We start from the raw sequence: 72,089 nt of genomic DNA on the forward strand, positions 1-72,089 counted from the left end.
GGAGTACATGTATACTAGCAGTACAGGTGTCGGAGAAAGTAGCAGACATAATCTGGCCTACTCATCACTAATAACTTACATATACTAAGAGTCATAGAATGATGGCAGACATAATCTGACCCATCTAATGTTGATATGAAGACGGTCTATGGGAGGATGGCAGACATAATCTGACCCATCTAATGTTGAAATAAAGACGGTCTATGGGAGGATGGCAAACATAATCTGACCCATCTAATGTTGATATGAAGACGGTTTCTGTATGGGAGGATGGCAGACATAATCTGACCCATCTAATGTTGAGTGATCTAGTGACACCTACAAGGGAATATGACAGACATAATCTGACTCATTAGATTAAAAGAGTAAAAGAACCCGTCCTTATATATCTCTTAACAGCATCGGACTTCCATCGACCCATTCGCTGTATCGCGTTTTCAGAAAAACCTAACCTAGCTGCATGTGTTGCTGCTCCGATTCGAAAAGTGTGACCTTTGTACAATTTTGGATTGAAACCCATGAATGAAATAGCTGCCTCTAATTGTTTTGAAACAAATGAATGTAAAACTGGGGCCCCGTTAATAAACTGAAAAAGGGGACCACTTGAATGTTTGAATTTACGCAAATAGTGAAAGAGAGCAAAAACTGGACAGAATTCCTTGTCAGGTTGGACCTCTAAGCATATAGTAATTGATTGGTCAGCTTGCATAGTTTTAGCATGACGTAAAATTAAGCTTACACTGGTTAACTTCTCTTCTTTTGCTTCGAAATGGACGTCTGACCTTTGTATTACTTGAACTATAGCCTGTTTTGACTTCGTAACTAATTCCCCTAGTATGAAAAATCCGAAAAAGGCAGTGAGAAACAATGCTTTCAATAAAACACGGTGAAGAAAATTGGAGCATGTATGATGTATGGCATTGATGAGTTTCATGAGAATTTCCTGTTATTGGGAATCGCGAGTCTGCCCCATGACATGATTTTTGACAGCCTTTTAACAATTTTTGTACTAGAAAATGGGTTTGGCAAGTTTAAAATTTTATGAAGAAATGAAATAGCGGAAACCTGTGATGCTAACGTGCTTGCCGAATAATTGTTTTCATATAGGTGAGCCAAAAAGTTACAAATTGTAGAGATTTGTAATGGGAGAGTAAGCTTTGATGCTGACCATTGACACAGCTTATCCCATGTATGTAGATATGCCTTTTTGTAGCAGGGTTGAGAGAGGCTTGTATTAAGTCGCATGCTATCGGTGTCAAATGTGCAAAAGCTGGCATGGAACGTGTGTTGGTTGTTTGGCCAAGTATGGAGCTTCCCTGAAAGCTCTCTGTATTAAATATTTGGTTAATTAAAGTAGAGATGTTATTGCTAGTGTCAGGACTATTCGGCTGATCCACAGTGCCAGATGACTGAGCTACAGTTGACTCTGCTGATTCCTCCGTTTCTACATGGTTTTGATTCTTGCTGTCATTTTGCCGTTTCAAAATATCTGCAGCTAATTTCTCGTAATCGATGTTTAGTGGCTGATTGACTGCTTTCGCGGACTGGTTATCAATTTTCGTTCTTTTTGATTTTGTTTGGCAGACTCGTGTGCGGCTGGCCGCTTCCTCGGCATGGTTACAACTGAGGAAAATGCAACTATTATTATAGTTAAAATGTATGTATGAATTCAAAATTATAAGGAAAATAGCCCCTGCTACAATTACATGATATTTCCCAACCTAAAGCTTTTGCCAAATTTAGTTGCTCTTAAAATTAATAGCGTAAACTATATCTGTAACAGTAACATGAATTACTTATAGATCATGTACTGGTACATAATGAACTAACATTTTAGAATCGATGCCTGTAATTACTTAAACAGCTCGTATTGGCAGTCCACAAAATAACCAATTACTTAGAAACAGTAACCCCGATTACTAAAAGAACATATCATATGCTGGTACCTAGTAAACCATTTTTTATTAAACAGTAACAGGAATAACTTGAGATATAGTACTGAGACATAGTGAACTAATCTTAGAAACAGTAGTATGAATTACTTATAGATCATGTACCGAGACATAGTGAACTAACATATTGGAAACAGTACTTACTTATATCATGAATTGTCAGATCACATAGCAAACCACTTTCTTAGAAACAGTTATAAGAAATACTTAGAGATCATGTACTGGCAGTTCAAATAGTAAACCAATTTCTTAGAAACAGTACCATGAATTACTTAGCGATTATGTACTGAGATATAGTGAACTAACATCTTAGAAACAGTAATATGAATTACTTAGAGATCATGTACTGAGGCATAGTGAACTAACAACTTAGAAACAGTCCCATGAATTACTTAGAGATCATGTACTGAGGCAATAGTGAACTAACATCTTAGAAACAGTAACATGAATTACTTAGAGATCATGTACTGAGGCATAGTGAACTAACAACTTAGAAACAGTAACACGAATTACTTAGATATCATGTACTGAGACATAGTGAACTAACAACTTAGAAACAGTAACATGAATTACTTAGAGATCATGTACTGGCAGTTCACATAGCAAACCAATTTCTTAGAAACAGTCACATGGATTACATAGAGATTATGTACTGAAGCATAATGAACTAACAACTTAGAAACAGTAACATGAATTACTTAGAGATCATGTACTGAGACATAGTGAACTAACAACTTAGAAACAGTAACATGAATTACTTAGAGTTCATGTACTGGCAGTTCACATAACAAACCAATTTCTTAGAAACAGTCACATGAATTACATAAGAGATTATGTACTGAAGCATAATGAACTAACAACTTAGAAACAGTAACATGAATTACTTAGAGATCATGTACTAAGGCATAGTGAACTAACAACTTAGAAACAGTAACATGAATTACTTAGAAATCATGTACTGGCAGTTCATATAGGAAACCAATTTCTTAGAAACAGTAACATGAATTACTTAGAAATCATGTACTGAGGCATAGTGAACTAACATCTTAGAAACAGTAACTTGAATTGCTTAGAGATCATGTACTGAGGCATAGTGAACTAACATCTTAGAAACAGTAACACGAATTACTTAGAGATCATGTACTGGCAGTTCACATAGCAAACCAATTTCTTAGAAACAGTCCCATGAATTACTTAGAGATCATGTACTGAGGCATAGTGAACTAACAACTTAGAAACAGTCACATGAATTACTTAGAGATCATGTACTGAGGTATAGTGAACTTACAACTTAGAAACAGTAACATGAATTACTTAGAGATCATGTACTGAGGCATAGTGAACTAACAACTTAGAAACAGTAACATGAATTACTTAGAGATCATGTACTGGCAGTTCACATAGCAAACCATTTTCTTAGAAACAGTCACATGAATTACTTAGAGATCATGTACTGAGGCATAGTGAACTTACAACTTAGAAACAGTAACACGAATTACTTAGAGATCATGTACCGGCAGTTCACATAGCAAATCAATTTCTTAGAAACAGTAACATGAATTACTTAGAGATCATGTACTGAGGCATAGTGAACTAACATCTTAGAAATAGTAACATGAATTACTTAGAGATCATGTACTGAGGCATAGTAAACTAACAACTTAGAAACAGTAACATAAATTACTTAGAGATCATGTACTGGCAGTTCACATAGCAAACTATTTTCTTAGAAACAGTCACATGAATTACTTAGAGATCATGTACTGAGATATAGTGAACTAACAACTTAGAAACAGTAGCACGAATTACTTAAAGATCATGTACCGGCAGTTCACATAGCAAATCAATTTCTTAGAAACAGTAACATGAATTACTTAGAGATCATGTACTGAGGCATAGTGAACTAACAACTTAGAAACAGTAACATGAATTACTTAGAGATCATGTACTGAGGCATAGTGAACTAACAACTTAGAACAGTAACACGAATTACTTAGAGATCATGCACTGGCAGCTCACATAGCAAACCAATTTCTTAGAAACAGTAACACGAATTACTTAGAGATCATGTACTGACAGTTCGCATAGCAAACCAATTTCTTTAAAAAAGCAAGATGAATTACTTAGAGATCGTACACCTGTATATTATGAACTACATATGTAACATCTTGGACAAATGATATCGATTACTTAGAAATCCTTATTCTCAATGCATTTCGAGAGCCAACTTCATATATATTTTAAATGTTTGTATTGTCATTGACCCATGACATTAATATTATTTATATCACAACCTAAATGTTCTTAAAATCTATAAACTTGTCTTGCAATTTGTAAACTTAAGAGCTACATGCGATGCAAGAAGATGTCATACTTCAACATAATCTAATTAATTTATATACTGGCCTTAGTCGCCTGCAAGTGTTGATCACCGCATATTTAATGCTGCTCAGGTATTTGACCATAGGTACTGGCTCATTGTTAACAGATTTTGTAGACAGATGTACTCCTTCGGGCCCAAGGTACTGGAGGTTATCCCAAAATCCCTTGTGTTTCCAAAATGTCACATTTAGTAAGGATGCACACGCAGAGTTCAGGATCTGGTTTATTTCAACGACCGCGTCGTTATATACTAGCGGTGATTTCTTGGGGTCACGACGAATAAGTTGACATACAATCATGTGTTTGACTCTCGTACCATGGATCAGAAAGTCCGTAAGAGAAATGATGTCTCTTACAATCCTTGCAGGTGAATGTAGTAACACATCATTGCCCCCGATTTGGAAAAAACAAATGTCTGGGGCTCGGGAAATTTGCACAGATTAGATGTCGTTAAGCCTCTCACTGCTAATTCTCCTTGACCACGAATTGTTACAGAGAATCGACTTTGGTCTAAACAAAGATTTACATAACCCGAATTAACTTTTAAAAACGTGTCTGAAAGTCTTCTGATGTATGAATGTCCAATCGCCGCTACCACAGTTAGATCTGCCATAATTAATGTAAAAACGCCGGATTTCACCCTTCGCAGTATCCAAGTTCCGATGAAGGAAAAACGAATCAAAACAGAAAGATATCAGCACTTACATGTTGAAGTGTTATCTGAATCTTCTCTTATCTTTTCTTATGATTCGTTTAATACAAGTGAAACGTCTAACAATAATAACAATATACTGATAACGTCATACAGTAATTTATTACGTCAAGAGATAATCTAACGTCACACATGTACTAGTGCATTGTTACGTCACAAAGCCAGCAAAATAATGTACCGGTGTATTGTTACATATAAATGCATAAAACATATTATTTACAATAATATCACTTTCTGCATTTTTAAAAACATCTTTGCTTCTCAATTTGACAAAAATCTATCATCAATATTGTGGCATCCCTCCTCTTTTTCAGGTATATGGGAACTGGATAATTTTCCATGCCTTTCACTTGAGGTCTTCAGTTTCATCATTAATCATGTGAATGTCTGTATGCCAAACTCTCATGATGTCATGCCATTACTGGACATTCCTGAACACTGGTTTATTTCAGCCACACTATAACATTGCCAAAATATTAGACTGAAAATTTTCACATTCACAAGATTTGAAGCAGCAAAAGAAAAGAATTAGATATGTATAACACATAAAAAAGAAGAAATTTAATTCTCACCTGGCTGAAATTAACTTTTTACTCCTTTTTAGCTCCCTTTCACTGCATACCAGCCAATAACTAGCAGTCATTATATGCAGATCAGCCATTGCTATTAACCTGTGTATATATATGTTGAATAAAATATGAATGAAAATTGTTGTTCTTTGTTATTTCCTGTTTTAAATATATACTCAATAGCATATTTCCGTACACAGTACTGAATCAAAGGGGTAGGAGAGCAAATACATAATATATAACCTGGCTCGTGTTCAGCTGGTTCCATTCTTGTATACAAGTGGTTTGAGTGGAAATGTACATTTCTGATGCACATGCAAAGTACCTTGATTGCACAGGCAATAAGCATCACTTGTGTTCGAATTTACTATTAAAGAGTAATCTTTAATAGTAAATTCGACCCCAAGCGATGCAATTGCCTGTGCTTGATTGGTATTAAAAGTTGGAGCAAAGTTCTTTGATATAATTCAAAATTTTGCAGTGAATGAACCATCAGTATGGAGCTTGGATAAATGATTATGCAAATTCTAGTATAGATCCGTACTAAGGGATATATTATCTGGTGTTCTCGTATTTTATTTAATTGGCAGATATTATATATGCCACCCCCACCCCCCTTCTCACTCCCTTGTGAAATTGATTCATAATTTTTATGAGCCTGAACCATGAGTTCATAATTGAAATTCTCTAATATATGATGCTTTATCATCTATTTAATGTTGCATGAACACCGTTGTAAAATACATACACTGCTCAGATGTGGATTAGGGTACAGGTATACCTATTCTTAAGATTGACAAGATGTTGCACAGTCTATATTTATATTCTTAAGAGTCAGTACAAACCTCTTGGTTTTCCTAAAAGTTGATATATAAACAAACTGGCTAAAACAATGTTGTTTCTTTGTTGGTTCAGCTTTCACGGAATGTAATAATCGCACTGAATTTCGGCTGCTCGTGGTTTTCTACACAAATGACGCCATCGTTTCCTCTGCGTGAACGCTTTTCCCGGGTTTGGGAAAAGGTAAACTTTGACATCTTCCCAAGTAGATATATATCCCTTGCTTTCCTTTATCTGATTTGCGACAATTTGTGCCGCAAAATCTATATTTTGTCAAAGACAAATTTTGTCACCAGTGTAAACAAAATTAACCGGAAGTACCCCTGTGGAACATTTTGTTCAAATCACGAAAATTCCCGGGTGTTCCGGAGGAACTCGAAACACGGCTATTGTTAATTGTCCAGATACTGGTATATGCATAATATTCTAAAATGCCTTAATTTTCAGCGCTTCATGTCATATTGTTTCACTTGAGAAGACAGTTGTCTGGTTTGTGGACTTGTTTATTTATGTTGGACTGTAATATGTAAATATTTTTCATTGCATAGGAAACTTCTGACCCAAATGTATGTCAAACAATTTGAAATTACTATGTTACCAATTTTGTTACAATGTTAACAATTTACATGTTCTTGTTTACAATTTTAGTAGTTTAGAAAATTTCCTTTACTGAAGAAAGAATTGGAGTGTTTATATATCCACTTAATTGTAACCTTTCATGTGTTATTGACTGGTTGTATTGTGCAATTCCAGAGTATTCCATTATCAATTTTATCTTTAACATTTGATTTCATCATGTTGGTCCATAAAAAATAAGCTATTAAACATATACTGTCATAGGTCAACCTATCATATGTTATCTTTCTGTTCTGTTGACATATTAAAGTTTGTTCCATACCTTTATCTATATTTCTTTTCATTTACTTTATTATAGCATTCATGATTTTTCACAAGCGTTCAGCACCTGATTTAGCTATGAATAGCTGAAGAGCTATGTGCACAATTTAAAATGGTGACCCTCACTATAAGATACAAACCAAGAATGTTGAGAATAAATAAGGAAAGAACTATCTCGGCGAAATGATAACCAAGAATATTGAGTTCTGGATCATATTGATTAAACAAAACTGGACACAAGACCAGGAGGTCACAATACAAGCATTCCTTTAGATATTCGTCTGGGCCTCAAAACCATAAAAAAGGGAACAGATTTCAAGAAAATTTCGATTTTGAACACTTCTTTTCTTGTATCAAAAACACGAATAGGAAGTTGTACGTAAATCTGTAATTCAAGACCTACATGTATGTCTGATTAAAGTATTTGTCTGGAGAGTTTTCATATGAATTGTCATATTAGCATAACTGCACCATTTCTGAAAGTTATGCATTGGATAATTTGACCCCGTCTTTCAGTACTTTCAGGACTTTGATTCATATTTAACCCATCGTCTGGCATAATCCTTGACAGAATTCATAATAGAGATGAAGTTCTGTCGCCAATTTAAAGACCGAGGTTCTCTGTATTATCTGGACCTTTTAGATATGAGTGAAAAATTCTCGAAAGAGACGTTAAACAAGACACATTCATCAATCAATCGTAAGATGCGACTAAATGGGGCGGTCCTTCGGATGAGATCGCAAAAACCGAGGACACGTGTCACAGCAGACGTGGCACGATGAAGATGTCTCCCTGCTCATAGGCCGTAAGCGGCAAGCATAGGCTTAAATGCAGTCTTTCACCGGCAATGGTGACATCACCATACGAATTAAAGGTCCCGTTAAACAATATTTAACCAACCAACCTCACTTTCATCATTATCTATAATAAACATTCATTTAAATTCTTCAACATTCTTCATTATCCTTTTGTTATACATTGGATATCTTAATATCATAACAGTATATTTAATATACATTTGATATCAACGTTTTACAGATTAAATTTGTGGTGTAAACATTTATCTTGTACATATGATAAGTCAACGTATTTCCATTCTTTTCTAACCCTCTTCTATCTTTGAATGAGTGGCTTTTGGAGTGGATGTGTGAGCAAATGGTAGATAAAATTCCCTGTACCTGCTAGTCAGGTGGGTTTGTAAGGGCATGTTAAAATCATGACTGTTAATATTTTTCACTTTCGTTAATTTCCTTTTACAGGATCCTAAATTTTTATTCTATTCCACCCATCTAGTACATAATTTGATTACATGACCCTGTATTTTGTCTTTTCTAAAATTTACAACTGTTAGATTTCTTTAAAACAAATATCTGTATTAATATTACTACTGATTTTTTACTACAATCTTTCTTTTTCTTCTATTAGTAATATTTCAAGTTACTCACACTTTTTTCTTATATGGGGAATATGAAATGGTTATTCCCTATATGTATATACGCATGGATAACTCCAGGAAGTATATCGTCATCAAAACAAACATACATTTGTAATTATGGTCAGCTTCAGCACATGAAATGCTTTAGAGATATTGATATTTTACACTCTGAATTATATGCTTAACATTTTCAACATATTTCATTTCATGCAGTAAACGTATTGAAATCTCTAAGGTCAAAACCTGTGAAACTAATTCTAGAAATAAGAATGATTTGAATAATACCTAGGTTTAACTTTCTATTTTTCTACCACGGTTGATACTAGTAACCAAAACATTAATTCTACTGTTGAGGTAAATCAAGAGTCATCATACTTCGTCTGGAACCAGGAACTTCATTCACAAGCAAGGTCGACACTATTAGAAATTTCTCAGGAACTTATGGAATGCTTTGAAAAATACCCGTGTAAGTCCCAAACCAGTATTGATGAATCGGTCAATTCGTTCAGTACACGCTTGACTGATTTAATGCGTTCTAGTTTTGAAGTCCATAGAAAGTCTAATAAAGGGGGCCAGCGCCCTGATAGAGTACATGATAAACCCTGGTTTAACAGAGAGCTTAAAAGTAAATATAACACATATCGTGTAGCCTTAAACCAGTTCAATCATTACAAAAACAAAGAAAATCACTTGAATTTAATTGAAGCAAAAAAGAATTATAAACATTAAGAAACTAAACTCAGGCGTCAGTATCTACGAAAGGAGGGTGATTTACTCGAACATCTCCGTAAACAAAACCCAAAAGTATTCTACAAACATTTTCGAAAAAGAAAGCCAAAAATACTCCAATAGACTTAGAATCGTTCCACACTCATTTTAAAGATTTAGCTACATTTGTTCCCACAGAAGATTATTCTAATGTGGAAGACACAGGACCTACAGTTTTTAATGAACTAGATATGGGAATTACCGAGAAAGAAATATCCGAAGCTATTGATCAATTAAAATGGGGGAAATCTCATGGTTTGGACTATATTTTGAATGAGTATTTCATGGAATTTAGAGAATTTTTTGTACCATATTTGCATATTATTTTTAATCGAATCTTATCATCAGGATTCATCAACACAATGATCTGACGCTGTTATTGTGCCTGTTTTAAAAAAAGGTGATCCTTCTGATCCAAATAATTACAGAGGAATAAGTCTTGTTAGTTGTTTCTGCAAATTGTTTACTTCCATACTAAACAGAAGACTCGTCTCATGGGCAGCCTCGTATGATATTATTTCAGATGCACAATTTGGTTTTCAACCCAAGCTAGGTACTATGGAGGCAATTTTTGCGCTTCATTGTCTTATAACACAATCACTCCAATCCAAAAAAAACGATTATATTGTTGCTTCGTGGATTATAAGAAGGCATTCGATTCAGTTAACAGGGGAAAATTGTATAGAAAATTAAAACACTACGGTATATAAGGGAAGCTGCTTACCATTGTTCGCTCCATGTATAGTAGGATTAGAACCTGCGTAAAATCCTCTGGTCACATTTCACAATTTTTTGAAAATCACATTGGTCTATTACAAGGAGAAGTGTTGTCTCCCCTATTTTTTGTATTGTATGTGAATGACCTTGAAATTGAATTTATCAAAAAAGGCAATCATCCGACTGATTTACAGTTATTAAGTCTTTATATTTTGATGTATGCTGATGACATGGTGTTGCTTGCAGAATCGGTTATTGAACTACAAAATATGATAAATACACTGCAAAGTGATACAGATGAATGGGATGTAGTTGTTAATGTAGCAAAAACTAAAATTGTTGTATTTAGAAATGGTGGGAAGATTTGCACAGATGAAAAATGGATGTATAAAGATGAAAGTATAGAAGTATTATTATAGACCAGCCTTGCAAAACTTCAAAATGATAGCAGTTTGTAGTGTACATTGTACTTGTAAGCTGACCTTGTCCTGGGATGGAAATAAAGACATAACATTATGTTTACCCATTTACAAGTTTATTTTTTGCACTTATTGTATTTATAACAACACCCCCTCCCCATTGTGGCTGTTGTTGGTCTTGGCAACTAGGCAATGAGTAAAATTTTAAAGTTTTACATTAAAATTTTACCATGTAAATTACACCTGTGTATTGACACCCAAATGGTACAGGCCAAAAACACATCATTGCCTAATGTTATATCATAAAATCAAGCAACAAATTTAGCAGATCTTCTCATTCCGGTTGACGACAATGAGACGATTTGCAATCACCCCCAAACATCAATCATTAAAATGTCAATTTTCAATTAAACAAAAAACCATATGACTATGATTCCGGTGAGCGGCAATCAAAGTGTATCATATATATATGTGACCAAATTGTCACCAAATAATTCAATACATACAATATTGTTCAATCAAATCATTCAATGTCCAATCACAGGAACCAGACGCGCATTCTTCTTGTGTTCCGTAATCAAAAATGTACTTTATCTGGCCCCAAGTTGCCAAGACAGTCTTTTCAAACACACTCCATTGTATTTGTTTCTTTTCCCATAACCAGAACTATAGCCAAGAATCGAGCTCACCTGAAAAATTGAAAACATTTTCCGCAGTACATATTCTTACAACTTTTTGGGATGGGTGGGAAGGGAAATTAAAATGTTGTCTCGACTGTTTTCTCACCGTTCTCCCGAAATTGCCTCGTCATAAAAGGAAATGCTATTCTATTTGCCAACTTATTTCCGGTAGGATTCCGGAATAGTGTTTCCGAAAAAATCCTCAGAAATAAAATATATTTAAGTCTGGCTAAAATAAATGGATTTATAGTTAATTCTATAAATCTTATTATTATAGACCAGCCTTGCAAAACTTCAAAATGATAGCAGTTTGTAGTGTACATTGTACTTGTAAGCTGACCTTGTCCTGGGATGGAAATAAAGACATAACATTATGTTTACCTATATACAAGTTTATTTTTTGCACTTATTGTATTTATAACAACACCCCCTCCCCATTGTGGCTGTTGTTGGTCTTGGCAACTAGGCAATGAGTAAAATTTTAAAGTTTTACATTAAAATTTTACCATGTAAATTACACCTGTGTATTGACACCCAAATGGTACAGGCCAAAAACACATCATTGCCTAATGTTATATCATAAAATCAAGCAACAAATTTAGCAGATCTTCTCATTCCGGTTGACGACAATGAGACGATTTGCAATCACCCCCAAACATCAATCATTAAAATGTCAATTTTCAATTAAACAAAAAACCATATGACTATGATTCCGGTGAGCGGCAATCAAAGTGTATCATATATATATATATATGTGACCAAATTGTCACCAAACAATTCAATACATACAATATTGTCCAATCAAATCATTCAATGTCCAATCACAGGAACCAGACGCACATTCTTCCACATGGCGGAAATGGTTACAATATTAACCATTGAAGCCACCGCCACCAAGGGGGGGGGGGGGGGGGGGGAGCGGCTAGTTCCTGGAACCAAGACCTTGCCACAAAATACCCCGTCCAAATTCTAGTATAACTTTGGATACACTTGCCATCCATTCGTTATAAATTGTTCTAACCCTGCACTAATGTTGTTGAGAAAAATTTCATTGCCTATATTTGATATATGGACCCCATCTGCCTCAAAAAGATTTGTGTTTACAAGTTTGATATCCAAATACTTGATATAACATTCCCCATTCCTTACTATATAAGCCGCCACTGAACTGTTGATTCTTTTTGCAGAATTATTCATTTTTTCTATGTTATCTGATGAATACCAGTTCTTTTTAGGCAATATTTGTGACCATACAAGCTTTGTATTGGGTAAAAGTTTCCAAATTTTGTCAATTGTACCTTTCATATCTTGTATAAGCTGTTTGATTGGTGTGTACCCAATATTATTACCACCACAATGTAGAATAATGTAATCAGGGGGGTCAGCAACTTTCAGCAATGTTTTGATCTTGTTGTACATTTCATACCAGCCCATACCCCCTTTTCCTTGCCACCAAATAGACACATTTAATCTATCCATTAGTCCCAAGTTAACTCCATCTGGTCTGATTCTAGCTGCTAAAAATGCTCTTTTGACTATTGATGAGCCCACTACCCATACCTGTTGTTCTGAAAGTGTATATATAGAGACATGACAAGATTATATAATTATATGACTTGAAACCATTTTCATATATACTTAAACATATGACAGTCTTAAGGGTTATACCTACATTTATATTATGATTACATCCTAACATAAATTTTGTATGCTTTAGATTTCCATCTTCCTGCTTTACAGATTTCTTCCTCTGACATACCAAACATTGCTGCACTGGTTGCTGCCCCAATTCTAAATGAATGAGACTTGTATTTTTTACCTTCTAACCCTATTATCGACAAAACTTTATTTAAAACTGCCGTAAATTGGTATCTAGTTAGTGGTTGTCCACTAAAATGACAGAACAACTTCCCCTGCACTGAAGGTCGTATTGCTAGATATTCTTGAATAATCTTAATTGGTTGTATTTGAGACCCAAATTGGCTATTCTGAATAGTAATTGTTTCTACTTCCCCTATTTGATCCACTTTGGAATGCTTTAATTTTATTTGGATTTTATTTTCTTCTGTAAACATTGTTATGTCTTCATAATCAATTGCATGTCCCAGATCTTTTTGGTTTTTTACTGTCATTTCTCCAACTCTAAAGAAACCAAAAAATGCTAAAGTGTAGGCGGCTTGCAACAGTTTGCATTCATAGTAGTTTGTACAAACCAAGTGCAAACTTTGTAGTATTTGATTTAATATATTTGATGTAATTGGCAGTCTGGCATCATTTTTCTTGACCTTTCTTCTGAATCCTTCTAAGAGTTTCTTAACCAGAAAGTTTTGAGTTTCATCCCTATTGTTTTGAATTTTTAGTTTGTAAGAAATAGCTGAAATGTAAGTTCTAGCTGTTGCCACTGAGAGATGTTTTGCTGACATATAACCTATAAATAGAACTATTTGCTCTAACGTAGGGGGCCATATTTTGCTAAGGTTTAGGGAATCCTGGAATTCCTCAAAGCATCTTAGTCCCTGGTTGTATGTTTCCTGAGTATTTTGGGCTGTTGCTAGATGTAACAAGTTGTTTACTTTATTTCTAACATCAACTGCTGAAATTCTACTGGTATTTTTTCTGGTATCTTGTTTGCTTGTGGAGCCAATTCCTGAAATGTTTTAAACTGTTTACGTGACAGTGCATCTGCGATACTATTTTGTGTACCTGCTATATGTTTTGCCTTGAATACTATGTTGTTTTTAACAGTATAAGGACCAACTTTCTTATCAAAAACATGCTTCTTTTTGATTTTGATGTTTGTTTGTTAATAATTGACACCAGTGCATTGTTGTCAATGTACATTATGATCCTCTTGTTCTTAAAGAGCATTTCGCCCCATATGTAAATAGCTAATACAATGGGCACCAGTTCCAAAAATGACATTTCTTTAAAAATACCTAAATCCCATTTTGTTGGCCAAAGCCAGAAAACCCATCTACCTTCCCAGTATGCCCCACATCCCAAATCTGGATTGCCTGTACTATCTGTAAACAATTTCATATTTTCGTTACTCAGCCAATCACTCTCATGCAAGAGTCTAACACCATTGAACTGTTCTAAAAAAAAAGTAACCAAGTTTTAACATCTTCCTTAAACTCATTTGTGATTTTGATATGATGATGAGCTTTTGTCACCCCACAAGTAGCATCATAAAACCTTCTGTTGAATGCTCTTGCATTTGGCACACCTTTGCTGAAAAAATTTAAGCTTCCAACTATGCTTTGTACTTCTTGTAACTGTAATGACTTTTTAATAAGGGCCATATTTAGCATAAATTTCAACTGTTTTACCTTTTCTAGAGGAAGTTTTACAACCATATCAACCGTATTTATTTCTAAACCTAAAAATATAATGCTTGTAGATGGCCCTACTGTTTTTTCATTTGCTAACGGTACACCCACCAAACTGCACAAATTCTGAAACTCTTCCATTAAATGTGAACATTCTTGAGTACCTACTCTTCCAATAAATAAGAAATCATCCAGATAATGATAAATCGTGCCAATACCTGTCTGTTTCTGTAGTTGCCAGTGTAAAAATGTTGAAAACTTTTCAAACAGATTACATGACATTGCACAACCCATTGGTAAACATTTGTCAATGTAATATTTACCTTGAAATTTGAAACCTAGCAAATCAAAATCACCAGGATGGATTATCATTAGTCTAAATGCAGATTTTATATCCATCTTAGCCAGCAATGTTCCTGTTCCCAACCTAGCTACTGTTTCTAAAACCTGATCTAAAGATGTATAAGCTACTGTACATTCTTGGGGATCTATGTAGTGATTAACACCGTTATTTTCTGGAAAAGATAGATGTGTAATTAATCGCCACATTCCCTCTTTTTTTGGTACAATGCCTATTGGCGATATTTTTAAATTTGATATTGGTTTATTTGAATATGGTCCCCCTATCCTTCCTTTTTCTACTTCATTATCTATTTTTTCTTTTGCTCTCTCAGGGTGTTTTTTGACTGACGTAAGATTATCTGATTCACTCCCTATTCTTGACCCTTTGTACCCTAATCTGAATCCAAATCTAAATCCTTGCAAAAGCTCTAAAGCTATATTTTTTTTTAGGATAACTGTGTAACAATGATTCTAAATTGTTTATATCTATAGGGGTGGTCCCAAGCTTCCATACATTAGAAAGTTCCCCTTTGACCTCTGAATTGAGACCCCCCTCTTCCTCTTGTGTTTTGGTACTGACCCCTTGAAAATCTGTAATTTCCCTGTCCACGAAAATTACTAAAACCTTCCCCTTGTGTGCTGATGTTTTTTGATTGACAATTGTTGATAGGATGTGACCCCCACACTTGATACATACATGCAAATATGCACAGGGTGATCTGAAGCATGAACCTTGGTAGTTGTATTGTAGCATTTTTTACTCTGATTCTGGTAAGTTGGAGCAGCAGACAGAGTTTTAACAGCAGGTAAAACAAACATCAACCATAATTCTGAATCAACCTCACCCCATGGTTTTGTAGGGTTCTTTGCCATTTTTAATCTGAATTGTTGGTCATACTCTTTAAATCCAAGATTTCCTGACCTAGATGCTGCTAACCTAACATCATTCATGTATTTCAAAATTTCTAATGTTTTTGCCGGATGTGCTTCTAAATAAATACTGCAAAAAATTATAAATGCATCCGTCCATTGTTCAATGTTGTTGATTTTTTTTAGAATTTTTCTCGGATGTTTGTAATTACCCATTCACCATTACAATTGTTTGTTTTTGTGGCTCATTAGAATTAAACAACAGTTTTGCCAATTCTACATACTGACCACTGACTATTTTGTTTTTAATTTCTTGTGAAACATTAAGTCCAATGACATTGTTGTAACTGTTGACCATATTTGGTAAATCTATGCCCTGTGTACCTCGAATGGTTTCCCTGGAATTCTCCATGCGGAATCCCGATGGTTCATCTCTGGGTGATACATCCAATTCTCCCTCAAATCCATTATTTGTTGATGTCTCCATTGTCGTCTGCTCTTGAAATTCAACTGGTCCTTCCACATTTTTATTTGTTCGCCCCTTTCTCATAACTTCACCTCCCTTCTTCTTTTTCGCCCTCGTTGATTTTTCTTTTGGCATGTTTTTTCTACAATTTAACTTATTTTCCATAGCTTCTGAATCTTATAAAAAATTAAAATGTTGTCTCGACTGTTTTCTCACTGTTCTCCCGAAATTGCCTCGTCATAAAAGGAAATGCTATTCTATTTGCCAACTTATTTCCGGTAGGATTCCGGAATAGTGTTTCCGAAAAAATCCTCAGAAATAAAATATATTTAAGTCTGGCTAAAATATATGGATTTATAGTTAATTCTATAAATCTTATTAGATCAATTTGTTCACTTGGACGTTTTATTTAATTTTAATGGTAAATTTTTGGTAACGCAGAAACAGCATCACAAGGTCGCAAAACATTATTTGCCCTTAAATCAACTATAAAAGAATTGTATTTAAATCATTGTAACTTATTCTCCCTTTTCGATACCTATGTCTGTAGTATTTTGAATTACGGATGTGAAGTGTGGGGATTACATAGAGCACCTGACATTGCAAAGGTTCATCTGGATTTTTTAAAATTTGCACTTGGTGTTTGTAAAAACACTAATACAACCATGGTATATTTTGAAACAGGGCGTTTACCGTTGTATTATGTTCGTATTTTGAGAATGTTCAAGTTTTGGTTTAAACTATTGCAGTCTGAAAATTGTATACTTAATGCTACATATGAATGTTTATACAATATCTGTGAAAATACAAAGCATACAAGTCGTAACTGGGTTACTTTTATCAAGGAACAACTTGATTGTTTGGGACTTAGTTATATATGGCATGATCAACATAACTTAAATAGCCATGTTTGTTTGCGATTAATACAACAAAGATTGAAGGATCATTTTATTCAAAATTTACATAGCAACATGCAGTATGAATCAAAATGCACTATTTACAAACATTTGGTTGTTAATTTTTGCTTGCAATATTACCTAGAAAAATCTATTCCTAAATTGTACAAAAAGGGTATCTCCAAAATAAGGCTATCATCACATAATTTATCCATAGAAACTGGCAGACATAAAAATGTACCACGTGAAAAAAGGTTTTGTAAAACATGTATCACTGAAATTGAGGATGAATACCACTTTTTGTTAGTCTGTCCTGTATATTGCCAGATTAGAGCTAAATTAGTGAAAAAGTATTACTGGAGTAAACCCTCTATGTTCAAATTGATACAAAAATTAAGTGTGAACAATGTTAAAGAACTTTGTAACTTGGGGAAATTTATTTGTAAAGCTCTTGAACTAAGAACAGTCCATAATATGTCATTTGTATCGTCATTCTCCTTTTTTACTATTATTATACTATTGTATTTACTATATACTATTGTATGCTAGATGTCTTTGTAAGAATTGGCCGTTTATTTTCAGCTTTATAATTATTATCCATGTTCAATTTTGTTATAACGCTATAAGATTTATGTCTTTCGCAATAAAGTTATTATTATAATTATCATAACCTTTTAGAAATTAGGAAATAGTCATTCTGGCCTTGCTTCCTCCACGTGTATACTTCTTTGGCTCAAGATATCGAATTATTATTTTACAGACCCAGCGTGTTTTCCTGACAATAGGTAGGTGATACTCTATTTTCAGTCATTAATAAACGTGACTAAACGAATTCAAGGAATGTATTGCTCAACAATTAAAGATTTGCTTTTAATTATTTCATTTTACAAGAATTTATTCAGCAACTTCCCGAGCTCAACAACAAAACAGATCAATACAGAGAACGAGCACTATTAGTGGGTTTAAAAATATTTTTTTCAATAACTAGCCGAGGTGTTAACCATGCTGATCAACAACAGAACACATCAACAATCAGAACGAGTACACACGACGGGGGAGCTGGTCCGGAGCTACTGGCGCTAATCCTTCTCATCATTCCTGTGGTTATTGTTGTTATCGTTTTCTTACAAAGAAGAGGGTACATCAAACGATGGCGACGAAACAGTAATTATATTGGTTTCATTCTGTACTTATTATCAGTCATATTTTTAGATTATTTTGGATGATACTACTCTACCAATTCTTTTCATTTTTCTCCGTAGTCAACAGAAGACGTCATCCTGAGAATATGACGGAGGATTCTGCAATACCTTCACCTACTGGTCAGATTCTGTTCATGAATATCAAACATATTTATTCAGAGTTTGGGTTCTATCAGATATTTATTTTCTAACTAAGCAATTTCTGTCACATAGAAAGGACATGTGTACGATATTGTATTTATCTTATACAAATAATTAATTGTGATATCTTACAGGTACAAACGTTGAGGACGACCGTGGCGAGGATCAAGCGTTGATATATACTAATGGCACTCCCAATCTGTCAGTTGAAGGTTGATATAAAACGATTCTCTAAACATTTCGATAATGTTGTAATCAGATCAATGTTCGAATTAGCCAAGGTGAAGGGATATTTGTTTAGAACCAATATCCGTAATACTTGTGGTTAAATCCACACCTGTAGACATCCTCTCAACACCAGGTTAAATCCAACAGAGAATGTAATTAGCTGTCATTTTCCATAGAAAGGTATAATTCTATGGTCGTTATAACGATCTAGTTCGTCAATACAACCTATCATTAGGTCAAATGCTGTCTGACGTGTTAAACCGTTCTTGGCACACTGATTTTGACTACAGAAACATATAACTTTATTGCGAAAGACATACATCTTATAGCATTATAACAAAATTGAACATGAATAATAATTACAAAGCTGAAAATAAACGGCCAATTCTTACAAAGACATCTAGCATACAATAGTATATAGTAAATACAATAGTATAATGATAGTAAAAAAGGAGAATGACAATACAAATTACATATTATGGACTGTTCTTAGTTCAAGAGCTTTACAAATAAATTTCCCCAAGTTACAGAGTTCTTTAACATTGTTCACACTTAATAGTTGTATAAATTTGAACATGGAGGATTTACTCCAGTAATACTTCTTCACTAATTTAGCTCTAATCTGGCAATATACAGGACAGACTAACAAAAAGTGGTATTCATCCTCAATTTCAATGATACAGATAGCTCCATTTACCTGATCAGGATATAGGGCTCACGGCGGATGTGACCGGTCGACAGGGGATGCTTACTCCTCCTAGGCACCTGATCCCACCTCTGGTGTGTCCAGGGATCCGTGCTTGCCCAACTATCTATTTTGTATTGCTTGTAGGAGTTATGAGTTTGATCACTGTTAATTATCTTCACCTTTCATTGTAAATTGCTTACATAATCTACTGTGTCGGATTAACTGGCGGCAATGCTGCATGCTACGGTAAGTCATATTGTAGTTTTTAAAATCTTTTATTTTGAATTCCTTTTTTTCCTGCCCAGGCCATGCTAATATTCAGCCCGAAACTTGGATGTACCGTAAATCAAAGAAGGACTTATTCCGAATGTACGTAAAGTTAGGTTAAATAAAACAGTTATTTCGAATGTTGACAGGCTAATTATGCGTAGTTACAATTTTGTAAAATAAATATAGCAAAAATGATTCGATATGATATCAGTACCATTCAAGAATACTTGCTTGAAGCCTGAATATTTTCCGATCTATCCCAAAGTGAAAGAAGACGCCATGTACATTTCAGTCACTAGGCCTAACAGTTTCGGTAATTGTCGTTTCGTTTAATGATAATGTTTATGATAATAATGTAAAACTACCAAATTGTACACAGTTTTTAAGCAACGATGCAATGAAGATGCTTTGTGAACGACTTTAAAAGATGAAAACAACTAGGTATTGAAAATGAATATATATAGGCTTAGTAAAAGGGCAAAACAAGCTGCAACCAAAAACTATTATTAGTTGAAGGAATTTCCCTTGCCTTAATAATAAACACCGAACTAAAATGACATATAGAATCTACATGACACGAAATAAAGAACGTAGTTTCTTTCTCCATAAGATACTTAAATCAGTCATATTATTTGTAAAATTCAAGTTTATTACCACCAGCGCATTAACCGTAATATTTTTCAGCAATCCGGAATATCGTTTTTTGAAAAATAAAAATAGTGCTCCTAGCTCACCCTAAAATATTTTTGCATTGATGGCCAATTGAAAAGGTGTATATTATGAAAATACTTTAACTATTTTGGGCGAGATGAAACCAGTATGGCAAAACCTTTACAAAGTAACCAGTTTTTGGTGAAAAATGACAAAAATACAGTACCATATCCGGTTCTATTATGTATACAGCTTTAGTTGTGCTCCTATTTTTAAAATCTAACATATTTCTTTAAACCCCGGATTCTGATACATATTTATAACACCAATACTCCTATTCAACATTTACTTTCATTTTTATATATTTTAAGGGCCATATTTTGGGGTTTGTGAATCAGGTTCTTTTCTTATTCTTTTACTCCATATCTTATCTGTGTCTAGAGGAGGAATCAGATATAAAACATAATCCAGAGAACGTACTTTGTAGTGGAAGAAGCAGGCAAAATCCTTACTCTATGACATTGTATAATACATATCTCTTTGTTGGTTATTTCTAATAGCAATGATATTTTTGTAATTAGAACTAGCGTCTTTAATACCTTTTAACTAAATAATTATATATAGGATCTGATACAAATGTCATCCATCGACCTGGCGAAAATCAAAGTTCGGGAAGTACAAAAGAAATCAATTCAACTCCCAAAGGTATGTACAAATATCCAAGAACAATCATCTTACATTGTAATATTATAAACTCGACAATCATTGAAAAAAAGCTTTTCAATTGATTTTAGAATATCTAGTAAATACAATTATGTATATCACATGCGAAATGGGATTCTTAAGGTAGATCGATCCTCGTGTGATGACACAGGTTTTTGCATAAACTTTATCAAATTAAACTTTGCGCGTGTTAGAAATATATCTTTTAGAGGAATTTTATTCACTAGATAAAATAAAAATATGATAAATCTATTCATAGTGAAAAAGTTTATATTTTCCATAGATGAATTTTTATAAGGAAAACAGTGCTGTCAAGGGCAATAACTCCTATGTTGGTAGTTCCTCTACTGTATGCCTATTATACAATGATCTCCCTAATATCCACAATTAATTTATACATATTTATGTATTAGCAGTTTCTCTAAACTGTTGACATTTAAAAAAAATCATTTCATTAAGGTTTTCAATGTATAATGACCATATCTAATATCTAATAAATGGATGGTGGAATATATGTAATCATGGTATCATTTTGAACCATCAAATAAGAATAATCCACCGTAGGAATTTTCAAAATTTTGTTTACTACTCGATTTATTTCACCTAGAATTTAACATTGAAGTATATGGGAAAAGCATGTTTTATTACATATTTTAAAAACAAATTATATTTTCATACTAATCTCTTGGTTGAAAGTTACGTACACACTTTCTTTTTATGAAAATATGAAATAAAATAAATCATTGACCACACACATTGTTAGAAAATTAGAGTTTTCTTATTTTTACAAAGGTCAGACAACTCTTACCAAAAGTCTTAAGTGCAAAAAGGTCAGCTTCTAATCATTTATCAGTCATGTGAATTTCATCTGCTTCACTTTCATCATCATTTAACAATAAACTTTTATGTTGATCTAAATCCTTCAAAATTGTTTATTATCCTTTTATTATACATGTTTTTATATTCATATGAAGCAGAATTTATTCAAAAACTTCTACGTGAGAAGAAAAAATCTCTCGTTGTGACCTTCAATTCGACTTTTAGATATATCGATGACGTTTTGTCTATTAACAATGATAGCTTTCATTCATATGTCGATTTGATATATCCCTGTGAGCTCGAAATAAAGGACACCAAAGAGTTGTCCACTTCTGCTTCATACTTAGATATTTTATTGAAAGTAGACATTAACGGCAAACTAACAACTCAACTGTATGACAAACGGGATGATTTCAGCTTCTCAATCGTCAACTTCCCACATTTATGTAGGAATATTCCATTATCACCTGCATATGGTGTTTATATATCTCAACTGATTTGATATGCAAGAGCTTGTTCTGGGTATAGTCAGTTTTTAAATCGAGGTAAGCTACTGACAAACAAGTTGATGATACAGGGATTTCAACAGTCTCGATTGAAGTCAGCATTTCGCAAATTCTATGGTCGTTATAACGATATAGTTCGTCAATACAACCTCGCATTGGGTCAAATGCTGTCTGACGTGTTTCATACCGATTGTTAAGCTGTTCTTTGCACACTGATTTTGACTGCGGATAACTCCGTTTACCTGATCAGGATATGGGGCTCACGGCAGGTGTGACCGGTCAACAGGGGATGCTTACTCCTCCTAGGCACCTGATCCCACCTCTGGTGTGTCCAGGGGTCCGTGTTTGCCCAACTATCTATTTTGTATTGCTTGTAGGAGTTATGCGATTGATCACTGTTCGTTATCTTCACCTTGCATGGAATACCTTAAAAAGTATGTCATTTTAACAAGTTTTTATCTATGTTTTATTATCCTGTTTTAAGAAAATGTATGTTTTTGTATGTCTGACATATACATTTTCTTTGGTTATTAATTAAATTAAGTTACATTGAGTGAATATTAATACAGTTTTTCCAGTTTCAACCATTGATATTGTTAAGTCACAGGATAGTGGAGCTACCTGAAGTTAAAGTCTGCCAAATATTCATACTCTGAGATCGCTATTGACGAAAGAACGGTTTTAGTGTTCCAACAGGACATTATGTTGAATTTGAATTGATATTGTACATGTAGTAATTGACTGAACAAATTCACAGATTATTCATTATTTATGCGAGAGAAATTCGTAAAATTGCATTTTTGGTAACTAATACATGTATATTTATATTATCATTATATGGTGATGTTCACATTATCCCATCTATGACATTGATACGATATGATGTATCTGTTTTGTTGTTGGTTAATTCTAATGAAACTTGTATTTTTGTAAAAAGTAGCCTTTATGATAGACATTATTGAATAGTCATTTGTAGGACCTGAAATGACTGCCATCCAGCAACCGCCTGCTGGAGACAATCAAAGTTTGGGAAGTACAAAAGAAATTAATTCAACTACCATTGGTATGTAAAATGCACAAAAACAATCGTCATGATTTACTAAAGTATATCAATAGTACAAACTATTTAATGAATTTAGACAATCATTGGAAAAATCTCAATCTTATCTAAAATATATAGTAAATACAGGCAAATATATGAACGGTGAAGATAACGAACAGTGATCAATGAAAGATAACGAAGAGGTACATGTAACAAATAACGAACAGTAATCAATCTCATAACTCCTATAAGCAATACAAAATAAAGAGTTGAACAAACACGGACCCCTGGATATACTAGAGGTGAGATCAAGTGCCTAGGAGGAGTAAGCATCCCCTGTAGACCTGTCACACCCGCCGTGAGTCCTATGACTTGATCAGGTAAACGGAGTAATCCGTAGACAAAATCAGACAAGCCAGACACCATTTGACTCAATGATAAGTTATATTGGCAAACTAGTTCATTATAACGACCATATAATTTGCGAAATGCTGACTTTAAACGAGACTGTTGAACCCCTGTAACATCAACTTTGTCGGTAGCCATCCTCGATTTAGAAACTGACCAAACGCAGAACAAGCTCTTGTGTATCGAGTCAATTGAGAGATATGAAGATCAAATGCAGGTGATATTGGAATATTGCTACATAGATATGGAAAGTTGACGATAGAGAAGCTGAAATCATCCCGTTTGTAATGAGTTGTTAGTTTGCTGTTATTACATGTATCCATCTACGAAGCAGATGTGGAGGATTCACATGCAAAATGGGATTATCTAAGTTAAAGTGTCTGAAGTTGGTTATATTCCTACTTTGAGATCGTTGTTGATGAAATATTATTTTTAGAGTTCAGACAAATTTAATTCATTTTGTAGTAATTGTCTGAGAAATTTATAAGATTTTTATCGTTTATGTGAGAGAAAGTCGTAAAATTGCATTTTTGGGGTATTTAATATATTGTTCATTATCTGGTGATGTTCACATTATCCCATACACTTCTGTTTCTATTGAATGTTATTCATCAAAATGTGACATTGTTAATATGCATTATCTCTCTTCACAGAACGGCGTATAGACGTGAATATGGCGAACTTATCTTTCATAGACGGGATGGCAAAATCACTGTTATCTCTAAATATCATGGTGATTATTGGATTACCTGGAAGTGGAAAGACTTCTCTCGTTTCCAAAACAGTTATGTTTGCTTGTCAAAAATTTACCACTAGTGCACATGTCCGGCACATGAAGGACATAAAAGAGTTAAAGGAAATAACCACGGACCAGAAAACTTTCCTTATACTGGATGAGTGTATCAAAAGTTGGTTCAATAAAAATACCATTGCTACTTTACTTAAAAATGTTGAAAATGTTGTTGAAGCTGGAAAGGGAAAGATCCATGCATTGATATGTGTTCCAGCTACTATTTCAAAACATGATCTCGAGGAGTTCCTAAAAAGTAGTTCTTTGCAAGATAAAATTTATGATCTAACCGTAGATGGGTACACCGAAGAAGACTGGGGAGCAATATTCGACAGTCATATGCAAAGTAGAAAGGAATGGATCGAGAATCAAAAATACGAGAAAGGGGGCATCGTTAAATGTATGGAGGCTTACATTCAATGTAAAGCTAAACATATAGGAAAAGCGACAATACCGTCTCTCCTCTTTGAAAACGCGTATTATCTAACGAGTGCTTTAAAATTTCTCGAAAATCCATATGACTTGATGTTGCAGCGAATCAAATTTTTATCCAAATCAAATAGCGGATCTGATGTTCGTCATTTTGCTGCTCTCGTAATTCTCATGTTGCACAATGGAAAAACAAACATTCGAGATATAAACAAAGATATGGTCACTGAACTATGTCAAGTTTTCAAAGTGGAGAATTTTTCATTGTCTCATGACTTACAGCATGAAGACGTGGAACAGTATGGAGACATTGTCTCAATACACTGCAGAGAAACAGTTCGTGTCACATTTGATGTTGTTTGGAAGGAGAGAAAAGATTTGATCATCAAATACTGTGACGGTGAATTATTTTTGGAACGCGTCTCCTTATATGGAGTGAAAAAAGTTGATCTCCTCGCAATAAACGATCGCTTTCAAACGATTATATCAGCTGGAACGCCATACGTATGTGAACACAGTATTTGGGAAGAGTTACGAGCGAAATGTTCTACTTTTAAAAAACAACCGCGTTTTTGACAAATGATTTTTGATAGCTCTTACTGAGTATTTTGTGTAGTTGTTCAGTCTGCGATCAATATTTGACAGCGTTACTTATTTTCATAGGTCTATTAATGTGTGTTTTCATAATTATATAATTTATATGCAAATGAATGCATACTTGACTGAAATTCTATTGAGCTACCGTGGTGCTTTTATTAGTGTGTGTTTTCATATTCCTAAAATTTGTATGCTTACCAATATTTGCTGTCCAGAAAGTAATTGAAAATAATGTATGCTCTGAACCAACAATATTTTCATTGTATTTGTATGTTAAATGATTGAATCAGGTACCAATAAAGTTATGTTATTGCATAACCAGTCAGTTATGGCTATCTCTATCTTTTAGAACGGCTAATTTGCAATAAATAGGATAGAAATTGGGAAGCAATGAAAAAATCCATCGAAATTTTAAAGAAAAAAGTTTACTTGCCGGCCGTAACCTTAATATACTGTCATTTGGAAAGTAAAACCAATATACTGGAACATTTTATTTAACATCTAAGTTATACATAAAGCTACTTTTTTTTATTACATATATCTAATGAAAATAGCTACAAGTGTGATCCGATATTTTACTGCCATATAATCACTCATCCGGATGATATAGGTCAATAGCAACAAAGGATGCAAGTCTTAATGAATATGTAACTACTATGATTTAACCAGCCTTTTAACACCCGGATAATGTAATATCCGTGTAGTACGATAACATTACCTGTGTGAGTCGCACAGCTAATGTGATCCTTAGTATATCAATGGTCGCGAATGCACCCGCTAATGCAATCCCTTTCCAATGCACAAGTGATTGACGATGTAGATATCACCTGCAATATCAACCGATAATATAATACATATCTTATTGTATGACGCTATTGCCAAACTGAGGTTGGAAGAACACTTTTTAAAGTGGGATTAACTGGTGAAACTGCCACATTGCTTTTTAATTGGAATTACATTAGGTATGCGTTGACATCCTTGAAAGTTATCTTGGTAAGAAAAGCCAGAAAATCCGCGATATTTTCTCTAACCCTGAATGTGTATCATGTTGCGGTGAAAAGACGAAGACTATCGCCTTCGATTTTTCTCAAAGAAATAACGAAAACTATAATCATGATTATGTGTATATACATAAACTAAATGATACCTTGCTATTCTTTATTTTTGGGTGAAATGATGGATTAATTGAAAATTGTTTAACGTCCCTCTCGAGAATCCTTCACTCATATGGAGACGTCACCACTAACGGGCTGAAAAATTTAGGCCTATGCTCGGTGCTTATGGCCTTTGAGAAGGGAGGGATCTTTATCGTGCCACACTTGCTGTGACACGGGACCTCTGTTTTTGCGATCTCATCAGAAGGACCGCCCCATGTAGTCGCCTCTTACGATAAACAAGGGGTACTGAGGACCTATTCTAACCCGGATCCCCACGGGATTGGGTGAAATGAGAATCATTTTATATACCAAATATTAATGGGTGATAAATCGCAACAGATTATATACGGTTGAGTTTGTTATGTCGTAACACACTTTGATATGATTTTTCATAAATTCGTACAATATTTTATTTTTGACAAATCAGAGTCCACCATGTCCTCCTTTTATAACAGATCACAACAAATTACGATTGAGTTTGAACTGTCATAATACACCTGTATATCAAATTAAAAATTATCCAAGTTCGTTTTATAACAAGCTATTGTGAATCGAAAATGCAGACTCTCAGCTCCCTAAAACCCACAATTTCAGAAGATACGAGACTGATGTTTTGATATTCTCACAATAAACAACTTTGTTTATATAATATTTTATAAATTGATTGTCTTTTTTTCAGTGAAGTCAAAGAAGTTTTCGAACTTTCCGTCCCTAAATGCAATCCCATTTTCTTGGTGTTATATAAAGGCTTGTGTAATTTAGTACAATTTCCCTCCTACATATTGTTAAGTAACAAAATATTTACGGTTAAAAAGATGTAAAAGAAACGTGTGGAAACTTCTGAAATATGAACATGCCTTTGTGAGCCCGTCGGCGCTTTGCAATGGGGGTTTACAGAAATGCAAATATGGCACAAGAGTACTTACTTACTTACTTATCCTCTTCGTGTTAGGTAAGACATAAGGCTTCCAACAGGTTCCGCCAACCAGCTCTGTCCTTTGCCTTTCTTTCTAATTCACCTCAAATGTATCCCAACTCTTTCATCTCCCTTTCAAGCGTTCTCCTCCATGTACCCTTTGGTCTTCCTGGTTTCCTCTTGCCAGCGGGTGTCCACCTCAATTGAATTAAGGCGTCCCATACAAAAATAAAGTAAAATAGGTGCATAAAATGGCCTTTAGTGTTTTATATGGAAAATATTTAATGGAAAATATCCGAGAACGAAACGACGTTTAAACCGATACCCAGTAGCCTTCCATACATTTTCATCGAAGCATGTGTTGAACATCACGAGACTATCACGTGACATTATATATTTAGGACCAACAAAAATTATTGTGATAATTGCAAAAGTGCAACGATATCGGTTACATGCAGGCTGACCCTTTTAATATTAAAAAACAGAGCCTACTTTACATTACCTGAAAAGTTTTGGGAGCAAGTTCTCCGATAGAAGGAAGGAAGTTTAAAATGCCTCTAATGCAGCATATTTCTTAATTTTCATGAGTATGCAAGATATTATCAGATGCGGAAAGGGGTTTCTGTTTGTGTCAGAAGTTGTTCTCAACACTTTTCTGATATATCAATGTAATAAGAATAAAAATATATAAACATCAAGCACCACCATACACTGTACATCGTTGTATTTTTACATTTACTGCAGCAGGTCGCAATAATTATGTAAATTAAACGCAGTGCTAATCCGATCAGGAGAATATGTAGGGGCGATTTCAAGGTAACAATATAAAATGAACATCACCTTCGTGCAAACTAGATATGATAAATGCAGAGTGATTCGATATGAAAAAGAAATAATATATGATTATATGATAAGCATTTGACAAGAAAAAGTTTCATGAATACTGCTTATCACTTGATAACGGTAGTAAATAATGACATACTATTATGACACTTTCCCCGCGATACAACTGTAAGAACTTGTGCGTCGTGACGTATGTTTTTACTGTGACGTCATATGGTGCGAAGTGCACTGAACTACATTTATATACAGCACTGTAATTGTTCCTGGCAAGCCTTAACTGAACTGAGACCCCAGTGCTCTTTTTACATGCCTGGTGTTATGCATTTTTAGTATATGTCCTGTAAATCTCCACCTTCTGTTCTTAATTTCCTCATTGATGTTGTTGATTCCTGTTCTTTCTGTGAGTTCGATGTTCGATACTCTGTCTGTCCATTTGATGTTCATGATCTTCCTTAGTAGCCTGCCTTCTACTCCTCTCAGTTTCCTTTCAATTTCACTGTTTGTTCTCCATGTTTCTGCGCCGTATAGCAAAACTGATCTTATGTTGCTTTTATATAACCTTATCTTTGCCTTGTAGGGTATTTTTCTCAACTTCCAGATGTTGGACAGTTTATTAAAGGCTGATGTTGCTTTTCCTATTCTAATATTAACTTCTTTCATCACTTCTCCATCACTACTAAGAGTGCTGCCAAGATAACAAAAATCTGATACCTCTTCAATTGGCTGTCTATTCATGATGGTACTTGTGTTACGACAGTTGATCTTCATGATTTTGGTCTTTTTGTCATTTATTTTTAGTCCTATTTTCTTCGCTTCTTTCATCAGATTTCATTTGCATGTAATGGTATGTGTGTGAAAACAGACTAATATCGTCAGCAAAGTCCATGTCCTCCAATGTGTTCGTTAATCCCCATTCAATGCCTCTTGGTTCTTCTTTTGTTCTTTTCATGACCCAATCTATTGCAAGAATGAAAAGTAGGGGTGAGATTATGCATCCTTGACTGACTCCAGATGTTATCAAAAACCAATCGGTGAGTTCACCATCATGCCGTCCTGCACACCTGAATCCATTGTACATTTCTTTAATGTTATTCACAATTTTTTGGTTGATTCCATAATGCTGAAGAATTTTCCAAAGAGGGTCTTTGTGAATACTATCGAAGGCCTTCTCAAAATCTATGAAATTTATGTATAGTGATGAATTCCATTCGTTAGTCTCTTCAATTATGGTTCTTAAAATAAAGATATCGTCAACACATGATCAGTTTCTTCTGTAGCCACTTTGTTCTTCCCTTAAAATTTTGTCTACTGCTTCTTTCGTTCTGTCTAGTATAATCCGACTCAAGTTCTTCCCAGGCACTGATAACAGGCATATACCACGCCAGTTGTTACAATCAGTAAGTTGTCCTTTCTTTGTCAGTTTGACAATTACTCCTTGTTTCCATTCAGTTGGTAATATTTCATCTCTCATTATTTTATTCAAAAGGTCTCTCAGGATGTTTACACTGAGTCCTATATCTGCTTTTAAGGTTTCAGCTTGTATTTGGTCAGATCCTGCAGCTTTGTTGTTTTTCAGCTTTTTTATTGCATTTCTAATCTCTTCTTCTGATATTTCACCATTGTTGATGTCTAGTGCTGGTTCATAAACCTCATTGAATGAGTGCAGCTCTTGTGGTGACTCTCTGTTCAATACCTCACTGAAGTGTTCTTTCCATCGTTCTAGTTGGTCTTCTTGCCTTGTTAACAGGATTCCATCTTTCGATTTAACATGATTGTTACTGCTTAGGTGTTGACCACTTCGGCTCTTAGTAATTTGGTATAAGGCCCTCATGTTCCCACTATTTGCTGCTTCTTCTGCTCTCTCTGCTTGTTCTTCAATGTAGTTCTTTTTGTCCTTCTTAGCATTCTTTTTTACTTCTTTGTTAAATTTACTGTATTCATCCTTTTTTATCTTATCATATGGGTTGGCTAACATTTTTTGTTTGGCTTCCTTTCTTTTCTCAACGACCCCCCCCCCCCCAGGTTTGATAAGATATCCACTCTTTTCTCTGTTTGTTTCTAAAACCTAGTACCTCTTGGCATGACTCTTTGTAGATACTACATATGTCCTTCCAGCTCTCACCAACTGAACAATCCTCTAGTCCTCTCAAAGCTTGGTATTCATTCTTGAGTACAATACTGAATTTTTGATGTTTCTCTACATTCTTCAGCTGTTTAATGTTAAATGCAGTACTTTTCTTCTGCTTTCTGTTTTTTCTCAGCTTAATCTTATTTTTCCAGTGACAAGATGGTGATCGCTACCAACATCAGCACCTCTCTTCACAGTTACATCTCTCAATGAAGTTTCCCACTCCTTGTTGATTAAGATGTAATCTATCTGGTTTTTGTTTCGTCCGTTTGGGGATACCCATGTTTCTTTGTGTATGTTTTTATGGTGGAATAATGTGCCTCCAATAACCAGATTGTTAACAAGATATGTTTCTATAAGTCTCTCGCCATTAGCATTGGTGGTTCCCATTCCATGTTTTCCCATGGTCTCTTCCGAGCCGGTGTTGTCTGTTCCAACCTTTGCGTTTAGATCTCCCATTAATATGATCACGTCATGTTTTGGTGTTTCTGCTTATGCTGAATTCAACATGTAGAATTCATCTTTTTCACTGTCTTTGGCATCGTAGGGGCGTAACACTGAAGGAATGTAATATGACCATAAGAGGTTTTAAACCTTGCTGACATTAGTCGTTCATTGTATGGTTTCCATTCTATCAAACATTTTGCTGATGTTTTGCTGACTATGATTGCAACTCCTTCATAATGTTTCCCATCATTCCTTTCTGAATAATAAACATTTGCTCCGGAGTTATGTACATCTGCACCTGAGTTTTTCCAACGACATTCACTTAGTGTCTACAATAAACGTTTCAATCCCCTATCTTCATTACTTTTAGAGAAGATGCATGTACAAAATGGTACTTAAAATCAGAATAAACCTTCTTCTCAAAGCGGAAATGACGTAATTCAAAGTCGAAGACAATGCAGTCTCTATTAGATTGAATATTGTCTAAACGATTTTTGCGCTATAATTGTCACAAATCTTTAAAATAAACATAATAATAATGAAAGATATAAAAAAGAAATTAAAGAAGAAAATAAAGGAAAAAAGAATCATAAAAATAACAGAAAGGTCTTCCTTTAAAGACGGAAGGCATTAATAATATCAATGATAAAATAACAACCATTATTTTAATGCGAATCATAATTATAAGAAACAGAGTAAACAAAGTATGCCAACCTTAGATCAATGAACAGACGGGTATCACGTTAACGGTTTATAGTGGAGGAGGATGCATGTATATACACCATCAACAGCTTGTGTTATCCATTGCAAAGAGCTAGGTACGTTTGTTATCATAACTAGGCCCTGTAAAATACTTCAAAAATGAAGAACAATTATCAATACAAATCATTGATATATATGAAGTTGATGATCCCTAGTATTTATATATACAAACATATCGACGGATCTAGATCTTTTGTAATGTTGAGCACTATTCAAACCTATCCGGAATCCGGAAAATGGACGATTTTCTTCACCTTTTCTACCTTTTAGGGGAAAATTCCTTGTCGCCACATGCATCGGTCACAAAAAGCAGTAAACTAGAGATAGATTATCTTTAAAAGAAGTAATTGTGCATGTTTCGTTCTGGCCTTTGGCTGTGGCCAATTTCTTTTTAGTATTATTTTTATATCTAATCAGGCGTTCTGATTTTGACGTTTGTGCACTGCCGGATCGCCATGTAGCGCATAGCAACGAATTGTACATACAGTGATATAAGAAAATTAAACATGTACTTGTTATTGTTTTAGTGACCACAATGATATAATGTATTAATAATTACAATCTAAAATAATATTAGTTTATGAACAAATCCAGTTCGGATCAATGAAATGCAAACAGCAACTGGACCGAATAAAATGCAGTACTAGGCCGGCTATGATGCACAGTTGTACACTAAATCTTGTCTTAATTTATATAAATGTGTACAAGTGAAATGTTTCTATCGCTTATAAAATCATAAATATGCAATAATAATGCCAATATAAAGGTAAATTGGTTAATCCAACAGCTTAATACACACCATCTAAAAATAGTATTGAACCTTGTTTGCATTGACAACGTACAGTACGGACCAAAAATCTTTGTATAAATAGATTTCAAATGAGCTGTTCCAAGCAAAATAGTTTTAAAACATCATAGTGAAAAATGTGACAACATTTTTGCATACTTTTAAAGAAAGACATCATGATTACCAATCACAAGTAACTGTCATATTTGATAGAATGTTCAATGCTTCTCTTGGGTTCATGAATTACTGTTTTAGCAACGTTTAGGCCTTAGAACTATGTAAAGAAAAATATTAGCATCTGTATAATTATGCATGATTTCTGGAAATTACCGTCAGAATCAAGAGTTATAAAAATACTTGAAATATAATAAATATACACTTGATGAGTACATGGATCTATACAAGCACGTAACATCGTAATTTTTATTCAAACAATTATAAAATTCTAAAAAAAAAAAAAAAAAAAAAAAAAGGGGGGGGGGTGGGTGGGTAAAATATACTATTTTAAATTCATTGACCATACTCCCACTGGGCCAATATGGTTGGTAGAATGTGCTAATATCATAAATAATCGGTGAACTGAGAATCAATAATCCAAGTATTTAATTTTCAAAATATGATAGAAAGAAAGTTTATCGAAATCGAAATTGGGTCAAATGCTGTCTGACGTGTTTCATACCGATTGTTAAGCCGTTCTTGGCACACTGATTTTGACTGCGGATAACTCCGTTTACCTGATCAGGATCTGGGGCTCACGGCGGGTGTAACCGGTCAACAGGGGATGCTTACTCCTCCTAGGCACCTGATCCCACCTCTGGTGTGTCCAGGGGTCCGTGTTTGCCCAACTATCTATTTTGTATTGCTTGTAGGAGTTATGAGATTCATCACTGTTCGTTATCTTCACCTTGCATAATTTCATTTTAGGATGCCAGGTGTTGGTCTTAGATATTTGGGACAAGATCAAAAAAGCTCAAAGTCTGATAAAATCTTAATTCAAATATTTTGGGGGAAGGGGGAGGGGTGGTAAAAAACTCCCGCAAGTTCCAGTCATCGAATATCAATTTTATTATAATGCATGAATAATATTGCAGCACAACGAACAAGACTGAAGTGACTCATATGCTTAGAAATAACATTTATTACATTTTAATGAACATTTAAAATGACATTTAAAAACTACTTTTGTTAATAAACATTAGAAAATGTATATATTGTTATTCAGCTCTATTGTTTTATTGCATGATAATCGATTTGGGTGAACATTCATCATATTAAGTTTTAAGGGGGAGGGAGTATTGATGAAAACTATGTGAATTAAATGTTTTGGTTTGTTTTTTTATCAAACATTAAACGTTTGATCTTGCCCTTAATGTTTTTTTTCTTCAATTCTTGACGTGCCGATACCCATTTTTGTTGAGTACCCACATTTTTCATCATTACCGATATTTATAAAACGTCCAACATTTCATTACATTAGCAGGTGCATTCTTAACCGTTACTGTAATCAGGATTACATTAGCTGGCGGGAATTACATTAGTCGGTGCTACACAGCCTTCTAAACTTTCAGTCTGAAGGAGTTTGATTATATGCACCCTCGTCATTTATATAATATAATTTTCAGTGGTCAGACAAGGTCAACCAATATTCAGTAGAAAGAAAACCATGCTGAGAAGGATAACCGTGATATAAATCTCTTGAAGCATTCAAACGTTTTGTTGTTCTATGAATATTTGAAAATTCTGTGTAACTATGACATACTATATGTATGACCGCTCGACCATCCAGGCAAGTCTAAAAAAAAAAGCGCGACGAGAATTCCATCGTTATCGAAAGCAAGTTTTTTTTAGACTTGCCTAGATGGTCGAGCGGTCTAGCGCGCTGGTTACATGCTGCTAGGAGATTTGGTTCCGTAGGTCGTGAGTTCAACCCCGGGTAGGGGCGGAAGTGGGTATCCAAATAAAGTGAAATTTTCTGTGCTTTATATATACAGTGAAACTTCTCTAAACCGGCCGGCTCTCGGACCGGGAAAAACGGCCGGTTTAGAGGGATGGCCGGTATACCGAGAATTTAGCAATTATAGACATTTTATCTCAATATTCACAAAGTAGGTACTGTTCACTTTGATCTGGTGATCTATGATCAATTATCGGTGGAGATTAAATTAGTCCGCTTGTACCTAAAGATAATTATGAATTACAAGAAATATTCTCGCTGAAATCATCTAATTTTAAACTGAAAATCTATAACAGGATACATAAAGAAAACACAGAGGCCTATTATTGGAATTCCTCTTACCTATAAAAACTCTGTTTACATTCATCGCTTATGTCATTAACAATTTTGTTTTGACGTTTTTAAAAAGTACAGTAGTAAATACGAAATTTTAATTTGAATATTTCTTTGGAATTTTAAGTCTATGGAAACCAAGAAAATTAATCTATCTTTTAATAATTATCATTAACAGTCATGGGTTTGTTCTTTATTAACTACCGCTTATATCCATACGAAAGTATGATGAAACAATATGGCGTTTGATACGGTATTCATTCAATAATTTCCCAACTGTGTTTTACATTTTGTACAGAATTTGGAAGGGTCTCTTGGATTAGCTAAGTGTCAACTAACACCCTTGACAGCACAGGTAAACAATAGAATTAAAGAGGTCACTAGTGTTTTTCACACCTCCGATGGATAATTTCATACCTGGCCAGTCGGTCAGTCAATTTGCACACCTGGACGATCTTAATTAACCTTTGGCCAAGATTTTCTTGTCTTCAAAAAGTGGCCGGTATGTTAAGGGTAAATTACACATGTTTGTTAACAAATGTACTTTAAAAAGTGGCCGATGTCCGGTTTTCAGGGGTGGCCGGTTTTGTAAGACTTTCTTTGTAAGGAAATGTTAAGATTTCTGCCGGGACTTTGAAAATCGGCCGATATTCAGGGAGAACCGGTATTCTGAGGGGCCGGTTTGGAGAAGTTTCACTGTATATATTTGAATATGTAAAAGATCATTCTTATTACAATTTATTTAACATGAAATTAACATAAACAAAGTCATCATCGTAGGTGAAAATAATCATTAATGAAAGAACAGTGATCAATCTCATGACTCCTATAAAGAATACAAATTAAAGCGTTGGGCAAACACGACCTCTGGACACACCAGAGGTGGGATCAGGTGACTAGGAGGAGTAAGTATCCCCTGTCGACCTCCCACACCCGCCGTGAGCCCCCTACAATTAATCATATATAAAGCTCATTCTTATTACAATATTCATTTAGCATGAATTTAGCAGTAACAAGGTCATCATCGAAAGTGAAAATAATCATTAATATATATCTGATACCATGATCTGAATTTTAAACTCTCTGCCTTTCAATAATGCAATTTTATTCAATTAGCTGACAACAGAGTTGCCTCATGTTTACCGGTAAAGGAAGCCTATGCATTAGTGGGGGTGGGGGTTAACTATTTATCATTTTACTTTTAAATGAACCATGATATTTATGTGTGCTTTCATTCGTGTAGTATCTAAAGAGAGAATATTTTCGTTTCTGATTCCGGAATATGTTACGTTCTTGAGCATATGTAATGACAGACGATGTAAACAAAGACTTGTCAGATATAACCAGACACCGGGTAAAGTGAAAATCCACAATACATGTACCCCCCTTCCCTGTATCCCGTTAATTTTCAATCTTACAAAAGGTAAATTTGATATTCAAACTAAACCACCAATAAAACATAATATATAACGTTATGAATTTCATATGATAACATATATACAATGTTAGTGCACATAAATTTAAAATGCTGGATATATGATATTCAAGAGAAGTCGTAGGCCGAGCAAACACGGGTTACATAAAGGCATTTTGAGCAAAGATATTCGAGAATTTGTATCATACCGGTCATAAGTACACTATCCATATATTTGTTACGGAAAAAAATACTTTAATCATTGTGTCCATCGAGAAAGTTGCAAATAAAACACTTTATTTGGCTACAAATATTTTCATCGTTGATTTCGAGATCGTCAGCCAAGAGGAAATCACGGGATTTTTAATTATATGTATCATGGACGATAAGAGTTATTCGCATTTTACCAAAAATAAAAAAAATGTGTAGTTTGAAAACAGTACTCGCTGTTATTATCTTTTTCTCAATTAGTACCTTCGAGTGGCCAGTAGTCGTGCGCTTAAGAAAGTATCTGTTTAAAGAAACAGTAAAATAAAACATTAGCTAATTTCACATGGTATTTTAACTTGCATGAACTATGAAAGGTGAATATAACGAACAGTGATCAATCTCATAACTCCTATAAGCAATACAAAATAGATAGTTGGACAAACATGGACCTCTAGACACACCAAAGGTGGGATCAGATGCCTAGGAGGAGAAAGCATCCCCTGTCGACCGGTCACACCCGCCGTGAGCCATATTTCCTGATCAGGTAAACGGAAGTATCCGTAGTCAAAATCAGTGTGCCAAGAACGGCCTAACAATCGGTATGAAACACGTCAGACAGCATATGGCCCAATGATAGGTTGTACTGACGAACTAGATCGTTATAACGACCATAACATTTGAGAAATGCTGGCTTCAATCGAGACTGTTGAAATACCTGTACCATCAACTTGATTGTCAGTAGCTTTCCTCGATTTACAAACTGACCATACGCAGAACACGCTCTTGCGTATCGAATCAGTTGAGAGATATAAACACTATATGCAGGTGATAATGGAATATTGCTACATAAATATGGAAAGTTGACTATGGAGAAGCTGAAATCATTCCGTTTGTCATACAGTTGAGTTGTCAGTTTGCTGTTAATGTTAAAATCTTACTTTCTCTTTATTCAAAATATTTCAAAGCGATTTTGAGACACAAAAGAAGTGAAGCTCAACGTCTGCCATATTTGTTTAGGAACAGTAGTGGTGCACCCGGATGTAGCAGTAAAATGAGGTCAAGGAGAACACATTTTATTGTTTGGTGACTTTTTATCACATTTGTTTTATGCATTGTCACAATTTGTACATAGTCGATTATTTTGTCGCTAATTGTGCGCCTTAACCTGTTTGAGAGAGTAACTATGTGTGCGTTTGAATTTATATTGTATTAATTGTCTTAAAAAATTAGGAGAATTGCCATTGTGTATCTGAAGAAAGTTTTAGAATTGCATTTTATCGTAATGCTAGAGGAATTAATATATTGGGCCTAGTTATTCATTATCTAGCAAAGTAAACATTATCCCAAACACTTTCGTTTCTATTGAATTTCATTCTTCCAAATGTTACTTTAGATAACAGAATCCATGTTGAAATGCATTATCTTTCGTCACAGAACGCCGAATACACGTGAATATGCCGAAGCTATCATTCATAAAAAGGATGGCAAAATCACTTTCATCTCTCATGTCGTGGTAAGTATTGGATTGCGAAGTAGTGGAAAGACTTCTCGCTGAACAAACTGTTATGTCTGCTTGTATTGTTTTTCACACGGGGGCAAACTTTCGGTACTTGAGGGACTTAAAAGAGTTAGACGGTGTAGATAGAGATAAGAACACTTTCCTTTTGCTGGATAACTGTATCAAAAGCTTGTTCAATAAAACCATTATTGATGTTTTGGTTCAAAAACTCAAAAAAGCAGTAAACACTGGAAAGGGGAATACATATGTATTGATGTGTGTTCCAGCCACTGTGTTAAAAATGTCTCAGAGTTCCTAATTAAGAGTTCATTGACATATAAAATTTATGATCTAAGCCCTAGCGAAGAATGGTACCCCAAAGAAGACTGGGAAGCAATATTCGACAGCCATATGCAAAGTAGAGAGGAATGGATCGAGAATGAAAACTGCCAGCAAAAAACATCGATAAATACAGAGATGATTACATTAAATGCAAAGCTGGAAATAGAGGAAAAGCGACAATACCATCTGTCCTCTTTGAAAACGGGTGTTATTTAAAGAGTGTGTCACATTTCTCAAGTACTCATATGACTTAATGTCGAAGAGAATCACGGATTTATCTGATTCGGGATGCAGTTCTGATGTTCGCCATTTTGTTGTTCTCGTACTTCTCATGTTACACAATGGAAAAGCAAACATTGAAGATAAAAACAAAGATATGGTCCCTGAAATATGTCAAGTTTTCAAAGTGGAGAATTTTCCATTATTTCTAGACTTAAAGCATGAAAAACTGGAACAGTATGGGAACATTGTCTCAATACGCTGCAGAGAAACAGTTCGTGTCACGTTTGATGTTTGGAAGAAAAAAAAAGATCTGATCGTCAAATACTGCGATTACGAATTGTTTTTGGAACGCGTCTCTTTACATAGAGTGACAGAACGTGATCTCCTCGCAATAAACGAACGGTTTCAGTCGATGATATCATCTTGTACACCGTACGTAGGAGAACACAGTATCTTGGAAGAATTGCGATCGAAATGTTCTACTTTTGATAAAGAAACGAGTTTTGACACATATTTTGATAGCTTATAATGAGTATTTTATATAATTGTTCAGTTTGCGATCAAGATTTGAGAGCGTTACGTATCGAATTTTCAAAATTTTGTTCGTGATTATGGTATATAAACATCTTTTAGTGTGTATTTTCATGTTCCTAGAATTTACATTCATATAATGCATGCATTAGCTAAGATATACTGCACATAAAGTAATTGAAAGTAAACGATGTATGCGCTGAACAAAGAGTGTTTTCATTGTATTTGCATGTTAGGTAGTGGAATCAACTACCAATGAGGTTGTATTATTAACTTGTCAGTTATGAAAAATTGTATCCCTAATTATGAATACGTTTTAGAACAGATGATATGCAATTAATAATATAGACATTGGAAGGACGTACGGAGAAAAATAAAATATCTTGCGAACTTAAAAAAAAAACAAACAAGAGGCTTATGGGCCACATGGTTTGCAATCTTTATTCCCCAGAATTATTTGACCCCATATTGTTACCCCAACCTATCCCCATAGGGTAATGATATAACCATAATACAATGTCACAAGATGAAAACACCATGGTATGAAATGCAGTCTTTACTATTAACAATCTATGTACAAAATATGAAAGTCGTGCCTTAAACAGTTCAGAGGATATCACCTACATTAACTTTACTTAAAACTAGGTCAAAATCCAAGATTACAAGGTCACCAAATGTTTGGTACCAAACTAGTCTTTCACGAGGAATTCATACATGACACATGTATCACTCTGCATTCAAAAATTGTGAGTAAGGTTAAAGTTAACGTCAAACTTTAAGGCCAATGTCACATTGTCAAACACTATGACATAAAATCAAATTCCTTGCCATAAGGGATGTATGTACTAAATATGAAAGTCCTACCATAACCAGTTCAGGAGATCTTGCCTAGGTTAGGTTTTCTTATAAAGAAGGCCAAACTCAAGGGTCAATGTTACAAGGTCAAAACTTTTGGTATGAAAAGAAAGGTCTTGTCACAAGAAATACAAATATGAAATATGAGAGCCCTATCACTTACCATTCAAATGTTATGAACAAAGATCATGTTTCATACAGACAGACAAAAACAATATGCCCGTCCCCAGACTTCAGTAACAGGGGCATAAAATGAATCAGTAGGAGAATTTCTATGATGGTATGATTTAGTGTAGTCCTTCTACTCTTGAAAAGAATTTGCTTAAATTTCCTGTGTAATATTATCAGCCTTTGACCTCTTATCATGACCCCACTCTTCCCCTTGGGCCCCTGAACTAATTCACTCTACAATCTGAAGATGTTAGCATATCAATATGTCTGACCATAGCCCTGCCCTGCTTTTCTAGAGAAGATTTCTAAAGATAATAATAATATAATAATAATAATAAAAATACACTTATATAGCGCCTTATCTAAAAATACTCTAAAGCGCTGTACAACATACTAAAATTTACAATTGATAATTAAAAGAAAAACCATAGAATACACAACGAATAATCCTTACACATATAAGCATGAATGCAACATTATGTCATAATGGATAAAAAGTACAAATCAAGACAATTTAAAGTATAAAATATGATGCAAGCATACAACGTCCTAAATATATGAAAAACAAACAAGTAAAACTACTCAAAGGAATCAAAACACAAATGTGCCCAAAGTTCATTAAATTTAACAGTACATAGCTATTTAAAGGTTATAGGATTGACAGAAAAGATGAGTTTTTAACAGACGTTTAAAACACTCAAGATTTTTGGCGTTTCTGAGCTGGCAAGGCAGATTGTTCCAGAGTGTGGATGCAGCCTTGTCGAATCTGTGTTCACCGTAGGTCTTAGTTCTGACTGATGGTACAGTTAATAGATTTGCGGTTTCTGAACGCAGGGCTCTTGTCGGGTTGTATGGAATAATGAGTTCCATTAGATATCCTGGAGCCAGGTTGTGGAGACTTTTAAACACATAAAGGAGAATTTTGTACTGGATACGATAATCAACGGGAAGCCAATGAAGATTGATCAGAACAGGTGTGGTATGATCGTGTTTTCTAGTCCGTGTAATTATCCTTGCAGCGGTGTTTTGAATTCGCTGGAGTTTGTTTGTGAATTGTTTGTAGATTCCATACAATAAAGCGTTACCATAGTCCAGCCTCGATGTAACGAGATAATTCACTAGAATTTTACAAGCATCATAAGTTAAAAACGGTCGAATGCTGCCTATTCGACGTAGATGCATGTAACATGATCTTGCAACGGAACTGCATTGTTTTTCCATTGTAAGGGATTTGTCGAGATACATTCCGAGATTTTTCACACTTTCAGTATCACAAACGATGTTTCCATCGAAAGTTATATTGAAATTATTGTTATCGTATTTGCTTCGTTTTGGGACAAACACCATTAATTCTGTTTTGTCTTGATTTAGTTTTAGCAGGTTAGTACACATCCATTTACGAATATCTGAGAGACACTGTATTAACCTATTCGAAACATCATCCCAGTTTTGACTCGGTTCGACTACAATATAGATCTGGCTGTCATTAGCATAGCAGTGATAGTCCATGTCATGAAGATCACATATTTGTCCTATCGTTTCCATATATATTACCATATAAAATTTTGATCCCCTGTTGTGGCCCTATCCTACCCAGATATTGTAATTTGAACAAACTTCAATCTGCAGTACCTGGAAATGGTTGCATATCAATGTGAGTAATACGCAAGCTCCGAGTTACCCAAAAGTTATTTCCCTTTGTCGAACTCTTTCGCATTTTATGACGTATGGTGGGTACACAATGTATACATTATATCGTAGACTGGCATTGTACATAACAATTACGTACGATAAATGTAATAAAAGCGTAACTTTTGTTTATATCAATCACTGGTACGCATATTCTGGCCATAATATGTTTTACGGCGTGACCGTGTTTGAGGGCGAAGCAAAAAAGTTTTGGCATTAGTATCTATATCCAAAACAGGACAAAAACAACTCGAAGTTATCACGCGGACGGAGCTGTATCAAAGCATCCTGGACATTTGATCCGCCTATATATTGAACGTGGGAAATATAACGCAATTGATGTCAACAGTACATTGTGACGTCATATTCAGCGTCGTTATTTAGTAAATTTACAAACATAGCGTTTGAACCACAACAAAAACATGGCGTTAATCGTGGAGTGATTATATATGATTAAGAAAATAAGATTTACATGCCTTTACGGATTGTATGTAACATCTCAGAACGACGTGAACTACGGTAGACGATATTCAAAATGGAGGAATACATGTCCACGCGCTAATATTCGAATCGACGCCATTGGTACCAAACTTTTCAAGTTCCATAGGTATGGTTTAATTTTTCATTATTTTCCTATATTTTCCTTTTAAACATGTATATACGTGTTACCTATAGGGAGAGCTCCGCTCTCACGGCCCGTCGGGCCATGAGATGGCTTCGCCCTCTATCAAGCATAATTTGTTTGAATAAGATCATCAAATTGGCTATTGAATCATTATTCGTTTCCTCTTCTACATGAGTGACGCTTTTATCAAAGAAAGATGGCAATTAACAATATTTGCTTGAGCCATTTTGTTATCCAATACTCATAAACACACTAAAGGTGCCTTTTCCCTGAGATAGGATGGTCTCAGAAACTCTGGATATCATCTTTTAAGAAATAATACAACGACAGTAATTAGCAAATGTACCCACGGTCATCATATTTACGTCATAATTTACGGAAGAGTTCAACAAAGGGAAATAACTCTTGGGCAACTCAGAACTTCCGTATTATGGCCTTGCTGTAATTGAGATTTTTTCTATATATTCCGATGTAAAACTTTAATTCCCAATAATTGGCTCACCCTATTCCCGGGGACCACAATTTAGAAATATTTGAATCTACACTACCTTGATGCTTGCTTATTAATATGAGAAATCATGACCCTGTCGTTCTTGAGAAGAATTTTAAAGATTTATGCTATATATATGTAACACACAAGTTCTTTTCACCTTTTATTCACATTTGTAGTGTAATGTAATCAATCAATGAATCAATGACAGTGCTCCTATAAATATAAATAAATAAAAACACATTATAATTTGTGCTAGTGACTTAACCAATGTACAAGGTTTGCTTGACCTCAATTAATAGCAATTGCAAATTAGAAAAAGGTTGCGAATACGCAAAGTTCACAAACCTAAACAAGGCACACAATATCCGGCCCCAAAAATGGCCACCACGACAGGTCAAGGTCAACGTAATAGACCTATTAATAAAATAAACACTGTAAATATACTGAAACACACATATAACTCGAACACCGTTGTGTCACCGAAGTACATGTATGTAAAACTCAATTATATTCTCCCATGAAGTATAAATAGAAAACATTAAGCTATAAACTAGTTCTCAATTCTATATGTCTGATTAAAGCAAATGCTAAATATTGAATTCCGCTTCCTAACAGCATTGTTTAGCAAAGAATCTCCTACAATACCTTACACAGGATATAGTGAATCTATGGACTCAAAATATTCACTGACAAATTATTGTGTACTTGAAAATGACAAATATATCACCAGAAACTTACACAACATCAGACACATCTTCGTTGTTCTGTATCTCGTGCAAAAATACAGCCAATAGCAGGTTCTATTATTACACACACTGACCAATCACTGACCGTCTTCATAAGTGTGAAAAATATTACACGAAATTATTTTAACTCAACAAGAGATACTTTTACCCAAAATTAATAGAATATAATACTCTTCAAAGTCAATTATAATTAATTTTACAATAATAATCAGACACACAGAATACCAAAAATATCTACATAGTTGCAGAGTCTCAATGGCGCAGAGGTTAATGCCTACCGTTCATCACACGAGACTGCCTATCGGCACCCGGTTCGAATCCCATCTGATACAATTTATTTTTTTTTTAATATAAAAAATGTTCTCCCCTTACAAATCTCCCAACTTTTTATCATTGCTTACCACAGCAATGGGAAAATTTACTTCAACTCTAAAAATATGTAAACATTGACATCAAAATAAATTAAAAAATATATATAATATTTCTTTCTGCACAAGACACTCTAAACTATGTCTCTAATCTGACTTTGTTTAGTCCAAGAATCACTAAGGGTTGCGCTTAATGTGACACCAAGATTCACAATAGCATCACTAAGTTCCTTAAAGTTTGAATTCTGGACCGAAATCTGATTACAAGAGTTTGACGACACGACACTTTGCGGTAATTTAAACGGATTGAAATGTTTTCCAGCCGTTGTTCGTTTACTCCGGCGCGGCTGTTCTGGTTCAACGAACTCTTCGTCTGAATTGCGATGACTCGACGACTCCTCAGCCTGGATCACTTCTTGTATTTGTTCTGGAATGTAATCACTATCTGAATCCTCCGTCTCGGAATCATCACTACTAGCGGTCACTTTTTCACCGGTGTCTAAAATTTCCTTCCTAGTGACGTTTTTTATTGGACCAGATCCATCCGCGAGTTGAATAGAATACACATTATCACCAAGATATTTCACAACTTTATACGGAGTGGAACACCACGTGTCTTGTATCTTGTTGCGTCCAAGAACTCCGTTCTTCGTTAGAACTCGGGTTCCTATCGGAATAAATGAATCTGTAGCCTTTTTGTTCCTCTGTTTGTTCCTTTGTTCAGCCGATGTCCTCAAGTTAGCGGATGAACACTCGTAGACTTCACACATCCTCTTTTTGTGGCTCTCTAACCAATCATCAAAGGATACAGGTAGGTTAGCATCACTACTTGACGAATTCCTGGTTCCAAGGAGGAAGTCCACCGGTAAGACAGGTTCTCGACCAAAGAACAAGAAATGTGGAGAGTATCCCGTAGATGAGTGCACTGTGGAGTTGTATATATAAACCAACTCTGGAAGATACTCCGGCCATCTCTGTTTTCTTTCAGGTGGTAACGTTTTTAAGCGATCATGCATGGTGCGATTGAATCGCTCACATTGTCCGTTGCCTTCAGGGTGATAAGGCGTTGTGCGTGATTTTTCTATATGATAAAAATTACACAGTTCTCGGACAACAGAACTTTCAAAGTTTCGTCCCTGGTCGCTATGTATACGTGCTGGAACGCCAAACTTGACAAACCAGTCTTTAACAAGGATTTTTGCCACATTTGTTGCTTTTTGATCCTTGCAAGCTACAGCTTGCGTAAATTTGGTAAATATGTCCGTCATGATTAACACGTTTTCACGTCCATCTGACGACCTTTCCAACACTGTGAAATCAATAGCGAGAATTTCTAAGGGTTTGTATGCCATAAAATTGCTGACTGGGGGGTTAATGGCAGGAAGGGGAGCCTTCCCTATTAAACATCTCTCACAGGACTTGCACCATTTTTGAACATCTTGTAGCATGCTTGGCCAGAAACATCTTTTCTTTAGCAATGAAGATGTCTTTTCAATGCCTTGGTGTCCCGCATGATTGTGAACACTCTGTAGAACTTTTTGTTTTAGAACTTCCGGAAGCAAAAACTGATTCTGTTCTCCTGTTTCATCCTGAATTTTCCTGAATATCACAGAGTTCTCAACAAATAGTCTGTCTCTTTGATTAAGTAGTTTCCTGACACTTTTGTGCTCCTGTTTCAAGTCAGAAACTGACGGTTTATCGTCTCGATCCATCCAATAACGCACTCTACTTAAGACCGGATCATGTTCCTGAAGTGCCGCAATGTCTGTTGGGATAAATTCAGGTAATGTAGCTGTCGCACACACGGAACACAACTGAACGTTAGCTGCTTCTTCACCAATATAGTTCACGCTTCCCTTTAACACCTCCAACGATGTACTCTGCGTAATCCTGTTTAGAGTATCCACAACACTTTCTGTCTCCGATGAAATAGGTCGTCGACTCAGAGCATCCGCATTTCGATTGACCCTTCCAGAACGGTATTTCACCGAGAAGTTGAACTGAGCCAATTCTCCGATCCAGCGCATTGTAGTTGCGTCGACACGCTGCTTGGCTTTGTGGATATAACTTAACGGATTATTGTCAGTATACACAATAAATTTCGATCCAAGAAGGTAGTCCCGAAATTTTTTCGCTAACTGACCACTTGAGTGCTAATAATTCCAGTTTCATAGAACTATATTTCTCCATGTTTTTCTCTGCTTTCCTGAGTGATCTTGATGCGTAGGCAATCACTACTTTACCATTTGGTGTCTCTTGCGACAAAACGGCTCCAAGACCTTCAAGACTGCTTTGTATGCAGGGTGGGGAGACCACCAGGTTATGGGGCCACTTGATCCCAGCCTACACTACGGTATCCCCCAGTCCCCGCCACAGGACATAGGCACTATGTCCCCCCACAAAAATAAGAATTGAACACTTAATTTGAGCTACTCTGAAGGGTAGATGTTAGACGTGTTATTTAAAAACAACTGAATCCCAGATTGCAAGTTGTTTAGATAGATGTCTAGACCTGTTTTGGATAAATGAGTACCATCGTGCCTGAACAGGGCAGTTTCTGAAACCCTGATAGTTGTGTCATGGTTAATATAACAGCCAGTGACTTCTTGGGTAATAAACTTTTTTATAGCCTTATTGACTTTGAGGCGTTTGCTATTGATTTTGCCACCTGCAGTAAGTGGGGCACCGTGCCAATATAACCTGGGTAACAATGATGAAAAAATTAATGTGGTGTTGGGAAGAAGTACATTGTAGCGGTACAAACTACACTGGATTCTGTGGACAAGCTCAATGCCTGTCAATGCAGGTGTAGTAAGGTCGTTAGAGCCAAGATGTATTAGCAAAAATTTTGGTGGGGGTAGATGAAGTAAATGTTCAGACACCACACTATCCAGTTGGTCCCAATGCATTCCCCTGCGACCAAGCCAATTGATTAAAACAGGTAAATTAAGGTTACTCCCCCCTGGCCGTTGGGTTGCTGCATGGTGTCCTGCCCAAAAAGGGATTGATGATCCAAGGATCCAAATTGTAGGGGTACCTACACTAACTTTGGTATGGTTAGCATAGGAGAACATCTAATAAATTAAAGAGTTATGTTAGGATATAACTTAAATATGCAGCAGATCGCCATCTTCCCTTGGCCTTGATTTCAGAATTAGAAAGGCCCATTTTTGCTAATTCTGTTGCCATGCCTATTCTGAAGCTATGTGACCTAAAGTGACCTGATACTCCTATGAATTGCAGTGATTTTTGGAGTACTGCTTGAAACTGATATTTTGTTAAGGGCTTAGTGTTCAAGTGTGCTAGCAAGGGGCCGGTTCTGGATACTCGGTCTCGAAGGCGCAGGAACTGACTGATGGTCGCAACTGGGTTAAGCGTGGAGTTATGATGTGGAGTGATATCCACTTTGGCAGAGCTGCCTATCTGGTCCGTTTTGGACTTTTGTATGATAATTTGGCAAAGGCTGTGATGCACAATTGTAATGTCAGAGCGTTGTAGTGCAATTGTTTCAGAAACTCTGAGCAAACCATAATAAGTGATGGTGAATGCCGCCGAGAATAATGCCGACTCATAAGCAGACCTACATACATTGGGTTGGGAGTGGGTAATTCGGCAGAAAAGTTCGTAGGATATAGGAATACGGATATCTTTGGTTACGCCTGCTGACCTACGCAGTCCTTCAAGGGTTTTGGTAACAATGAAACATTTGGTTGTATCTTGAAGGCTATGTATTTTATGCTTGTAGGCGATGGCATTTATATAAAGTGATACAGTCCTGTAAGACATGTTTTGCAGTGAAAGGTGCCCAATGTAATGTAGTAACTGTGTGACTGGGACTGGCCAAAATGGGTGTAAATGGAACTGAACAAGAAAATTGTGGAATTTGTTAAGCGCAGCTGAATATGCTTGCTGTGTAGATGGTGCTAATGATCTGTGAAGAAGTCGATCTGCCTCCAGCTTTAGATTTGCCAGATGTCGTGTGGCAGTGGAACTGGGGACAGGTCTGCTTGGGGTGCCAGTCGCCTGAATCTGCCCCACTGTGAACGAAATAAGGAGTCTGCTATAAAATTTTGTTTGGTTGGGATGTATGACGCCTGAATACAGATATTGGACTTGAGGCATGTTAATACTAGCTTGCGAACCAGGTTCATATCCCGGTCGGATTTGGATGTAGCCTGGTTGATAACCTGGACCACTGCCATATTGTCAATGTGAAATAGGAGTTTGGAATGAGCAAACTGGTTTTCCCATAAGGTGAGAGCGACAACCACTGGAAAATATTCCAAAAAAGTCATGTCTCTGATGATGTCTTGCTCAGCCCAACTACTTGGCCAGGACCCATGTGCCCACTTTCCCGCAAAATAAATACCAAAACCTCCCTTCGCCCCCCCCCCCCCCTGCGCTGTCTGTGAACAATTGAATTGTTTCATCATATACCCAAGGTTGAAGCGAAATCACAGAAATGCCAATGTAAGACTCTAAAAAATTGCTCCAGACCTCAAGGTCTGCTTTGATGTTTTTTGTTACCCTGATTCTGTGATGTTCTTTAGTGATGCCGATAGTTGAATTGATGAGCCGGCGACAGAAGGCTCGTCCTGGGGCGATGACCTTGCAAGCAAAGTTAAGTAGACCAATGAGAGACTGCATTTCGCGAAGCGAGACCTTTTTTGCGTTGTAGAAGTACTGTAATGAAGACTTAAGTTGATTTAATTTTTCGTGAGGGAGGCGCATGGTCATATTGATGGTGTCGAGTTCGATGCCCAAAAATGTGAGAATGTGGGTAGGCTCCACGGTTTTTTCATCCGCGATGGGAACGCCGATGCCAGCGCATATAGACTTGAAAGTCTGAAGGGAGTGGTGGGTGACAAAAGAATGGGGTGGGCCACAAATAAGAAAGTCATCAAGATAATGAACAATGAACTGGTTCTGTGTATGTTTTTGGATGAGCCAATGTAAAAATGACGAAATTTTTTCAAACAATGCGCAACTAATTGAAGCCCCAAACGGTAGCATTTTATCAAAGTAGTACTTGCCTTGAAATCTGAACCCAATCTGAACCCAAGCAAATCAAAATCGCCAGGGGATACAGGGAGCAGCCTAAATGCTGACTTAATGTCAGTCTTTGCTAAAATTGCCCCCCTTCCAAGCTTGGCTATAAACTGTGCTGCTTGGTCTATATTGCTATAACTGAACATGCTTTAGGGTCAATGAAATGATTGATCGATGCATTTTCAGGGTAAGACAGATGGTGTATGAGTCGCATGTCACCATCTTTTTTGGGGACCAGGCCTAGTGGTGAAACTTGCAAGTTGGGAAATGGTGGTGAATTAAAGGGGCCAGCCACGCGTGTTAAGGCAACTTCTTTGTGAATTTTATTGTTAGCTATTGTTAAATTAGCATTAAGGCTAGGGAGATTATTGGACTCACGTGGTGATCTAGGCCCTCTATACTGAAGTTTAAAACCGTGTAGAAAACCTTCCCGAATAAATTTGCCGTCCCTGTATCCTTCCAAATGTTTGCATAAATTATAGAACTTTATAGGTGTTGCTCCCAAAGAATATATGGGACTGTTATTTTGTGCATCTGCTGCTTGGGTGGTTGTCTCCACACTTGCTACATGCGTGCTTGTATCTGCACCTGGGGAAGAAAGGGCAACTTATTCCATTATTGAAATGGTTGCAGTACATTACTGCAGAACGGCTTGGTTGATTAAAATGACTGCCTTGGTTCTGATGAGCATTGTTGTGGGTGGTGGTTTCTGACCTATTTGAAATGTGCAACAACCAAAATTCTTGGTTGATGTTGCCCCACGACAGTTGTGGCTGACTGGCCATTCTGAGACGAAATTGCTCATCGTATCGAAACCAATAGTTAGACCTAGACGCCGCAAGTCTAATGTCCCTGAGATATTTAAGCAATTCTTGCGCCCGTGTCGGAAACTTTTCTAGCATGATGCTAATGAAGATGACAAAAGCGGAAGTCCACTTGTCTATATTGAGGTAAGAATTGGTCTTGGGATTAACGATGCTCAACCGCCCCTCCTTAACCTTAATATCACCTTGTGAATCGTAATCTTGCAATTCGTTGGTGGTTTTAATGAGAAGGGAAAGGTCTATGAATTTGCCCTCCCAAATCTGAGTCTTAATTCTTTGCGGGATGTAGGCGCCCAATGAATCGTAACAACTTAATTGTTGATAAGGGTGGGAGAAAAATGACTCAACCAGCTCTAGCGTGGTGTTAGGGTCTAATGTAGCTGATGAAGTTATCTCTTCGTCAGATACGTAAGGCAGTAGTGGATGGTCTTGGGGTGGACCATGTGGTGATGGAGGGGGCACCGGGGTGCTTTGTTTGCACCGCTTCCCTTTCCCTCTAGCGGGCGTTCCGATGCTCTCTCTTCTTTTCCGAGATGCTCGGGTGTTTGGTCTGGTCCTAACCGGTGGCATTGTCCTAAAGGTGTCCGATTTTTTGGCTGTCAAAAACAAAACACGTCCTTCTTGTTCGGTGGATTTTGAAAAAAACAAAACACATCCTTCTTGTTCGGTGGATTTTGAAAAAGAGAACGACATCCGGGGACTGTTTGTTGTTCATTAACTCGTGCCGTAGCATAGTCGTACCATAACGTAGTCGTAAGGTAATACCATTGTAGTATAATTGTTAAGGGCGCCCCGGGTGACAGCCCGGGTGGAAACCTGTACTAAATTAATAGTTGACTATTTGATATAAAATCAAATAATCTTGATTAAAGCAAATGCTAAATATTGAATTCCGCTTCCTAACAGCATTGTTTAGCAAAGAATCTCCTTACACAGGATATAGTGAATCTATGGACTCAAAATATTCACTGACAAATTATTGTGTACTTGAAAATGACAAATATATCACCAAAAACTTACACAACATCAGACACATCTTCGTTGTTCTGTATCTCGTGCAAAAATACCGCCAATAGCCGGTTCTATTATTACACACACTGATCAATCACTGACCGTCTTCATAAGTGTGAAAAATATTACACGAAATTATTTTAACTCAACAAGAGATACTTTTACCCAAAATTAATAGAATATAATACTCTTCAAAGTCAATTATAATTAATTTTACAATAATAATCAGACACACAGAATACCAAAAATATCTACTGTAACATAGTTTCAGAGTCTCAATGGCGCAGAGGTAAATGCCTACCGTCCATCACACGCGACCGCCTCTCGGCACCCGGTTCGAATCCCATCTGATACAACTTATTTTTTTTAATATAAAAAATGTTCTCCCCTTACATATACATGTACTCATGTATAACGTTGATCATCTATTGTTGCCCCATCCTACTCCTGGAAGTCATGATTTTAACACACTTCAATCTACACTATGTTAGGAAGCTTTCATCTCAGTTTCAACTTTTCTGGCCCAGCGGTTCTTGATAAGAATATTTTTAAATGACCCTATTCTATTTTTGCATTTTCCTGATTACTCTTGATAACATACCCTATGCACAGAGCACGACCCTTCATTTGTACATATAATAATTCCCTTTACCCAAGGTTGGTTTGTGTCAAGTTTGTTTGAAATTGACCCAGTGGTTCTTGAGAAGAGTTTTAAACGATGCCAACATTTTTGCTAATGTGACCACATTCATAAATGTTGTGCAGTATTTTATGGGTTTTAAGACAATCTTTTAAGTAGATCTTGAATTCAATATTTTAACGAAATGAAAATGCAAATATTGTACATTGTTTTATGTTTGTGTTGTAACAAGAAAAAGTTACAATATAAATTTCCTTCCCTTTTCTGCATGTAATCACAGGGTCGCGCATATATACACATATAGTGTAATTGAATGATGAAATATAGTTAATAAGATTAAATCAGAGCTATGGAGATAACGCTAGAATGTTGGATATTCCAAATTTAATATCTAGATAGCAGAGGAACGTAAAATTTAAACGTCAAAGTGGTTGGAGGAGGTCCATAAATGTTAGAAGTGCGACGAAGCTCACGCGACGAGTTGATCGCAAGTTGGTTTTATCTTATATCACAGTGCAATTTAATGAAAATAATCATGTCTAAGACGAGGCTGGCGTTGTTTGAGGCAAAATGGATACAAGAGATGCTTTTATAAGAAAAATAATTTGACTTCGAGGTGAGAGTTAAGATGATAAGATGGTGCATGGGGAAAATGGCATTGTCTGTAAAAAATGAATAGAAAAAGGTTTCATTCTATTGACAGCCAAATGGAACTGATTGTCGAGTAGATATCTGGCGTAAAAATGACGACCGGAAGCTTTGGGTGCTTTAATGTATTTCTCCTGGAATAAATATCCACAACCAGTGGTCAGTTCAGACGATTTGCGACCGATATATTGGTTTACAATTGATTACCAGACGCAAACATCTTTAATGGTGTAGTACATGATATTGACTTACCTATATTGCAACGATGGAAACTACCACAACCAGAATACCGATTTACAGACGGACGTTGGTGTTGTTTCTTATTTTACAAATAAGGTATATATGTGAAGTATGTTCGTGTTCAGTTTTTAAAAGAAGAAACCTCCTCGTAAATCTAAAGAATAAAGAACACTTCCTATGGAATTAATGAACACCCCAAATAGTCGCCCGTCCTAAATCATCGCCGACGACAATTGGGCATAATCTCACACCCCAAATTGCCCCCTCCCCTTGCTACAACTATATGGAAACATCATTTACATACAAACTGGCCCTGTTTGTTAACTCGTCCTCTCCTCCTCCTTTTTCTTCTCCTGTGGTCCAGCTATGACCAAAACGTTTCTCTGGACCTTACAAGCTTAAATATTTAATGGAACGTTAAATTATTTTATATTCAGAAGTTTGTACTCCTCTTTACTTTCTTTGTCCATACAAGTACTTAAATGATACGATTGTGAATATGTTTTATACTCCTCTTTACTTTCTTTGTCCATACAAGTACTTAAATGATACGATTGTGAATATGTTTTATGCATTTTTTCGTAAAAGTAAAGACGGTCACATTTTCATGCTTGCATTGTGACATCACAATGCATCAATACATTCTTACGTCGTAAGACTATTTCATGACGTCAACTTTGCTAATGTCACATTATCATTTTGAATCCAATTCACGCTTCCACGCCCCGCCCACCGATGCCAACGAACGTCACATGTTTTCAGACTCCGTCAACTTGTGTAAACAACATGGCGGACGATTTCGATCTTATACAGGATACCTTTTCAATCGCCTCGTTTACTCGTGAATTTTCACAGAAAAGTCCGTCAAAGGGTCTGACATACTTCAGAGAAGATTATGTTCACATAATTTCAGTGAGTAAACGCGGAAGAAACAGTAATTATAATATAACTTATTTGTTAGCGCTAGATGCTTTCGCTGCATTTGAAGTAAAGAAACACCACATCGTCTAACCATCGAATTGCAGGATCGGCTGTCATCGATGCTAACTGTTCGTGCACAGCTGGGTTAATTACGAAACGTTTTCCGAGTTTTGAATAATTGTTTTGTTACGGAATTGACGATGTTTGTTGTTCGGTTGAAACTGAATAATTATATCATATATGCTGCGTTGACCGGTTCAATAAAATGTTTCATCTGCTTGCTTGCTTTTGCATCTTTTATTTTACTATTATTTATGATTTACTTATTTACCTATTTTTGTACATTTCTTGCAAAGATAAAGATAAATTAAGTCTTTTCATTATATGGATTAATATTTTTCATTAGATAATCAAATGTAATTTCATAAGTTTAATATATTTGGTTTGCTGAAACTGACCGAAATATCTTCAGTACCTACCAGAGGGTCACAGTTCTATAGCATAGCTTGACAATTGGAGACAGACCTCTTAATACATGTACCTGGGCAGATTAAGAGTAAAAGGTAGCTGGACATTACCTGAGCACAGGAAGCAGAGTTGACAGGTGTTAATAAGCATAGGCTGGGACCAGAGATGACCAGTGTGCCTGTTATTGTTATGAAAACATCACCAACCCACCCCCTCAAATGTTTATTCAACAGTTAAAATGAAGATTAATGAAACAATACTTATAGGTTGTTCTTCTTAAACTAAGGAATTTGAACAGAAACTTTTACATCATCCCCAATTCAACAGTCATTGTGTACATTATTTATTTAATATTATGACTTATAAGTATATTATAAACTGATAGTGCATGTTATGAATTACAGTATTTACCATAATGGTCACTTAAACATTTAAAATAAAGAACACAGACTATAATGACCAAATAATTTCAATCGACCAGTATTAACCACTATTGACCGGTTTTAACCAGTATTGACCACTGGCCCGGTCAATACTCATATTGATCACTTTTTTGCCAACCCTGCACCATCAGTTAACAAAGGACTTTGTAAAATCCACTATTCTCTGTAACAGCAACATCTGACATAGATCCAGTAAATAATTCACTAACAAATATGATAATAATAATAGCCTTTATTTATCCAGGATAACACAAATTAGCATACAACATACAGCTAGTTTCCATTGTGTCCCCTAAAGGATCACAATCCACAAGTCCCCTTTAGGTTATAGCTGATCTGTAGTCAGAATGTGTAATTTGTCACTGCAGTTTTAAAGAAGATGGTTTCTGTGATTTCCTTTCTATACAATCAATGATAGTGCTGGTTGTTGGGAAATTAGTTTTTATTCAGGTGTCATGTTGTTAATATCATTCCTATAGGACTATATTGAAACACAACCTAACACAACATAAGGTCAATTCAGGCACAGAATATATCACTGATACACTGTGTTGAAATACAAAATCTTTATGCCAAGTCCTTGATTTCAAAATTATGTCGCAGCCTCATCAGTGTTAATAACAACTGAGATTGTTTTGTCATATTTGTTATGTCCCTCCTTTTTTACACACTGGGGAATTTGCTCAGATGTATATATAAAAAAAAACTCTTAACAAAGTACAAAATGTGGCATGTCTCAAATTGATATAATATAAAAACAACCCTGGGTTTTTTTTCTCTTGCTGTAGAGTACTGTTAATGTCAAATGGGGTGGCCTGTTGGTGGGGTTAATCTTGGGCTTCCATTGATAACTGGAGTTGCAGATGATGATTCAGTATGCTCTGTTGATGAAAGGCATTCTCTGCTGTTGTTAACTGGTCTTGTAAATTCTCTGACTTGTGCTGCTGTTACAAGTATATCCACTGAATCTATAAAGAAACAACAATTTTTTTTAGCATTTGGAAGTAAAACATAGATGCTGAGAGGGGCCATGGAATTTTAAAAGGTGACCTGACCTATTATATGAAAGTTCCTATGCATACATTACACCCAACAATTTATTAACTACTTATTTCAGTTTGCTCTAATTATTATGAAATCTAAATTCTAATTTAAAACCATTTACATGTATTATAAAATATATATGGACAAAAATTCTATTGATATTTAAAAACTTTGACCACTGAATCAGTCTGATTACTGAAACTTTAGAACTTTATTCCCTGGTATGATCTATTGTAGGAATCATGGAACGAAAACCTTGAATATGGCGCTCTTACAGTCATGTTATGTATGGCTGAGCCAGGGAAAATTTAAGACACCAGACCAGAAACTGCATATATATTGGTGTAAACATTAAATGAATTGACCCTAGATATGAAAATAGTTTAGATATGGGATTCTTTTTAATAGATAATATTATAGTAAAAAAAAAAAAGTACTGTGTAGCTCTTAGCACAGGTGCTTGGGTTCATGACACCCCCCCCCCTCCCTTAAATAACCTAGCTACACGAATTGTTATATCCAGTGGGGATAATTTAAAAAAAAAGCTATTTTGGGGTATGCAAGACATTGTTGACATGCATTAGTGAGATTTTCAACAAGAAATAATTTAAATCAAGTCGTGCAGGTTATTCGGGAGAAGGGGGGGGGGGGTCCTAAACCCAAGCACCTGTAGCTCTTAGTACATTTATACACATGGCATGGGCATGTATTATTATCAGTCCCTGATTTAACTATTACTATTAACTAATACATAAGTGTCTGCTAAGACTAACTTACTTTTAAACATACAAACGTGTGCCGGTCCAGTCTGCTCTTACTGTGGGGCCTACCGCACGCCTTTATCCAACGTAAACATTAATCTTTTTGTGATTTTGGCTTTGGAAATGTGATAAATATCACTTCTAGTATCCTTTCTGGGTAACGTGAATCACTGTTGCTTTTCCCCGACGCACAAAATTCCACCAGTTTTATGAGAACTCGAAGTTAATCAGGCTAAAACATCTGTACCTCAAAACCTCCGTCATCACAAGTTTTGACGGAGGTAATGGCGGACAATTCTTCCGCGATTCTGATTGGCTGTAAGGAGATGATAACCGCACCTCCCCTGACGACAGTGGAAGCTTACAAAAGGTAACAAAGTAATTTGGTCTGCGATTTTTTAAAATTATTTCATTCATAGTAGTATCGTTTACGATTTTATTTTTACGCAGACTGACGTTACCTCCACCCCATTTTTACTGCATGATTACTCGATAATTTCTTTTGCATTTGGTTTTTGTAATGGCCCATAGGCCTTTATAGTGTTTGGCCTTTTTTGTGCGCCACCTTTTTGACATCATTAGTGTTTTAGCTGTATATTGGCTGGGATCAATCTGTGTAATGTTTTTTTGTTTATTTGCGCAGTTGCAAATCTAGTTCTATTTTTTATATTAAGTGGTCCCAGCCAATTAATTTTGTAAAAAAAAAATTGAACTATAATGTATTTTTTCTCTGTCGTCATTTTTTTCAATAAATGACATACTTACTCAACAATATTCTTATTTCATCATAATAATAGTCAGTGTGACAATAAACGAGCTTCGGAATGCCTGAGGTCCTTCCAATATTATACATTGCTTACCTTCAAAATTGTTGAATATAAATTTTAATCTTCTACTTCGTCTTCTACTTGTTCTGTTATATGACGTTTGAAAAGATTCATTATGATCACAGTATTTTTATTGTTGTTTTGGTTGATAGTGGCATCGTTGCTATTGAAAGAGTTATATTTGTTGTTGGTGGTGGTGTTATTGTTGTCTATATGATTTTTTTCGTACAGTTATTCAGAGAGAGAGAGAGAGAGAGAGAGAGAGAGAGAGAGAGAGAGAGATGTCCGACAATGAATCGCTTTGCCTTTTGTTGTAGGGTCATTCTGCTGAACATGGGGTTGTTAGATCTTGTGCACCGCATATTTGTTAGTGACCTCAGATTATGTTAGATTACGCCTGTTAGCCGCCGTTTGAACACTTGTGAAAACCTCGAGAAGCATCCACCCTTCCTCTTTATTTCTCAATATTTTATGTTTAACTCGTTGCTCTGTCCTTCTCTCTATCTTTCTCTCGCTCTCTCATTAAGTAAATGAACAAACAAGCAAACAAACAAATAAATGAAATGTGCGTAGTACCATATATCCTACATACAAAATTTTAGCTCAATCGCTTCACAAACACCAGAGATATTGCAGAGTTGCTGAAAATTGTGCAGAGCTCTCGCCGCTTGAAGCTTTTATTCCAGAATTCTCATTTTTGGGGATGCATGTCACAAGGTCAGGTGTAATCTACATACAAAACTGCTGTCCAATAGGTCGACAAACACCAGAGAAATGGGTGCAGCCAGACGGACAGACCAAGTGAAACTTATGTACCCCCATATAAGATGTGGTACAATAAAATAAGTTCAGTGTAATATATCCTTAAAAACTCAATAAAATATTAGCGGGCGATGGCTTAGGACGGTTGACGATTTAGGGTGTGCAATAGTACATCCCAAATCGTCGCCCCTAATGATAGTGCAATCTTGTCCCACTTGACGATTTGGGGTGTAACAGCCCTGTACTTTGTGTAGATGTAATGTTATACATGTATGCATTTACCGGAGATATTTTAATGAGATATTTTATCAGTAAACGTTACCTAATTTTAAATTATCATATCTTTTTAAGTAGATAGTGAATGTAACTGTGTTACGCCCCCCACAATCGTCCTATCGAGGTGTTAGGCGGCCTACGGCTTTTTGATGAAAATGGACCCTGGTTGCCCGACAACAGCAGAAGCATGGAACCAAAAATCGTCTGAAAAAGCATGTTCCCCGAGAGACTACTACCACTGTATACAGATACAACATCATAAAGTAACTGAACGATGTGAAAGTCCTATCTGGATTGAGGGTGGTATAGTTTGAGAAATGTTTATTAACCAAATACCATGCATTTTATATGGATACTTGCTACAAAAATGAGATGCAAGGATCGATGTATATTTTCTTGGCTTATTCTGCTTGTAATTGGTAGAACTATTGTATTCTTTAAAACATTTGAAGTTGTATATTTTCTCAGATGATGAAACATTGTGATATATTGTTCCTACTATATGACTTTATTCAAAGCTTTCCCATTGTATTGGACATAATTGAAAAATCCTGAACAAAAATTAAATTCCATACGACGTTTATTCATTTTCCTTCTTTAAACATAAATGGAAAAATATAAATATGGCCGGACAATGCTACAGATAATCAGTGTCTGTACAGACTTGATTACATGCTATAAAGTATGATTAAAAATATGGTCGCCAAAACGTTTAAGTTGAACAAGGTCACTGGAGTTGTCGCTCCTGGCATCGGATTAAAGGTATTTATCTAAATAATGATAAATAACATTAGTACCCATTTTCATCATTTCTGAAAACAATTTGTTTGTAGTAAGTGACCTTAAGAACATTTCGCAACATTAACATCTCCTGTGTATCAATTCAGGTTTTAAAAATCATATTATTTGCTTTTTAGGTAACTCTCCCGTTTTCAACAAGACATTGAAATCCATACCATGCATATCCAAATCATCAAGTGCGTGTCCAACAGTCATTTACAAATCAAATACAGTGTTTAACTGTAAGTAGTTTTTATGCCCCCGAAATCGAAGGTCGGTGGGCATATTGTTTTTGTCCTGTCTGTCATTCTGTAATTCTGTCAGAAACTTTAACCTTGCTAATAACTTTTGAACAGTAAGTGATAGAGTTTTGATATTTCACATGAGTATTCCTTGTGACAAGACCTTTCCGTTGGTATTGAACCTTTTGACCTTGACATTTGACCTACTTTTAATTTTTTTTTTTACATTGGTCATAACTTCTAAATGGTAAATATTAGAGCTTTCATATTGTACATGAGCATTTCTTTTGACAATATCTTTCTACTGGTACCAAGATATTTGCCCTTGTGACCTTGGCCATCTTCGGAATTGGCCATTATCGGGGGCATTTGTGTTTCACAAACACATCTTGTTATATTTTGAAAATGTGAAGAACGCAATGTACCTAAATAAAAGTGTTTTCTTGCATTCAGTAAAGGATGCGTAATAATCCTGTCGATTCTTTTCTCACTAGAAAGTTTTGCCTGTTATATCACTCACGTGATCATGTGAAAATTAAGATAATGAACAGTTTTCAATCTCATAACTCTTCTAAGGAATACAAGATTAGGAGTTGGACATATCGGATTTCAAACATTTCGGTTGAGCATCACTGAAGAGACATTATTTGTCGAAATGCACATCTGGTGCATCAAAATTGGTACCGTATAAGCTTTACATTATGACCACTGAGTCGAGACCTCTGCTGGTGGACTGTTAGTCCCCGAGGGTCTCTACGGCCCAGTAGCTAAGTACTTCGTTACTAGCTTGAAAATACGGATGTATATTTAATTGCTGTTATAAAATTTAGAAATTCATTTCAAAATTAAGGATTATCTCCCTCACGCATAGCTCTTATCCTAAGACAAATTTGACTCCACTTTTTTGGCACACTGTTTTCCCCTATAATAGCTCTAAAACTTCATTATTATTTCGGATTTCAAACATTTCGGTTGAGCAACACTGAAGAGACATTATTTCTAGAAATGCGCATCTGGTTCATCAAAATTGGTAAGTTTTACATATCCCTGTCGACCGGTCACATCCACTGTGAGGCTTATATCTCCATCAGGTAAACGGAGTCATCCGCAGTCTCATAAATCCCATGAATAATACAAAATTGAGAGTAGAAAAAATGATGTAGCCAAATTTTTCATACAAGAAGATGACAATGCAAATCACTATTCACGACAATTCCTGTTGCAGCATACGATAAAAAAGATTTTTAAAAAAGCTGAAACAAGTAAAGAATGACATATCTTTGAATTAAAAAGCATACCTCTGATGAGGATGGTGTTTATGCATCAATGCACATTCTTAAAAATATGTTTTTATCACCGAAATGTTAACGATTTTTTAATCTTCAATACATTAATGAATTTAAGCTTCCTGTACAATGCACCGTCTTGATAAATTTTGTGACATGTATGAATAATAAGATGTTAAGTTATTAAATACAAACGCCATCATTATTCAAATATTGTTTCCCAATTACTGATCTTCGGTGCTACTGGCAAGTGTAATAAATGTTCTGCGTATTGTCAGTTTTTAAATCGAGGCACGCTACTGACAAACAAGTTGATGGTACAGGGGTTACAACAGTCTCCATTGAAGTCAGCATCTCGCAAATTCTATGGTCATTATAACGATCTAGTTCGTCAATACAACCTATCATTGGATCAAATGCTGTCTGACGTGTTTCATACCGATTGTTAAACCGTTCTTGGCACACTGATTTTGAATACGGATAACTCCGTTTACCTGATCAGGATATATTGAGTTTCAGTAAATTAACATTTTATCAAAAAGGAATTCGAGAAATTTTGTATTTACAAAACGTAATTTACTACTGTTTAACTTTTTCTGTAATTAGCGGAATTTGCTACTATTTGAACCATTTTGTAATACATTTATTACCAGTTACATTTTCAGCCTGGAATGACATATCTGTTGTATTGACTATTGAATTGTCTTGACAGTTAAACGTTATATTCATTGTCAATATTGTCAGGTTTATCATATCAATTTATATTTTCTTTCTCGGTGTGTGTGTGTGTGTGTGTGTGTGTGTGTGTGTGAAAGTGTGATTTTTTTTGTGTTTTTCAATCATCTTTATATTTCTCATCTTATTGCTAAATAAATTTTCTTTTTATTTATTCTACGATTTATCATTTTCTCTATTGCTTACACAAAATCCAAAAGAATTTCATTACACTTACAAACGAAGGCAATGTTGTTACAAGCTATGTCAGCTGGAACCAAAACACATTCCTCGTGTAACCTATCTATTTCTTTCATCACTACTGGTTTACCAAACAGAAGAATAGATGGTACGTACTTTTGTTTTAACGTAGTTCCACACTCCTGTGACGTCATAAGATTTTGCAAAGTCAATGATTTAATGACTGGAACATAAATTTTGTTGGAATCTTTTTCAATAGTTATTTTTTTTTAAAAATTGTCAGCCATAAAATATTTCAAAAGTCTTAGTTATATTTGAATAGTCAATGATATGTTTCAAAATATTGAATCCAAGGACAATAACTCCGTTTTCAATAAATTATTTATCAAGTCCATTATGCGATAGATTTCCTTTAATTTTCACAAAAATTTTACGAAGGTGATAAGGAATCATTATCTGTGTCTTTTCGTGAAATTACATAAAATTTTAATCCATGAGTGATTTTGAATAGTTCAGCTGTATTGTGCCAGACTTCGTTTTTTGGGGGGGTATACATACTCTAAAAGCTATAAATTTGAAATTATTAAGGAAAGGTATGGATGTTCCCCCCATAAATAACTATAATAGATGTACATCTACTAATATAAACAGAAAAAATGATATGTAAACCATGCTATAAGGAAATTGTTTCCACATTTCTTCGTTTTTTTTAGCATTTTGGAGAATAATGCTAATTCAATAATTCTGCACTTATTATTCTAAAACTTGATGAACATATTGAAAATGACATGTGTTTTAGTTATTGACATGTTTCTTGATAAATAAATGTAATTAAACAATTTTCTTGTTGTTTTTATTTGAAAATAACAACAAACAACTGTTTCCAATGAATTTCATAAAAATCTACATAGGGGTACATGACTTCAGCGTTGTCTGTAATGAAAATTGATATGGAAATCCTTATTTAGCAATACAAGCTGTAACTGACGGTATTTTTTCAACTATCCAATTATTCACCAAATAACACCTACCGGTTTAACTAATATAATCCCCAAGATCTGAAGAAAAATTCTGCAAAATAAACAAGGGAATATTGTTTGCGAGCACACCTACAATGAGGGTTTCGTATAAACCGCCATTGTGTCGTATACACGGACATGGGAACGATGATTGCCGAACATAATCGGGTTGCTGAGGACGAGGCCATATACAAAGACGGAAGCTGGCGCGAGTAACTACAAGTGTCGTTTGTTTTAAAATATTACGTTGTTTCATGAATGACTAGAAATACTATATAAGTGTAGAAAGATAATAATTACGCAAATGTGCCACTCAAATGAAATTTTGATTGTGAATTTTCTATAAAATCGGCATGTTAAACTGTTTACAAATCTAACACGTGCTCATTGCCTCTCTTTCGCTTTTTCCGAACTGGTGACCTCCAAGGTCAATGCACATCGGAGGTTACGAGCAGGAATTACTGACAGGATGACAATGATTCATGAATCTATATTTTCTGCTGATTTGACGGGTTTATTGCTTCAGATTCACTTTGATTCTTTTAAGTTATATATATTCAATCACATATATGTTGACTATTTGTTCTTTTATTTTTCAATTTATTTCCCGTCAGTTACAGCTTGTATTGCTTTAACTAATTTGCATTTTTTCTAATTGGAGAATAACGCTAATTCAATATTTCTTCGCTTATTATTCTAAAACTTGATGGACATATTGAAAATGACATGTGTTTTAGTTATTGACATGTTTCTTGATAAATAAATGTAATTAAACAATTTTCTTGTTGTTTTTATTTGAAAATAACAACAAATAACTGTTTCCAATGAATTTCATAAAAATCTACATAGAGGTACATGACTTCAGCGTTGTCTGTAATGAAAATTAATATGGAAATCCTTAACTAATTTGCATTTTTTCATTACACTGAATGTTAATTTATTGATTCCAAACAAAAAAATGCTACCTAAACCCCAAAAATCCAAGACTAAGGACCCACCTTAATATGTCTAATGCTGGATTTTGATATACTTTTAATCCATTCTGACAATGTATCAAGTTCTTCTTTTTATACGTTCAGGGGGGGATATTGGAATCACTGTATGTCTGTCCGTCCGTCCGTCTGTCTGTGCAGATTCGTGTCCGGGCCATAATTTCTTTGTTCTTTGACTTAGGCATACCATATTTGGCACACAGGTGGATTACCATGAGACGATATGTCGAGTATCACTATGAGACGATGTGTCATGTACCTTCATGACTTCCATGTTACCTTGACCTCAAGGGCAAAATTAAGGTTTTTACAATGGATTCGTGTCAGGGCCATGACTTCTTTGTTCTTTGACATAGGCATACCATATTTGACATATGAGTGTATCACCATGAGACGATGTGTCCGGTACCTTCATGACCTCTATATGACCTTGAACTTAGACATCAAGGTCAAAATTGATTATAGGGTTTTGACATAGTCATACCATAAGACATGGGTGTATCACTATGAGTCTACGCGTCATGAACATTCATGACCTCTTTATGACCTTGACCTTTGATCCCAAGGTCAAAATTATAGGTTTATGCCATAGATTTGTGTTCGGACTATATCTTCCATTTTTTTTTTTTACAAAGACATACCATATTTTTACACTCAGGAAAGACGTAATTTATACCTATTAACAACACCCTTTGGGAGATTGGGGTAAGCGGGGGTATTCTTAGTGAGAATTGCTCACAGTACCTCTTGTTCATATTTAGCCCATCGTCTGGCATAATCCTTGACAGAATTCATAATAGGGAGGAAGTTCTGTCGCCAATTTAAAGACCGATATATTCTCTATTATCTGGACCTTTCAGATGAGTGAAAAATTCTCGAAAGAGACGTTAAACAAGACACAATTCATCAATCAGTTGTAAAGATGCGACTAAATGGGGCGGTCCTTCGGATGAGATCGCAAAAACCGAGGACACGTGTCACAGCAGGCGTGGCACGATTAAGATGTCTCCCTGCTCATAGGCCGTAAGCGGCGAGCATAGGCCTAAATGCAGCCCTTCACCGGCAATGGTGACATCTCCATACGGATAAAAGGTCCCGTTAAACAATATTTAACGAACCAACCTCATTGTCATCATTGTTTATAATAAACATTTATTTTCATTTAAATTCTTCAAAATCCCGTGCGGATCCAGGCTAGAATAGGTTCTCAGTACCCCTTGCTTGTCGTAAGAAGCGACTAAATGGGGCGGTCCTTCGGATGAGACCGCAAAAACCGAGGTGCCGTGTCACAGCAGGTGTGACACGATAAAGATCACTCCCTGCTCAATGGCCATAAGCGCCGAGAATAGGCTCAAATTTTGCAGCCCTTCACCGGCAGTGGTGACATCTCCATATGAGTGAAATATTCTCGAGAGGGACGTTAAACAATATTCAATCAATCAAATTATTCATTGTCCTTTCGTTATACATTGAATATCTTAATATCATAACAGTATATTTAATATACATTTGATATCAACGTTTTACACGTGGTGTAAACATTTATCTTGTTGATAAGCCAACGTATCTCCATTCTTTTCTAACCTTCTTCTTCTTTCTTTGAATGAGTGGCTTTTAGAGTGGATGTGTGAGCAAATGGTAGATAAAATAACCTGTATCTGCTAGTCAGGTAGGTTTGTAAGGGCATGCTAAAATCCTGACTGTTAATATTTTTCACTTTCGTTAATTTCCTTTTACAGGATCCTAAATTTTTATTCTATTCCACCAATCTAGTACATAATTTTATTACATGACCCTGTATTTTGTCTTATCTAAAATTTACAAGAGTTAGATTTCTTTAAAACAAATACTGTATTAATATTACAACTGCTTTTTTTTTTACTATAACCTTTCTCTTTCTTCTATTAGTAATTTGACAAGATGCTCACACTTTTTTCTTACATGGGGAATATGAAATGGTTATTCCCAGTATATGTATATACGCATGGAGAACTCCAGGAAGTATATTTTCATCAAAAGAAACATACATTTGTAATTATGGTCAGTTTCAGCACATGTAATGCTTTAGAGATATTAATATTTACACTCTGAATTATATGCTTAACATTTTTAACATAATTCATGTCATACAGTAAACGTATTGAAATCTCTAAGGTCAAAACCTGTTGAAACTGTAATTCTAGAAATAAGAATGATTTGAATAATACCCAGCTTTTAACTTTCTATTTTTCTACTACGAAATTGATACGAGCAACCGTAAAGAAATTAGAAAATAGTCAGCCATTGCCAAAACGGCGTAAAAGCCCAATCAATCAATCAATCCTGGCCTTGTTTCCTCCATGTGTACATGTATACTTCTTTGGCTCAAGATATTCAATTATTATTTTACAGACCCAGCGTGTTTTCCTGACAATAGGTAGGTGATACTCTATTTTCAGTCATTAATAAGCAGGACTAAAACGAATTCAAGGAATGTGTTGCTCAACAATTAAAGATTTACTTTTAATTATTTCATTTTACAAGTATTTATTCAGCAACTTCCTTGGTTCAACAACAAAACAGATCAATACAGAGAACGAGCACTATTAGTGGGGGAGATGGTTTTAAAGATATTTTTTTCAATAGCTAAAATAAAACTCAAGGAACAGGAGTTGGTCAGAAATTGAAAATTCGATATTTACCATTTTTATAGTTTTACAAGAATTTCTTCAACAACTACCAGAGGTTTTAACAATGCTGTTCCACAACAAAACACATCATCAATCAGAACGAGTACACACAAACGGGGAAGCTGGTCCGGAGCTACTGGCGCTAATCCTTCTCATCATTCCTGTGGTTATTGGTGTTATCGTTTTCTTACAAAGAAGAGGGTACATCAAACGATGGCGACGAAACAGTTAAGTATAACAGTTTTATTCGGTACTTGTTATGAGTTGTGAATTTTTAGATTATATCAGCAGCTACTACATGTATTTCTCTCCGTAGTCAACAGAAGACGTCATCCTGACAATATGGCGGAGCATTCTGCATCACCTTCACCTTCTGGTCAGATTCTGTTTACAAACATCAAACATTTATACAGAGTTTGGGTTCTATCAGATATTTATTTTCTAACTTAGCAAACTCTGTCACATAGAAAGGATATGAATAGAATATGGTGTCTATTTCATACAATAATCAATTCACAATCTGTTATCATATAGATGCAGGCCACATGGGAAATAGGAACAATGTTGAAAATGGACGTGACGAAAGAGAAGCGTTGATATGTACCAATGACTCTACTTCTCTGTCAGCTGAAGGTACGTATAATACGATTATTACATTGTACTTATTTAAGCATATCGATAGTGTTGTACAGTCTACTCCGGATATAATGAAATTCAGGGGACCGACCGAAATTGTTCATTATATCCAAAGTTCATTACAACCAATGCTGAACTACACAAAAATTGCTACTGGGGGATTTATTTTAACTTCAATATAACAGATAATTCAATATAACCGACTTCAATATAAGTGGAGTGGCCTGTAATTAGATCAATGATTGAATTGACCAAGGTGACGAGAATATTGCTATGAACTACCGGTAATTTCCGTAATACTTTTGGATATCAAATAATAAATCCACACGTGTAGACATCCTCTCAACACGAGTTCAAGTCCAATAGAGATTATCATTACGTGTCCTTTTCCCCAGAAAGGTATTATATATGTAGTACTAAATGTATGATTTTCTTATTCTTTTACTCCGTATCTTATCTGTGTCTAGAGGAGGAATCGGATATAAAACACACTCCAGAGGACGTACTTTGTATTGGAAGAAGCAGGCAAAATCCTTACTCTATGACATTGTATAATGCATATCTCTTTGTTGGTTATTTCGAAGAGTAATATTTCTGTAATAAGAGCTAGGCTCTTTAATACCAATTAAATGAATTGTAATTCATAGGATCTGATAAGAATGACATCCATCGAGCGCCTACTGGAGAAAAGCAAAGTACAGGAAGTACAAAAGAAATTAATTCAACTTCCAAAGGTATGTCCAAATGCACACAAGAACAATCATAATTCACTAAATTATTTTAAGCAGTATAAACTTTTTAAGGAATTTATGAAATCGACAATCATTGAAAAAGACTTTAAAACTATTTTAGGATGTCTTGTAAATATAAATATATTGGGCTCAATGGCACATTGTCTGGTGATGTTCTTCTTTTTTTTCTTCATGTACTGCTTTTAAGTTTTGTGTTTAAAGTGGTATAGAAGCCAAATGGGCCGGGTGTTTGATTTATTTTTACACTGTCTGTTCACATAATGTTTGTGAATATACACATGTCACTATGAATAATAAACTACTACTACTTATCCCATCTCTGACATTGTACACTGAGTAACCAAAAGTAGTGTAACAAACATGGCTGACGTCATCACAATGTAAATATCAGCGGTATGGAAAAAAGAACTTTAAGTGAAATAAACATTATTTGCTTAGCATTTTTTCTAGTATTTTGTTGCAAAGTCTTTTTGGATAATACCTTGTCGTGGTATTGAAGATATCGAAGCATACAAGTTACCGCTGTATGTTTGAGAGAGACCATTCCACATTTTTGTCCCTGCAGCCACAAGGTCATCCCGGTTTTTAATATCATCAATCTCACGGGAAAGTTTGATTTTGATACAACGCCAGACATTTTCAATGATATTAAGGTCTGGAGACTCTGTAGGGAAGTTGAATTTTGGAATGACGTTTTCTTGCTTTCAAGTATTGGTCTGTCTCGGGGATTGGGGTGGCATAGTCGTCTTGGAAAATGAATTGCTGATCCTCCAAAAACTTTGACAACAACAGGCCATAAATGGTTATGCAACAGTTCAATACACTTTGCTGAGTTAAGATTTGCATCAACAGGCACAAGAACACCACTACCATCATAGGTAATACACCCCCAAAACATACAACTTACCCTCACGGGCGTTTTGAGTTGGTTCAGACAGTAACGCTTCCACTTCTCGAACGATTTTCTACACAAAACTACAAAGTCATTTTGTTCAATGACTACTTGTGTTTCGTCTAAAAAAAATAAATTTCTGCCACTGTTCAGGTTTCCAATGTCATTTCCCTCGGCACCACAAAATTCGGCGTTGTTTGTTGACTTTAGCGATTGTAAGCGTTTTCTGAATTTTGCTCCTCTTGTATCCTTCCTGGTGTAACCTACTACAAACAGGTCTTCTGGTGTAACCTACTACAAACAGTTCTCCTAGACACATTTGTACCTTCATTCCTTTTTAAAGTTGATGTAATGTCTTGAAGAACTTGTCTTCTGTTAGTTTTCAGAATGCGATAAAGTTTCCGATCATCCCTTTCATCTATCACTCGGGACCTTCCACTCCAGGGGTCGTTTTTAACACTTCCTTTCTGACGGATGTTTTCTTCAAAACCCGTCCGTTTTGTAGTCATTAAATCCTAATGAATTTAGAATTTATTTATCCGTTCCTTTAGGTCTTTTGACAATTCTCTCTTATTCTTCGACATTGTTTTCATTTGATGCCTTACCGGAAATCGTCTGCTACTTTGAAGTACAAAAGGTTCCCCATATAATTCATACCCTAGTTAATTCGCTTACATGACATATAATGTCATGACCTAAGCTTAGTTTGTTACGCGTCAGCAATAAAAATAAAATTTGGAGCAAGTAAAATTGAAATGACGCCAGCCATGTTTGTTGCAATACTATTGGCCACTCTGTGTATAATATATCTGTTTAGTTGTTACTTGTTTCTAATAGGAATGGTACATATATTTTGTAATAGAAAATAGCCGCTTTGATGCCCACTAAATAAATAGTTATTTGTAGGATCTGATACGAATGCCATTCATCGAACGCCTGCTGGAGAAAAACAAAGTTCTGAAAGAACAAAAGAAATTGATTCAACCCCTAAAGGCATGTAAAAATATATAATAACAATCATCATAATTTTCGAAATCATTTTAAATTATATAAACTCTTATTTAGAATAACTAGTACGAGGGGCATTAAAAATATAGACTTTTGTCATAACTTTTTCTGAACGTCATCAACAGACAATAAATGATTTTGATTAGCTTGAAAATACGGATGTATATTTAATTGCTGTTATAAAATTTAGAAATTCATTTCAAAATTAAGGATTATCTCCCTCATGCATAGCTCTTATCCTTGGACGAATTTGGCTCCACTTTTTTGGCACGCTGTTTTTGGCTATATTTAGCTCTAAAACTTCATAGTTATTTCGGATTTCAAACATTTCGGTTGAGCTTCACTGAGGAGACATTATTTGTCGAAATGCGCATCTGGTGCATCAAAATTGGTACCGTATAAGTTTTACATTATGACCCCTGGGTCGAGGCCTCTGCTGGTGGACTGTTAGTCCCGAAGGTTTCTACAGCCCAGTAGCTAAGTACTTCGTTACTAGCTTGAAAATACGAATGTATATTTAATTGCTGTTATAAAATTTAGAAATTCATTTCAAAATTAAGGATTATCTCCCTCATGCATAGCTCTTATCCTTGGACGAATTTGGCTCCACTTTTTTGGCACGCTGTTTTTGGCTATATTTAGCTCTAAAACTTCATAGTTATTTCGGATTTCAAACATTTCGGTTGAGCATCACTGAAGAGACATTATTTGTCGAAATGCGCATCTGGTGCATCAAAATTGGTACCGTATAAGTTTTACATTATGACCCCTGGGTCGAGGCCTCTGCTGGTGGACTGTTAGTCCCCGAAGGTCTCTACAGCCCAGTAGCTAAGTACTTCGTTACTAGCTTGAAAATACGAATGTATATTTAATTGCTGTTATAAAATTTAGAAATTCATTTCAAAATTAAGGATTATCTCCCTCATGCATAGCTCTTATCCTTGGACGAATTTGGCTCCACTTTTTTGGCACGCTGTTTTTGGCTATATTTAGCTCTAAAACTTCATAGTTATTTCTGATTTCAAATATTTCGGTTGAGCACCACTGAAGAGACATTATTTGTCGAAATGCGCATCTGGTGCATCAAAATTGGTACCGTATAAGTTTTAGATTATGACCCCTTGGTCGAGGCCTCTGCTGGTGGACTGTTAGTCCCCGAGGGTCTCTACAGCCCAGTAGCTAAGTACTTCGTTACTAGCTTGAAAATACGGATGTATATTTAATTGCTGTTATAAAATTTAGAAATTCATTTCAAAATTAAGGATTATCTCCCTCATGCATAGCTCTTAACCTTGGACGAATTTGGCTCCACTTTTTTGGCACGCTGTTTTTGGCTATATTTAGCTCTAAAACTTCATAGTTATTTCGGATTTCAAACATTTCGGTTGAGCATCACTGAAGAGACATTATTTGTCGAAATGCGCATCTGGTGCATCAAAATTGGTACCGTATAAGTTTTATATAGTGAAGAAAATTCAGATATATTACAACATATAAATGATATGAATAAAAGAACAAAATCAGTTCACGACGCATGGTAAATTTTTGTTATTTACAAAAATGAAGTATATGTCAATTGTCAAATCTCTCAAAAATGGCACTAAAACAGAATAAAAGATTTACGTTCTTGTAAAGAATTATTTCACCATTTTATAAGCGATTGATGGAATATTGTTTAACATCCCTCTCGAGACTCATTTACTCACATGGAGACGTCACCAATGCAGATGAAGGGCTGTACAATTTAGGCCTATGTATCGCGTCACATTTGCTGTGACACGGAACCTCACTTTTAGCGGTCTCATCCGAATGACCATTTAATCGATTACTGAAGGCAGGTAGTTCTCTTTCGACATTGACATTGGAGAGACGATTTTGATCGAAAAAGGGGGGTGTGTCTAACAAACGTGTTTGACTTAAATTCAAATGTCTGATCGAATCTTGATATTTTTCTCCATTTTGTCAATGTCTTAAAGACACCGCCTGATACAAAACAAAGTTGTTATACTCCAGATCTTTTACCTGAAAATAAGATAAACTTTTAGATTAAAGAATATTATTTTTGCAAATATCGTGTTCAGTGTAATTAATGTAAATGAATTGGTGATTTCAATACATATAATACACTAAAATTTGTTTCGTTTTAAAATATGGAGTAGATACAAAAATAATATTTTGATACAGTTGCCTCGTCATGGTAATGTAACCACGCGTATAGTTTAAACCGAGAGAGGTTGAAAGAACGCTGTTTTGGATTCTTCTTCCCGAAACAACGTTCAGGAAATTTAAAATCAACAGGTTGATAAATACTGGAAATTCAAATGCATGAATATGTGTGACAAAGGTAAAAACCAAAACCAAATCTCAACTATAGTTGTTTTAGACAGTGATTTTAACGAAAATGCGAGAAGAAAATGTGTAATTGTATTCTCCGTCATAATATATGCATACTTTGTTCTGATATCAAATGCGTTATTAAAGATTTATGCAAACTGGTGAGCTGTGTATAGCTTAAAATTAATAAAGAAATGAAATTGAACTAATTTTCAGTATATTCCTTTAGTTTATGCCTTGTAATATTGTTCGATAGTTTTAATTACTTATAATGACTTACAACGTTGGTCAAATTATTAAACCTTCCAAACATCGATCGCGCAATTAATTAAACAATGAACAATTTGTAGCAAACTGTCTCGCACTTACAGCAACCCCCAGTTTATGGTT

General features: G+C 35.3%; 4 protein-coding genes across 4 annotated transcripts in view; 3 read left to right on the forward strand and 1 right to left on the reverse strand.

Annotated features, from left to right (window-relative positions):
* LOC130050014 (uncharacterized) overlaps positions 1 to 5,824 on the forward strand; it is a 14,967-nt gene extending 9,143 nt beyond the window's left edge. Inside the window, exon 3 of the mRNA XM_056148399.1 lies at positions 5,361 to 5,824. Coding sequence (XP_056004374.1) covers positions 5,361 to 5,509 — 149 coding nt within the window. The 3' untranslated portion in view covers positions 5,510 to 5,824. The remainder of the gene's footprint in view (positions 1 to 5,360) is intronic.
* A 4,654-nt stretch (positions 5,825 to 10,478) lies between these two features.
* LOC130047753 (uncharacterized) lies at positions 10,479 to 16,577 on the reverse strand. The gene is made up of 3 exons (XM_056143133.1): positions 16,298 to 16,577; positions 12,595 to 12,940; positions 10,479 to 10,533 (listed from the first exon to the last, which is right to left on the reverse strand). The coding sequence occupies exons 1-3, from the start codon at positions 16,542 to 16,544 to the stop codon at positions 10,479 to 10,481; spliced, it is 648 nt and encodes a 215-aa protein (XP_055999108.1). The 5' UTR covers positions 16,545 to 16,577.
* A 773-nt stretch (positions 16,578 to 17,350) lies between these two features.
* Positions 17,351 to 18,847, forward strand: LOC130047756 (uncharacterized). The gene is made up of 4 exons (XM_056143137.1): positions 17,351 to 17,355; positions 18,264 to 18,439; positions 18,538 to 18,597; positions 18,753 to 18,847. The coding sequence occupies exons 1-4, from the start codon at positions 17,351 to 17,353 to the stop codon at positions 18,833 to 18,835; spliced, it is 324 nt and encodes a 107-aa protein (XP_055999112.1). The 3' UTR covers positions 18,836 to 18,847.
* Positions 18,848 to 23,499: 4,652 nt separating this feature from the next.
* LOC130050015 (uncharacterized) lies at positions 23,500 to 26,061 on the forward strand. Its single transcript, XM_056148411.1, has 2 exons — positions 23,500 to 23,566; positions 24,607 to 26,061. The coding sequence occupies exon 2, from the start codon at positions 24,627 to 24,629 to the stop codon at positions 25,746 to 25,748; it is 1,122 nt and encodes a 373-aa protein (XP_056004386.1). The 5' UTR covers positions 23,500 to 23,566; positions 24,607 to 24,626; the 3' UTR covers positions 25,749 to 26,061.
* The last annotated feature ends 46,028 nt before the right edge of the window (positions 26,062 to 72,089 follow it).

This window comes from Ostrea edulis, chromosome 1, assembly GCF_947568905.1.
Source record: "Ostrea edulis chromosome 1, xbOstEdul1.1, whole genome shotgun sequence".
Taxonomy (NCBI): domain Eukaryota; kingdom Metazoa; phylum Mollusca; class Bivalvia; order Ostreida; family Ostreidae; genus Ostrea; species Ostrea edulis.

Bases quoted from the DNA above. Each gene is read 5' to 3' on its own strand.
- LOC130047753 (XM_056143133.1), bottom strand. From the start codon at position 16,544: ATGGAAAATAAGTTAAATTGTAGAAAAAACATGCCAAAAGAAAAATCA. The intron at 12,941-16,297 runs GTACACAGGGCA...ATACACTTTCAG, and splicing joins TTCCAGGGAAACCATTCGAG to AACAACAGGTATGGGTAGTG. The intron at 10,534-12,594 runs GTATTCATCAGA...CATATTTTGTAG, and splicing joins ATATTGCCTAAAAAGAACTG to TTCAATAACCGATTCTGCAA.
- LOC130047756 (XM_056143137.1), top strand. The intron at 18,440-18,537 runs GTAATTATATTG...TTTTCTCCGTAG, and splicing joins CAAACGATGGCGACGAAACA to TCAACAGAAGACGTCATCCT. The intron at 18,598-18,752 runs GTCAGATTCTGT...GATATCTTACAG, and splicing joins TGCAATACCTTCACCTACTG to GTACAAACGTTGAGGACGAC.
- LOC130050015 (XM_056148411.1), top strand. From the start codon at position 24,627: ATGGCGAACTTATCTTTCATAGACGGGATGGCAAAATCACTGTTATCT.